This window comes from Triticum aestivum, chromosome 3D, assembly GCF_018294505.1.
Source record: "Triticum aestivum cultivar Chinese Spring chromosome 3D, IWGSC CS RefSeq v2.1, whole genome shotgun sequence".
NCBI lineage: Eukaryota > Viridiplantae > Streptophyta > Magnoliopsida > Poales > Poaceae > Triticum > Triticum aestivum.
Window position 1 is genome coordinate 577,950,893 of NC_057802.1, and position 72,089 is coordinate 578,022,981.

Consider the following 72,089-nt stretch of genomic DNA (forward strand, 5'->3'; position numbering starts at 1 on the left):
ATGATACTAATAAGCACGTTTATCTAGGTGCAAATATAATTCTGACTCTACACCTAATTAAATGAAGGGTTAACAACAAATGACTAAGCACCAATGCATGGGGGAGTTTAGTTGCTAAGACATCTAATGCATTTAGCACCTCTTCTAAACACCCATGCATTGAAAGAGGCCAGCTGATTGTTTTTTAATCACATTGTGACTTTATTTAGTCACCCATAGCTGGGATTTCGTCTGAAATTACAGATAAGATGTTGTCTGGTGACACATGAGGCCACTCCCTACAAAACTCAAGCCATAGCCCTTCTCTAACGAGCACATGTGCCGCATTATTCCGTGAACGCCTTACCCTTGACACCTTGAATTCTTGCCTGGTACGAAGCAACTCTTTGACCTCCTAAATGATCGGGACAACCACCAATAGGTTGCGATCTTTGTCATTCAGCATTGTGGCCCCTCCCTTGCTGTCCACTTCGAGATGAACCTTCTGAGCACCCCTCTGGATGGCCATCTACATTGCTTTGCGGCGTTGTTAAGCATCATTTTATGCCTTGTAGCTTGTGCTACAGCCGAGCTACAGATTTAGCATCCACTTCATTCTCTCTCCTCCTTTCTCTCCTTTCCAACTAAGATTTTGATGGCATGGCACATGCTATAGCATGCTCAATAGGACTTGCTCCAAGAGACAATGCATTGGAGTGGTTGTCTCTAAAAATGTATCAGCACCTAAAATGACGAGTTAAGAACCAATGGAACCAATGCATTAGGAGCGTCCTATAATAGGCCAACAACACTTGGCTATAGCCCGAGCCCCCAGGCATTTCGTGAGATTGTAAGGTGGCCAGTTATTAATAGAATAATATATATTTAAAAACTTACCATTGTACATGCTGAGTATTAGGTTGGCTCTAAATGACATGACAACTTCTTAGGCTAAAGACAAAATTTCCCTGGCTTCTGCCACAGATGGTAAAGTACTGAGACTTCCGCATATGCCCCTGCTGAAAAATGTGTTTATATGAGAATAAATCCTTGTGTGGGCCAAGATGTGATCTCTCAAGTGGTTGGATGGTTAGAGGGACCGCGGTATCCCCAGCCCACCAGGGTTCAAGTCATGGTGCTCGCATTTATTCCTGGATTTATTTCAGGATTTCTGGCGATGCGCATTCAGTGGGAGGAGACGTTTCCATTGACGATGAGGTATCTACGGTGACTTCATAAATTTCAAGATGATATGCCGGCTCAATTTTTCGGAGGTGCTTGTAAGGATAGGGTATGCGTATGTGCGTTTATAGGGTGAGTGTATGCGCTTGCATCCGTACTATGTTCAAAAAAAACAGAATTGATCACATGCAACAGAACTCACCTGTCACATAGTACGTGCTGGGACCCCCATTGTGGTGGACCATATTCAAATTCGAAAGGTACTAATGGTACGTACACCGTACCGTGTGGGTGATCTGGGCGACGTGGACGATGCTCCGCCCGTCGCGCCATAGTCCATTCCGTCGCGGTACATGGATGTTGGCAGAGCCTTCCAACTCTACACCACCATTGGCGGTTGGCACGCTCCTCCCCCTCGATCAATTCGGTCCTCTCCGAGCAGGTGACCGTGCAACGGCGCAGCAATGGCGACCGTCTCCTACCTCGAGCTTTCGCTTTGCTTCCTCTGCTTCGTCTTGTTCTACTGCTTCCACGTAAGGTCCAAGCGCAAGAACCCGGCGCTCCCGCTGGACTGGCCGCTGGTGGGCATGCTCCCGGCGCTCCTCGCCAACCTGCCGCGCCTCCACGACTGGGTCACCTCCGTCCTCACCGCCAGCACGCTCAGCTTCCGCCTCGCCGGCCCGCCGCGTTCGGGGATGCAGCTCTTCTTCACCGCTGACCCGGCCAACGTCCGCCACGTCTTCACCTCCCACTTCCTCAACTACCCCAAGGGCCCCGAGTTCGTCGACGGCGACTCCTGGCGCCGCCAGCGGGCTAAGGCGCAGCTGCTCATGTCCGCTCCTCGGTTCCGGGCATTCGTGTCCCGCTGCACCCGCCGCAAGGTCGAGAGCGACCTGCTCCCGCTGCTCGCCCGCGTCGCTGACGCCGGCTCTGGTGAGTGCGACCTGCAGGACGTGTTCCTCAGGCTCACGTTTGACACCACCACCACGCTGGTCTTCGGCCTCGACCCGGGCTGCCTGGCCGTCGGCTTCCCGGAGGTGCCGTTCGCGCGCGCCATCGACGACGCCATGGACGTGCTCCCAGTCCGCATCGTGCTCCCGCTGTCGTGGTGGAAGCTGGTGCGGCGGCTCGGGGTCGGGTATGAGCGGAAGATGACGGTGGCCTGGCGCGACATCGGCCGGTTCATCGGCGACACGATCGCCAAGCGGCGACAGGCGGTGAAGGCCAGAGGCGGGATCGAGGACTCGGCGGACCTGCTCTCCTCCTACATCGACGACGACAAAGACGACGACGATGCCAGCGCGGTCATCGACGCCTTCCTCCGGGACACGACCATGAACCTCATGCTCGCCGGCCGCGACACGACCGGCTCGGCGCTGTCCTGGTTCTTCTACCTCCTCACCAGGAACCCGGGCGTGGTGTCCATGATCCTCGCAGAGCTCGACACCATCAAGACCACCACCACCACCCTGGACGGCATGGTGACCTACGACCCGGACGAGCTCGGCCGGCTGGTGTACCTGCACGCGGCCCTGTGCGAGTCGCTCCGGCTGTACCCGCCGGTGCCGATGGAGCACAAGGGAGTGGCCTCCGCCGAGGCGCTGCCAAGCGGGCACGAGGTGCGGCCGGGGGACAAGATCCTTGTGTCGCTGTACGCGATGGGGAGGATGGAGGCCGTGTGGGGCAAGGACTGCCGGGAGTTCCGGCCGGAGCGGTGGATAGGGGAGGACGGCAAGCCGCGGTACGTGCCGTCGTACAAGTTTGCCTCCTTCAATGCTGGGCCGCGGACCTGCCTGGGCAAGGACATGGCCCTCGTGCAGCTCAAGACCGTGGCGGCCGCCGTGGTGAGGAACTTCGAGGTGGACGTCGTGCCAGGGCACGTCGTGGAGCCCAAGATCTCCGTTATTCTCCACATGAAGAACGGCTTCAAGGCCAGGATTAAGAGGAGACAGGTGATGAACAGCTAATGCAGAGCAACAGTTGGGCTGGGTGCGCTCTCAGTCTCCATAACAGGCTTATGACCGTTTCGAATAATAACTAGTATATCTATAAATAATTTCTCTAAAAATGTCTATATAAATATAAGATCTTAACATAAGGTCTTAGCGTCTACTAGGACTTAGTCGACTGTGATTTAGCAAGACTGTATAAATAATGATACCTGGTATATCCAGCAATATACTGCTGCTAGTTGACAACAGAGATGTCACATCTTGTCACAACTACAAAATAGACATTTCTCTACATTACTAAATGAGATGTTTCCTCCTATTTGCACGTTTTATAGTTTAGTTTTAACTATCTCATAATTTTTATTACCATACAAACATCGGCCCGACGCATGTTGATCTAGGAGTTGATGAATATCATTAGCTGAGTGTCACCGGCGGGACACATGTTGTAAGGAGTTTCTCATCCGGTAATTGCCTTTGGCTCCTACCCCATTTCTCGAGCGGTTTCGAATCTGTGTTGGTGGAGAGGGACGTTGCGTTGGGGGTCCGATTGACGTGTTTCAGTCGTTGCACTCTTGACGCGCGTGATTACACTCGATGTCTATGAGATTTTTCTTTTCGAAATTTTTCAGGTTTCTGTTTTACATGGGAGCTGCAAATTTTTCAGTACCTCGGATGTTCAAAGGAGGAATATGAGGTTGGCATGGAGGACATGTAGGAGGGGGTGAAGAGGCGTTGGGCATGGAGGCCGATCCCGCCAGCATTTGCATGGGCAGGCGGAGGCGAAGTTCCAACATGCACAAGCCGTGGAGGCGGCAGCGCAGTTCCAGGTGAGGCAAGCAACCATCCTCGACTCGACCCAATCAAAGCGGGAGGTGGCGACGAACCTCCATCGTATCCACCTCGCTGTCATGAGGCGGGAACAACTCTTCGTCAACAAGGACGACGAGAAAAAGAAGCCGGAGTTGCGCCCCATCGCAAATGACCACGAGGCCGCCCGTCTGTCCGGCATGGGGGCCATATACGTCTCCAGCGAAGAGTGGAAGTAAGGTAGTTTTAATTTGAATGGACCTTGTTTTATCTATATATGATGATGAACGTATGATGGATTTTAGGGTTCATGGATTCGTATGGAAATAGGGGTTTGCATATGAGGGGCGTCGTTACAGTGTCCGAAAAACGAGGGGTGACCGGCTCTGGTCCGCGGAAGCGTCCGACATATAGGGCGGGGGCCATATTTGAACATTCTGCGATTGTAAATGCTCTAAAAATTTCACACTTTCTATAGTTATAATTTGTTATTTCTAGGGCATTATGTTTCTAGGTATTTATTGGGGGTAAATGCCCGTAATAGTATAAGTATAGATAACAGACCCAAAAAATGACAAATTTTGAAATTTCACACATAATAGTGTTTATTGAGAGTGGAATGAGTTTCAGGACAATCGAGTAAGCACCGATCGCTTAGCATACAAACAAGGTTTGTTTCTTCACGAAACCTAGTTCCTTCCTTAGGGCTAGTCCGGTTTGTAAGTAATCTACATGACAACTTAATAATCTCATTTTTTTGTCACATCCTCTAGAGACCATATCATGAGAATTAAAATGGGAATAGCCTACATTTCTGTGGCCGGGTCTTGGCCCCCTGATGTATGAGACAACTTTTATTTTGTGTTATATGGGCAAAACTTATACTAAAGACCACCCACAATGTTTTTCAACCCACTTTTGTTCATAATTTCATGTATCTGGAGTTCAAAATTGAAATTTTATTTAGTAAATTACTAGAAATGCACTTTATGGTTTAAATATACCAAACAACCCTTGCAAAATGCCAATTTTTGACATGTTACATGTAATGGTGTGTGTACAGTGCGGGAAAATGTTCAAGCCAACAGAGAAGCAACAGTCGCTTCCAATGCAAACCGGATTTGTGTCGTCTCAAAAAACCTAGTTTCTTCCTAAAAAATGGCACGGTTTGTAAGTAATCTACGTGGCAACTTTTGCGAAACATTCTAAAATGTTATCATAGTCTTTGGAGGCCATATAATGACACCATGTCAATTCTCTAAATTTTGGACTTTGTTCGAATTTCTGACAATTAAAATGGAATAACCTACATTTCGATGGCCGAGTCTTCACCCACTTTCTGCGACTACTTTTATTTGGTGGTATTTTGGTTAAACATATACAAAAGACCATCAATAATGTATTTCAAACCACTTTCGGCCATAACTTCATGTACATGCAGTGTAAATTTTAACGATGTCCATTAAATACATAGAAATGCACTTAATGTCTTAAATATAGCAAACAGACCCAGAAAAATGTCAAATATTGACATGTTTTATGTAATGGTATTTGTTGAGTTTGCACAAAATTTGAAAGCCAACGAAGGAAGCAGCGGTAGCTTCGCATGCAAACCGGACACGTTCCCTCTTGAAACCTAGTTTCTTGCTCGGAGACGGTTTAGTTTGTCAGTAGTCTACATTACAACTTTTTCGGCATATTCTCAAAATTTACCACCTCTAGGGCGCATATCATGACACCATGTCAAGTCTCGGGATTTTCTTGTTCCGTTTGAATTTTGAAGAACTAAAATGATAATAACATACATGTCGTTGGCAAATCTTGGCCCGTTGGTGTTTGACACTGATTTTCTTTTGTGGTATATGGGCTAACCTTATACTACAAAATATCAATAATATTTTACAACCCACTTTTGGCCATAATTTGTACCCGTGAGGTTTAATTCAACCTGTCGGTGTACACAAACGGGGGTGTTTGTTTCCCCCTGACTTGTGCACAGACCGGTGTGGCCGCCGGGGACAGCCAGGTCTTGCCGGGCATCCCAAGCTCCAAACCAAGTCAACGACTTGTTGGGGAACGTAGCAGAAATTCAAAAAATTTCTACGCATCACCAAGATCAATCTATGGAGTACTCTAGCAACGAGGGGAAGGGGAGTGGATCTACATACCCTTGTAGATCGCGATGCGGAAGCGTTGCAAGAACGCGGATGAAGGAGTCGTACTCGTAGCGATTCAGATCGCGGTTGATTCCGATCTAAGCGCCGAACCACGGCGCCTCTGCGTTCAACACACGTGCAACCCGGTGACGTCTCCCACGCCTTGATCCAGCAAGGAGAGAGGGAGAGGTTGGGGGAAGACTCCATCCAGCAGCAGCACGACAGCGTGGTGGTGATGGAGGAGCGTGGCAATCCCGCAGGGCTTCGCCAAGCACCGCGGGAGAGGAGGAGGGAGAGTGGAAGGGCTGCGCCAAAAGGAGACGTTCTCGTGTCTGTTGGGCAGCCCAAACCTCAAGTATATATAGGGGGGGGGGGGGGGGGGGGGGGGGGGGGGGGGGGGGGGGGGGGAGGGGGCTGCGCCCCCTCTAGGGTTCCCACCCCAAGAGGAGGCGGCCAGCCCTAGATCCCATCAAGGGGGGCGGCCAAGGGGAGGAGAGGGGGGGGCGCCCCACTAGATGGGCCCTAAGGCCCATCTGGACCTAGGGTTTGCCCCCTCCCACTCTCCCATGCGCCTGGGCCTTGGTGGGGGGCGCACCAGCCCACCTGGGGCTGGTCCCCTCCCACACTTGGCCCACGCAGCCTTCTGGGGCTGGTGGCCCCACTTGGTGGACCCCTGGGACCCTCCCGGTGGTCCCGGTACATTACCGATATCACCCGAAACTTTTTCCGGTGACCAAAACAGGACTTCCCATATATAAATCTTTACCTCCGGACCATTCCGGAACTCCTCGTGACGTCCGGGATCTCATCCGGGACTCCGAACAACATTCGGTAACCACGTACATACTTTCCCTATAACCCTAGCGTCATCGAACCTTAAGCGTGTAGACCCTACGGGTTCGGGAACCATGCAGACATGACCGAGACGTTCTCCGGTCAATAACCAACAGCGGGATCTGGATACCCATGTTGGCTCCCACATGTTCCACGATGATCTCATCGGATGAACCACGATGTTGGGGATTCAATCAATCCCGTATTCAATTCCCTTTGTCTATCGATATGTTACTTGCCCGAGATTCGATCGTCGGTATCCCTATACCTTGTTCAATCTCGTTACCGGCAAGTCTCTTTACTCGTTCCGTAACTCACATCATCCCGTGATCAACTCCTTGGTCACATTGTGCACATTATGATGATGTCCTACCGAGTGGGCCCAGAGATACCTCTCCGTTTACACGGAGTGACAAATCCCAGTCTCGATTCGTGCCAACCCAACAGACACTTTCGGAGATACCTGTAGTGTACCTTTATAGCCACCCAGTTACGTTGTGACGTTTGGTACACCCAAAGCATTCCTACGGTATCCGGGAGTTGCACAATCTCATGGTCTAAGGAAATGATACTTGACATTAGAAAAGCTCTGAGCAAACGAACTACACGATCTTGTGCTAGGCTTAGGATTGGGTCTCGTCCATCACATCATTCTCCTAATGATGTGATCCCGTTATCAACGACATCCAATGTCCATGGTCAGGAAACCGTAACCATCTATCGATCAACGAGCTAGTCAACTAGAGGCTTACTAGGGACATGGTGTTGTCTATGTATCCACACATGTATCTGAGTTTCCTATCAATACAATTCTAGCATGGATAATAAACGATTATCATGAACAGGGAAATATAATAATAACCTATTTATTATTGCCTCTAGGGCATATTTCCAACAGTCTCCCACTTGCACTAGAGTTAATAATCTAGTTCACATCACCATGTGATTTAACACTCATAGGTCACATCACCATGTGATCAACATCTAAAGAGTTTACTAGAGTCAACAATCTAGTTCACATCACTATGTGATTAACACTCAATGAGTTCTGGTTTGATCATGTTATGCTTGTGAGAGAGGTTATTAGTCAACGGGTCTGAACCTTTCAGATCCGTGTGTGCTTTACGAATATCTATGTCATCTTGTGGATGCTACCACGCGCTATTTGGAGCCATTTCAAATAATTGCTCTACTATACGAATCCGGTTTACTACTCAGAGTCATCCGGATTAGTGTCAAAGTTCGCATCGACGTAACCCTTTACGACGAACTCCTTTTCACCTCCATAATCGAGAAAATTCCTTAGTCCTCTAGATACTAAGGATAAATTCGACCGCTGTCATGTGATCCATTCCCGGATCACTATTGTACCCCTTGACCAACTCATGGCAAGGCACACTCCATGTGTGGTACACAGCATAGCATACTGTAGAGCCTACGTCTGAAGCATAGGGGACGACCTTCGTCCTTTCTCTCTCTTCTGCTGTGGTCAGGTCTTGAGTCTTACTCAATACTCACACCTTGTAACACAGCCAAGAACTCCTTCTTTGCTGATCTATTTTGAACTCTTTCAAAATCATGTCAAGGTGTGCGTTCTTTGAAAGTACCATCGGGCGTCTTGATCTATCTCTATAGATCTTGATGCCCAATATGTAAGCAGCTTTTATCCAGGTCTTCCTTTGAAAAACTCCTTTCAAACAACCCTTTATGCTTTCCAGAAATTTTACATCATTTCGGATCAACAATATGTCATTCACATATACTTATCAGAAATGTTGCAGCGCTCCCACTCACTTTATTGTAAATACAAGTTTCTAACAAACTTTGTATAAACCCAAAAACTTTGATCACTCCATCAAAGAGTATATTCTGACTCCGAGATGCTTGCTCTAGTCCATGGAAGGATCGCTGAAGCTAGCATACCTTTTAGCATCCTTAGGATCGACAAAACCTTTCTGATTGTATCACATACAACCTTTCCTTACGAAAACTGGTAAGGAAACTTGTTTTGACATCTATCTGCCAGATTTCATAAATGCAGCTAATGCTAACATGATTCTGACGGACTTAAGCATCGCTACGGATGAGAAAATCTCATCGCAGTCAACTCCTTGAACTTGTGGAAATACTCTTTGCCACAAGTCGAGCTTCATAGACGGTAACATTACCGTCCATGTCCGTCTTCTTCTTAAAGATCCATTTATCTCGGATTCAATGGCTTCTAACCATTTGTCGGAATATGGGCCCACCATCGCTTCTCCATGGCTCGTAGGTTCAGTATTGTCCAACAACATGATATCTCAGACAGGATCATGTACCACTCTGAAGTAGCACGCATCCTCGTCGTCCTACGAGGTTTGGTGGTGACTTGATCCGAAGTTTCATGATCACTATCATAAGCTTCCACTTCAATTGGTGTAGGTGCCACAGGAACAACTTCCTGTGCCCTGCTACACCCTAGTTGAAGTGACGGTTCAATAACCTTATCAAGTCTCCACCATCCTCCCACTCAATTCTTTCGAGAGAAACTTTTCCTCGAGAAAGGACTCGTTTCTAGACGCAATTATTTTTGCTTCCAGATCTGAAATAGGAGGTATACCCAACTGTTTTGGGTATTCTATGAAGATGCATTTATCCGCTTTGGGTTTGAGCTTATCAGCCTGAAACTTTTTCACACAAGCAGCCCCAAACTTTTAAGAAACGACAACTTAGGTTTCTCTAAACGGTGTCGTCTCAACGGAATTGCGTGGTGCCCCTTTTAAAGTGAATGCGGTTGTCTTTAATGCCTAACCCATAAACGATAGTGGTAATTTGATAAGAGACATCATGGTATGCACCATATCCAATAGGGTGCAGTTATGATGTTCGGACACACCATCACACTATGGTGTTCCAGGCGGTATTAATTGTGAAACACTTTCCACAATGTCTTAATTGTGTGCCAAACTCGTAACTCAGATACTCATCTCTATGATCATATCACATACATTTTATCCTCTTGTCACGACGATCTTTAACTTCACTCTGAAATTACTTGAACCTTTCAATAATTCAGACTTGTGTTTCATCAAGTAAATACACTCAGCATCTACTCAAATCATCTGTGAAGTAAGAACATAACGATATCCACTGCATGCCTCAGCACTCATTGGAATGCATACATCAAAATGTATTACTTCCAATAAGTTGCTCTCTTGTTCCATCTTACTGAAAACGAGGCCTTTCAGTCATCTTGTCCATGTGGTATGATTTGCATGTCTCAAGTGTTTCAAAATCAAGTGAGTCCAAACGATCCATCTGCATGGAGTTTCTTCACGCATGTATACCAATAGACATGGTTCGCATGTCTCAATCCTTTCAAAAACGAGTGAGTCCAAAGATCCATCTACATGGAGCTTCTTCATGCGTTCTATACCAATATGACTCAAGTGGCAGTGCCACAAGTATGTGGTACTATCATTACTATCTTATATCTTTTGGCATGAACATGTGTATCACTACGATCGAGATTCATTTTAGGTGCAAGACCATTGAAGGTATTATTCAAATAAACAGAGTAACCATTATTCTCCTTAAATGAATAACCGTATTGCGATAAACATAATCCAATCATGCTCAACGCAAACACCAAATCTCGATGGTAGAGGGAGCATGCGATGCTTGATCACATCAACCTTGGAAGCACTTCCAACACATATCGTCATCTCACCTTTAGCTAGTCTCCGTTTATTCCGCAGCTTTTATTTCGAGTTACTAACACTTAGCAACCGAACCGGTATCTAATACCCTGGTGCTGCTAGGAGTACTAGTAAAGTACACATTCATATAATGTATATCCAATATACTTCTGTCGACCTTGCCTGCCTTCTCATCTACCAAGTATCTAGGGTAGTACTGCTTCAGTGACCGTTCCTCTCATTACTGAAGCACTTAGTCTCAGGTTTGGGTTCAACCTTGGGATTCTTTACTAGAGCAGCAAATGACTTGCTGTTTCATGAAGTACCCCTTTTGCCCTTGCCCTTCTAGACTAGTGGTTTTACTAACCATCAACAATTGATGCTCCTTCTTGATTTCTACTCTCGCGGTGTCAAACATCGCGAATAGCTCAAGGATCATCATAACTATCCCTGATATGTTATAGTTCATCACGAAGCTCTACTAGCTTGGTGGCAGTGACTATGGAGAACTATCACTATCTCATCTGGGAGATTAACTCCCACTTGATTCAAGCGATTGTGGTACTCAGACAATCTGAGCACATGCTCAACGGTTGAGCTTTTCTCCCTTAGTTTGCAGGCTTAAGACTTTGTCAGAGGTCTCATACCTCTTGACGTGGGCACTAGTCTGAAATCCCAATTTCAGTTTTCGGAACATCTCATATGTTCTGCGACGTTTCAAAAACCGTCTTTGGTGCCACAATTCTAAACCGTTAGCATTACGCACTGAACTATCACGTAGTCATCAAAACGTGTATGTCAGATGTTTCGCAACATCTACAGACGACGCTGAGGTTCAGCACACCGAGCGGTGCATTAAGGACATAAGCCTTCTGTGTAGCAATGAGGACAATCCTCAGTTCACGGACCCAGTCCGCATAATTGCTACTATCAACTTTCAACTAAATTTTCTCTAGGAACATATCTTAAACAGTAGAACTAAAGCGTATGACATAATTTGCAAAGACCTTTTGACTATGTTCATGATAATGAAGTTCATCTGGTTATTGAACTCCCACTCAGATAGACATCCCTCTAGTCATCTAAGTGATTCATGATCCGAGTCAAACTAGGCCGTGTCCGATCATCACGTGAGACGGACTAGTCATCATCGGTGAACATCTCCATGTTGATCGTATCTGCTATACGACTCATGTTCGACCTTTCGGTCTCTTGTGTTCCGAGGCCATGTCTGTACATGCTAGGCTCGTCAAGTCAACCTAAGTGTTTTGCATGTGTTCCGAGGCCATGTCTGTACATGCTAGGCTCGTCAACACCCGTTGTATTCGAATGTTAGAATCTATCACACCCGATCATCACGTGGTGCTTCGAAACAACGAACCTTCGCAACGGTGCACAGTTAGGGGGAACACGTCTCTTGAAATTTTATAAGGGATCATCTTACTTACTACCGTCGTTCTAAGCAAATAAGATGCATAACATGATAAACATCACATGCAATCAAATAGTGACATGATATGGCCAATATCATTTTGCTCCTTTGATCTCCATCTTCGGGGCACCATGATCATCTTCGTCACCGGCATGACACCATGATCTCCATCATCATGATCTCCATCATCATGATCTCCATCATTGTGTCTTCACGAAGTTGTCACGCCAACGATTACTTCTACTTCTATGGCTAACGCGCTTAGCAATAAAGTAAAGTAATTTACATGGCGTTATTCAATGACACGCAGGTCATACAAAAAATAAAGACAACTCCTATGGCTCCTGCCGGTTGTCATACTCATCGACATGCAAGTCGTGATTCCTATTACAAGAATATGATCAATCTCATACATCACATATATCATTCATCACATCTTCTGGCCATATCACATCACAAGGCACATGCTGCAAAAACAAGTTAGACGTCCTCTAATTGTTGTTGCAAGTTTTTACGTGGCTTGTATAGGTTTCTAGCAAGAACGTTTCTTACCTACGTAAGACCACAACGTGATATGCCAATTTCTATTTACCCTTCATAAGGACCCTTTTCATCGAATCCGTCCCGACTAAAGTGGGAGAGACAGACACCCGCTAGCCACCTTATGCAACTAGTGCATGTCAGTCGGTGGAACCTGTCTCACGTAAGCGTACGTGTAAGGTCGGTCCGGGACGCTTCATCCCACAATGCCGCCGAAACAAGATAAGACTAGTAATGGCAAGTAAATTGACAACATCTACGCCCACAACTACTTTGTGTTCTACTCGTGCATAGAAACTACGCTGTGACGCCCCTGATTTGACCGTACACTAATCATGCACGCAAATGTGTACGATCACGATCAGGGACTCACGGGAAGATATCACAACACAACTCTACAACATAAATAAGTCATACAAGCATTATAATACAAGCCAGGGGCCTCGAGGGCTCGAATACAATTGCTCGATCATAGATGAGTCAGCGGAAGCAACAATATCTGAGTACAGACATAAGTTAAACAAGTTTGCCTTAAGAAGGCTAGCACAAAAGTAGCAACGATCGAAAAGGCAAGGCCTCCTGCCTGGGACCTCCTAACTACTCCTGGTCGTCGTCAGCGGCCTGCACGTAGTAGTAGGCACCTCCAGTGTCGTAGGTGTCGTCGTCGACGGTGGCGTCTGGCTCCTGGACTCCAGCATCTGGTTGCGACAACCAGATAGAAAGGAAAAAGGGGGGAAAGAGGGAGAGAAGCAACCGTGAGTACTCATCCAAAGTACTCGCAAGCAAGGAGCTATACTACATATGCATGGGTATATGTGTAAAGGGGCATATCAGTGGACTGAACTGCAGAATGCCAGAATAAGAGGGGGATAGCTAGTCCTGTCGAAGACTACGCTTCTGGACATCTCCATCTTGCAGCATGTAGAAAAGAGTAGATTGAAGTCCTCCAAGTAGCATCGCATAGCATAATCCTACCCGGCGATCCCCTCCTCGTCGCCCTGTTAGAGAGCGATCACCGGGTTGTATCTGACACTTGGAAGGGTGTATTTTATTCAGTATCCAGTTCTAGTTGTCATAAGCTCAAGGTACAACTCCGAGTCGTCCTTTTACCGAGGGACACGGCTATTCGAATAGATAAACTTCCCTGCAGGGGTGCACCACATAACCCAACACGCTCGATCCCATTTGGCCGGACACACTTTTCTGGGTCATGCCCGGCCTCGTAAGATCAACACGTCGCAGCCCCACCTAGGCTCAACCGAGAGGTCAGCACGCCGGTCTAAACCTATGCGCGCAGGGGTCTGGGCCCATCGCCCTATGCACACCTGCACGTTGCGTACGCGGCCGGAAGCAGACCTAGCCCCCTTAATACAAGCGCGAGCTTACGGTCCAATGCGGCCCGCGCCACTCAGTTGCTGACGTCAAAAGAGCTTCGGCTGATACCACGACGTCGGGATACCCATAACTACTCCCACGTAGATGGTTAGTGCGTATAGACCAAATGGCCAGACTCAGATCAAATACCAAGATCTCGTTAAGCGTGTTAAGTAACCGCGAACGCCGACCAGGGCCAGGCCCACCTCTCACCTAGGCGGTCTCAACCTGCCCTGTCGCTCCGCCACAAAGATACACTCGCGGGTACTCCTACGAGCCGACCCGACTTAAATCATCACACGTGTCATGTATAAAGTATATAAGTATATACCCGTGATCACCGCCCAGGTGATCACGGCCCGATAGTATAGCACAGCAGACGGACAAGAATGTAGGGCCACTGATGGAAATCTAGCATCCTAGACTAAGCATGTAGGATTGCAGATAAAGGTAACAACAATAGCAGCAAGGATAGGCTATGCATTAGAATAGGATATGGGAGCAGTAACATGCTACACTACTCTAATGCAAGCAGCATAGAGAAGTATAGGCGATATCTGGTGATCAAGGGGGGGGGGCTTGCCTGGTTGCTCTGGCAAGTAGGAGGGGTCGTCGACTCCGTAGTCGAACTAGGCAGCAGCAGTGTCGGTCTCGTAGTCTACCGGAGAGAAGAGGGGGAAGAAACAGTAAATACAATGCAAACATAAGCATGACGATGCGTGACATGACAATGAGCGGTGCTAGGGGTGTCCTAACGCGACAGTAGGTGGTACCGGTGAAGGGGGGGAACATCCGGGAGGTATTCCCGATGTTTCGCGTTTTCGGACAGACGGACCGGAGGGGGAAAGTTGCTAGTTCGATAGGTTAGGGAGGTGTGGTGGAGGAACGGACTGCGTATTTGGATTCGTCTCGTCGTTCTGAGCAACTTTCATATAGAAAACATTTTCATCCGAGTTACGGTTTAAAAGATATGAATTTTCAAAGTTTATTTGAATTTCTGGAATTATTTATATTAAGCAAAAATGAAATATGACGTCAGCATGAGGCAATGCTGACGTCAGCAGGTCAACAGGTCGGCTGACCAGTCAAACCAGACAGGTGGGTCCAGTGGGACCCACATGTCAGCCTCTGTTAGTCTAATATTTATTTAAACTAAACTAACAGTCTAATTAGAGGGGTGGGCCCCATATGTCAGTGAGTGATTAGTTAATCTAATTAATTTTATTTATAAAACATTTTTCTTTTTCTTTTCTTTTTTTAATTTTGCGGCGGGGCCCGCATGTCAGTGGCTGGGCCTGCCCAGTCAGCACGTTGACCCAGTCAACGGGGCCCACGGGGCCCACTGGCAGTGGCACTGGGGTGGCCCCAGGCCAGCCACGTCGGCGGCCGGCGCCGGAGCGACTCCGGCGAGCCAAACGCGGCGGCGCGGCTCGGGAGGGGTGCGGGTTTCACGCACAGGGGGTTTGCGGGGTCGTGGCTGGGCGCGTTCGACGCGGCTCGGCGCCGCGCGTCCAACGGTGGTGGCCGGAGGGGCTGGAACGGGCGGGGGCGAGCGCTTCGAGCTCGCCGGCGGCGAGGTGCTTCGGGCTGGGGCGGGTGCGGCGTTAGAGCGCGCGAGCGGCCGAACTATCTAGCTAGGCGGGTGCGGCACGATGCGGTCGAACTAACGGGCCTACGCCCATGACCATTTGGTCACCGGAGACCCGCCGGCGGCGAGCTCCGCGGCGCGGCATTCGGGCGCGCGTGGAAACAGCGGCTATGGAACGTTGGCGAGCTAACGGAGAGGGGGAGGAGAAGCGGGAGCTCACAGCGGAGCCGTAGGGAGTGGCAGTGAGCTCGGGGAGGGCGCGGGGTAGCCGGAATCGGCGACGAACACCGGCGATCCGAAGGTTGAAGACGAGCTCGTTGCGGTCGGAGTAGAGGCGCTCGGCTCGTTCCCGATGGCGTAGTCGATGTAGTCGACGGCGGGGAGCCGTTCGGGCATGTCATCGGGGCAATCGGGGCACGGTGGCCGCGGGAACGACGGTGAACGGCGGCGAGCACGCTCGGGCAGTGGGGATCGAAGGGGAGAGGGAGGTGGATCTGACGGGGAAGGCGCAGAGGCCGAGAGGGAGCGGGGGTGAGTGGGAGAGAGGCCCGAGGAGGCGGGGGGTGCTGGCGCCCTTATCCTCCCCGTCGCCGGCGAGGGGGTGCGGCGGGGACGGCCCCTGTTCCGACCCCGGTCGGGGGAACAGGGAAGGGGGCGAGGGGGAGAGTGGGCTGGGCCGGGGGTTCGGCCCAGATGGGCCAGAGGCGCAGTGGGGGGAAAGGCCTTCTCCTTTTTTTCTTTTCCTTTGTCTGTTCTGTTTTCTGTTTTCTTTTTATTTGTTTATTTTCTTTTCTGTTTTATTTCATTTAAAAGTATTTAGGTATTTTATAATAATGTGTTTTCTCCACCATAATTACCAGTGTATTATTTGGCATCCACCGAACATTTTTGTTTAAATTTTTGAAAAACTTTTATTTTCCACTTTTAAATTTAATTGAAGTTTGAACTAGGAGTTTGAAAAGGAATGTGATTCAAATGTGATCAAGCCCTGTTTAGCAACATGATTAGCTTAATCACAGGGAGTTACTGTAGCATGATTCTCGGGGTGTTACAAATCTCTTCCACTACAAGAAATCTCGTCCCGAGATTTAGGAGGTAGAAGAAAACAGTGCGGGGTATTCTTCGCGCAGATGATCCTCTCGTTCCCAAGTGGCCTCATCTTCAGAATGGTGCGACCACTGGACTTTGAGAAACTTGATCGCCTTCTGACGTGTGCGGCGTTCAGCTTGGTCGAGAATGCGGACCGGATGCTCCTTATAGGAGAGGTCTTGCTGCAATTCGAGCACTTCATGATCCACAGCTCGGATTGGATCCTTGAAGCAACGGCGGAGCTGTGACACATGGAACACATCGTGAACCTGAGAAAGGTTCGGCGGTAGCTCCAGTTGGTATGCCACTTTTCCACGCCTTTCGAGAATAGTGAATGGGCCAATATAGCGAGGAGCTAGTTTGCCCTTGATCCCGAAGCGGTGAGCACCCTTCATAGGTGTGACTCGAAGATAAGCCTTTTCGCCAGGTTGATAGACCATGTCTTTATGATGACGGTCATACTGACTCTTCTGACGTGACTGAGCAGTCTTCAGATTCTCACGAATAATGCGGACTTGTTCTTCGGCATCTTGGATAATATCCGGTCCGAAGAGTGGACGTTCCCCAGTTTCTGACCAGTTCAGAGGGGTTCGGCACTTTCGTCCATATAACACTTCGAAGGGGGCCATCTTCAGACTAGCTTGATAGCTATTATTATAAGAGAACTCAGCATACGGGAGAGATTCCTCCCATTTCTTGCCGAAGGAAATAACACAAGCTCGAAGCATGTCTTCGAGAACTTGATTGACGCGTTCAACTTGTCCTTGCGATTGAGGATGAAACGCAGTACTGAATGACAGATGAGTTCCCATAGCTTCTTGGAAACTTGCCCAGAATCTTGAAGTGAATAAGCTACCACGGTCTGAACTGATAACCAATGGAATACCGTGGAGTGAAACAATCCTGGACATATAGAGCGTTGCCAACTGGCTAGCAGTGATCGTTTCTTTGACCGCCAGGAAATGTGCAACTTTGGAAAGCCGGTCAATGACGACAAGAATAGCATCATTACCTTTCTGTGATTTGGGAAATCCAGTGACGAAGTCCATCTCAACATGGTCCCATTTCCATTCAGGAATAGAGATAGGTTGCAGAGTTCCAGCAGGCCTTTGATGTTCTGCTTTGATACGACGGCAAACGTCACACTCAGCAACATAACGAGCAATGTCTTGCTTCATATTAGTCCACCAGAATCTCTGACGGATATCTTGGTACATCTTTGTACTACCAGGATGGATACATAGAGGCGTATCATGAGCTTCTTTCATAACTTCCTGTGTCATATCCAGGTTTTTCTCTGCACATGGCACCACTAGGCGGCCCTTGAAGTATAGGGTGCCATCTTCAGCAATGGTGAAGAATGAGGGCTTTCCTTCTGCGAGGTAGCGCTTAATCTTGTGGGCTTCAGAGTCATACCTCTGTAGCCTTTTGATGCTGTCCTCGAGATCTGGTTTAGCAACTAGGGTATTGAGGGAACCCTGGGCAACAACGTGGAGGTTCACCTTGCCAAATTCCTTAGGGGGGGGAGCGAGTGAACCCGGAGGAACAATATGGAGGTTCAGCTTCCTGAATTCTTCAACAAGCGAGGGCTGAACTTTATGAACCTGGAGGTGGTTGCAGTAAGACTTGCGGCTCAAGGCATCAGCCATTACATTAGCCTTGCCTGGCGTATAGGAAATACCCAAGTCAAAGTCTGCAACGAGCTCCATCCATCTCTGCTGACGGAGGTTCAGATCTGGTTGAGTAAACAGATACTTCAGACTTTGGTGGTCAGTGAAGATCTCGCAACGATTACCGAGAAGGTAATGTCGCCACTGCTTCAGCGCATGAATGACAGCAGCAAGTTCGAGGTCGTGAACTGGGTAGTTCTCTTCGTGAGGGCGCAATTGCCGAGAGGCATAAGCAATCACTTTGCGGTCTTGCATTAGAACACAGCCTAATCCTTGACGGGAAGCGTCGCAGTAAATGACGAAGTCCTTCTTAGTATCAGGTGGAGCTAGAACTGGGGCAGAGGTCAACTTGTCTTTGAGTGCCTGGAAACTTTCCTGACATTTGTCTGTCCATTGGAACTTGACGCCCTTATGTAACAGGTTAGTCAGAGGTCTGGCGATCTTGGAGAAGTTCTCGACAAATCGACGGCAATAGCTGGCGAGACCGAGAAAACTTCTGACTTGCTTAACGTTCTTGGGAGGAGTCCAATCAAGAATAGCCTGAACTCGCTCGGGGTTGACGGCAATACCATCCTTAGAGATGACATGCCCAAGATAGGTTACTTCCGGTAGCCAGAATTCACATTTGGAGAACTTGGCATATAGTTGATGTTCTCGTAGCTTTTCCAGCACAAGTCGAAGGTGTTCAGCATGTTCTTCTTCGTTCTTGGAAAATATCAGGATATCATCCAGATAAACCACGACGAACTTGTCGAGGTAATCCATGAATATGTAGTTCATCAGACGAGAGAAGGTGGCTGGAGCATTGGTTAAACCGAAAGACATGACGGTGTACTCGTATGAACCATAGCGAGTCACGAAGGCGGTCTTTGGGATATCCTCTTCGCGAACACGGATCTGGTGGTAGCCCAACCTCAAGTCGAGCTTAGAGAACACTGACGAACCCGCCAGTTGATCATACAGATCATTGATCCGAGGAAGAGGGTATTTATTCTGAATGGTAGCTTGGTTTATAGGACGGTAGTCTTGAACTAACCGGTTTGTCCCATCCTTCTTCTTGACAAAGAGAGAAGGTGCTCCCCAAGGAGAGCAACTTGGGCGAATGAATCCTTTGCGAAGAGATTTGTCGATTTCCTCCTTAAGCTCAAGGAGTTCATGCGGCGGCATTTTGTAGGGTCGCTTGGCTATAGGAGTGGTGCCTGATTTCAAGTCGATGATGAATTCGACAGCTCTAGCAGGGGAATCCCTGGAAGTTCTTCAGGGAAGACGTCGAGGAATTCTCGCACGACGGGAATGTTTTCAATGCCCTCGAGTGGTGCAGCGTTCAATGCATTCAATGCATAGAGCCTTGCCTCGGCATTTTGCACCAGATTAGCTTGGTAAGCAACTATTTCATCTGAAGGGTGTAGCAGATGGACGGTCTTAGTGGCGCAGACTATAGAAGCAGTATGCGCTTTCAACCAATCCATACCCAAAATGAGGTCGATGTTAGACGACTTCAGGATAATGGGAGGGCATAGAATTCCAGCCCTTCGATTTCCACGGGGACATCGATGCCAACCAAGGAGGTTTGACACTGTCCCACGGGGGTTTTGACCAATACAGAGGTGTTCATCTCCTCACATTTAACGTCGTGCTTGTATGCAAAATCTTCTGACATGAATGAATGCGATGCACCTGTATCAAATAAAACGGATGCTGGTACTGAATTTACAAGGAGTGTACCCATCACAGTAGCAGGCTGGTCTTGAGCTTCGTTGAGATCAACGTGGTTGGCATGAGCACGACCATAAGGCTTAGCATTGTTGCTGCGGGGCTGGTTGTTACCACGGCCCGTTGCTGGAAGGGCAAGTTGATTCTGATTCTGATGGCAGTCCCTGGCACGGTGACCTGGTTGTCCACACTTGTAGCACAGACCATTATTGGGAGTGGGAACAGGAGCTTGGGATGGTGGAGCTGGAAGTCTTGACTGCCTAGATGGTGGGGGAGGCAGACGAGGTGCAGCATAGGTCTGCCTTGGGGCAGATGCATTTGGACGGTACATGCTGTTCGGGATCCATATCTTACGCTTCTGTGCGGGCGAACCCGAAGATGAGCCCGTGTCACGGTTGCGCCTGTGAGAGCTCTGGTATTCCTGCAGACCAGTTTCGACATTGATGGCCTTGTTCACCAAGGTGGCGAAATCAGCAAAGTCATGCACTAGAAGTGCGAGCTTGATGTCAGCTTGAAGGCCATCATGGAACTTCTCCTGTCTGCGTGCATCAGTTGCAATGTCTTCTTCAGCATAGCGGGACAAGTCTAGAAACTCCCGCTGATAAGCTTCGACAGATTTGTTGCCTTGGGTGAGGTTGCGGAACTCACGCTTCTTCCGGTCCATGACTCCCTGAGGAATGAAGCGGGCACGGAAAGCTGCTTGGAAGTCTGGCCAGGTGATGATTGTTCCAGCTGGCAGAGTACGCCTGTGGCTGTCCCACCATTGAGCTGCGGGTCCCTTCAGAAAGAAGGAAGCAAAGTTGACATAGCTGGCAGGGGCTACATCAGCAGACTCCAACTCATAGGTGATGTCACGGAGCCAGTCATCAGCATCCAGAGGCTGAGTTGAGCTGCGGTAGATGGTTGGGTTGAGGCGTATGAAATCTTGAAGAGTCACTTGGGCTGGCTGCTGGTTCATATTGGGGCGAGGAAACTGAGCCATCATATTTTCCATGAATTGGCGGTTCAGTTCAAACTGTTGGATCATACCAGCCATGTACTCAGGTGGTGGTGGGGCATCGCCACCACGACCACGACCACCTGGTCTAACCATCCTGCTAATATATAACAGGGGTGGTTCAGCATTGAGAAATATTTACAAAGACAAGAATCATTCATGATTAAACATGCATAACGAAAGGAGCACGATAGCTACTACATAGTAGTCGGCATAACTTACAAAAGGGGTCATGCATAGAGTTCAGTACATGGACTAAAACATCATAGGCGGCACACAGGCTCGCGGCGACTGCAACTAATACTACAAGCAAGCCTACATCAGTCCCAAGAGGTACTGTGGAGGTAATCGTAGCCCGACAGCTGGTAGTGAGGCAATGGATAGCCCTCCACGTCAGCAGACTGGGGGCCGCGGATACTCAGGTGTAGAGCCCGACGCTCAGGTGGCAGAAGAGGACCAAGTGCGGGAGAGTAGCCTCCCACCTCTGGCCAACCAACACCGTGGGGCATCACGGTCCTGGCTGGGTAGATCGCCGTACGCGGTACCTGTCCAGACCGAACAAAGGGGTGCAGCAGCGTCAGAGCACGGTAAAGGTGCTGACGGGTGGTGTACATCTCGTGGCGAAGAGCTCGGTTAGCTCGATCCAGCCCATCAGCATGCAGAACCAGGTGCGGATGGTAGAAGGGCTCTCGGGTGACAGTGGAGTAGGCAGCAATATAGTATCCCTCCGCACCAACATCAGAGGCGATAGCAATGTGCCTGAAAGGGGAGGTGTCCAACTCCCGATACTCTCCACGAAGACGTGTCAGAGCAGCATAGGCAGCATCGTGGACAGCCATATCGATGGTCACACCAACACCATGTGCGGTGTGCAGCACAGTAGTGGAGTCATACTCCCGAGAGTAGAGGTGGACGATGGCACGGTACTGCTCCTGGTTAAAGTCCTGGTACTCCTCGTAGATGGTGTACTCAGGGTGCCAGCGATAACCCAGATAGGTCATCATCTCAGCTAGCACCGCAGGTGATCCCGAGGCACCAATGGCCATCGTGTGGCGAACGACCTGCCTCGTGGGTTCCATCTGAAAGCAAAGACGTTACAAAGGAGTCAAATGACAGTGTGTGAATTGTTCAAAATACTATTCTGAGAAACATCTATGGCTTATCCATCTTTGGGGTGAACGCGGTCACGGGATCCTAGTGTTAGAGTTAGTAAATTCGTTTAACCCGAGTAGAAGAGAGTTCAGAGTCCCAGAGTAAAGGTCGAGGAGTAAAAGATCCTAATACCACCCAATGGCGACGTGGGCCCGTAAGACACACAGCCATGTTAGTAAAATGTTTTGTAATGTCTAGACTCGACTTCGGCCAAGGAGTGTGGATAGGGGGATTCCTACAGGCAGTCGGCTCTGATACCAACTTGTGACGCCCCCGATTTGACCGTACACTAATCATGCACGCAAATGTGTACGATCACGATCAGGGACTCACGGGAAGATATCACAACACAACTCTACAACATAAATAAGTCATACAAGCATTATAATACAAGCCAGGGGCCTCGAGGGCTCGAATACAATTGCTCGATCATAGACGAGTCAGCGGAAGCAACAATATCTGAGTACAGACATAAGTTAAACAAGTTTGCCTTAAGAAGGCTAGCACAAAAGTAGCAACGATCGAAAAGGCAAGGCCTCCTGCCTGGGACCTCCTAACTACTCCTGGTCGTCGTCAGCGGCCTGCACGTAGTAGTAGGCACCTCCAGTGTCGTAGGTGTCGTCGTCGACGGTGGCGTCTGGCTCCTGGACTCCAGCATCTGGTTGCGACAACCAGATAGAAAGGAAAAAGGGGGAAAAGAGGGAGAGAAGCAACCGTGAGTACTCATCCAAAGTACTCGCAAGCAAGGAGCTATACTACATATGCATGGGTATATGTGTAAAGGGGCATATCAGTGGACTGAACTGCAGAATGCCAGAATAAGAGGGGGATAGCTAGTCCTGTCGAAGACTACGCTTCTGGACATCTCCATCTTGCAGCATGTAGAAGAGAGTAGATTGAAGTCCTCCAAGTAGCATCGCATAGCATAATCCTACCCGGCGATCCCCTCCTCGTCGCCCTGTTAGAGAGCGATCACCGGGTTGTATCTGGCACTTGGAAGGGTGTATTTTATTCAGTATCCAGTTCTAGTTGTCATAAGCTCAAGGTACAACTCCGGGTCGTCCTTTTACCGAGGGACACGGCTATTCGAATAGATAAACTTCCCTGCAGGGGTGCACCACATAACCCAACACGCTCGATCCCATTTGGCCGGACACACTTTTCTGGGTCATGCCCGGCCTCGTAAGATCAACACGTCGCAGCCCCACCTAGGCTCAACAGAGAGGTCAGCACGCCGGTCTAAACCTATGCGCGCAGGGGTCTGGGCCCATCGCCCTATGCACACCTGCACGTTGCGTACGCGGCCGGAAGCAGACCTAGCCCCCTTAATACAAGCGCGAGCTTACGGTCCAATGCGGCGCGCGCCACTCAGTTGCTGACGTCAAAAGAGCTTCGGCTGATACCACGACGTCGGGATACCCATAACTACTCCCACGTAGATGGTTAGTGCGTATAGACCAAATGGCCAGACTCAGATCAAATACCAAGATCTCGTTAAGCGTGTTAAGTAACCGCGAACGCCGACCAGGGCCAGGCCCACCTCTCACCTAGGCGGTCTCAACCTGCCCTGTCGCTCCGCCACAAAGATCCACTCGCGGGTACTCCTACGAGCCGACCCGACTTAAATCATCACATGTGTCATGTATATAGTATATAAGTATATACCCGTGATCACCGCCCAGGTGATCACGGCCCGATAGTATAGCACAGCAGACGGACAAGAATGTAGGGCCACTGATGGAAATCTAGCATCCTAGACTAAGCATGTAGGATTGCAGGTAAAGGTAACAACAATAGTAGCAAGGATAGGCTATGCATCAGAATAGGATATCGGAAAGCAGTAACATGCTACACTACTCTAATGCAAGCAGTATAGAGAAGTATAGGCGATATCTGGTGATCAAGGGGGGGGGCTTGCCTGGTTGCTCTGGCAAGTAGGAGGGGTCGTCGACTCCGTAGTCGAACTGGGCAGCAGCAGTGTCGGTCTCGTAGTCTACCGGAGAGAAGAGGGGGAAGAAACAGTAAATACAATGCAAACATAAGCATGACGATGCGTGACATGACAATGAGCGGTGCTAGGGGTGTCCTAACGCGACAGTAGGTGGTACCGGTGAAGGGGGGGAACATCCGGGAGGTATTCCCGATGTTTCGCGTTTTCGGACAGACGGACCGGAGGGGGAAAGTTGCTAGTTCGATAGGTTAGGGAGGTGTGGTGGACGAACGGACTGCGTATTTGGATTCGTCTCGTCGTTCTGAGCAACTTTCATATAGAAAACATTTTCATCCGAGTTACGGTTTAAAAGATATGAATTTTCAAAGTTTATTTGAATTTCTGGAATTATTTATATTAAGCAAAAATGAATATGACGTCAGCATGAGGCAATGCTGACGTCAGCAGGTCAACAGGTCGGCTGACCAGTCAAACCAGACAGGTGGGTCCAGTGGGACCCACATGTCAGCCTCTGTTAGTCTAATATTTATTTAAACTAAACTAACAGTCTAATTAGAGGGGTGGGCCCCATATGTCAGTGAGTGATTAGTTAATCTAATTAATTTTATTTATAAAACATTTTTCTTTTTCTTTTCTTTTTTTAATTTTGCGGCGGGGCCCGCATGTCAGTGGCTGGGCCTGCCCAGTCAGCACGTTGACCCAGTCAATGGGGCCCACGGGGCCCACTGGCAGTGGCACTGGGGTGGCCCCAGGCCAGCCACGTCGGCGGCCGGCGCCGGAGCGACTCCGGCGAGCCAAACACAGGGGGTTTGCGGGGTCGTGGCTGGGCGCGTTCGACGCGGCTCGGCGCCGCGCGTCCAACGGTGGTGGCCGGAGGGGCTGGAACGGGCGGGGGCGAGCGCTTCGAGCTCGCCGGCGGCGAGGTGCTTCGGGCTGGGGCGGGTGCGGCGTTAGAGCGCGCGAGCGGCCGAACTATCTAGCTAGGCGGGTGCGGCACGATGCGGTCGAACTAACGGGCCTACGCCCATGACCATTTGGTCACCGGAGACCCGCCGGCGGCGAGCTCCGCGGCGCGGCGTTCGGGCGCGCGTGGAAACAGCGGCTACGGAACGTGGGCGAGCTAACGGAGAGGGGGAGGAGAAGCGGGAGCTCACAGCGGAGCCGTAGGGAGTGGCAGTGAGCTCGGGGAGGGCGCGGGGTAGCCAGAATCGGCGACGAACGCGGCGATCCGAAGGTTGAAGACGAGCTCGTTGCGGTCGGAGTAGAGGCGCTCGGCTCGTTCCCGATGGCGTAGTCGATGTAGTCGACGGTGGGGAGCCGTTCGGGCACGTCGTCGGGGCAATCGGGGCACGGTGGCCGCGGGAACGACGGTGAACGGCGGCGAGCACGCTCGGGCAGTGGGGATCGAAGGGGAGAGGGAGGTGGATCTGACGGGAAAGGCGCAGAGGCCGAGAGGGAGCGGGGGTGAGTGGGAGAGAGGCCCGAGGAGGCGGGGGGTGCTGGCGCCCTTATCCTCCCCGTCGCCGGCGAGGGGGTGCGGCGGGGACGGCCCCTGTTCCGACCCCGGTCGGGGGAACAGGGAAGGGGGCGAGGGGGAGAGTGGGCTGGGCCGGGGGTTCGGCCCAGATGGGCCAGGGGCGCAGTGGGGGGAAGGCCTTCTCCTTTTTTTCTTTTCCTTTGTCTGTTTTGTTTTCTGTTTTCTTTTTATTTGTTTATTTTCTTTTCTGTTTTATTCCATTTAAAAGTATTTAGGTATTTTATAATAATGTGTTTTCTCCACCATAATTACCAGTGTATTATTTGGCACCCACCGAACATTTTGTTTAAATTTTTGAAAAACTTTTATTTTCCACTTTTAAATTTAATTGAAGTTTGAACTAGGAGTTTGAAAAGGAATGTGATTCAAATGTGATCAAGCCCTGTTTAGCAACATGATTAGCTTAATCACAGGGAGTTACTGTAGCATGATTCTCGGGGTGTTACATACGCATAGACCTAGCCTAAGGCCCATCTGGACCTAGGGTTTGCCCCCTCCCACTCTCCCATGCGCCTGGGCCTTGGTGGGGGGCGCACCAGCCCACCTGGGGCTGGTCCCCTCCCACACTTGGCCCACACAGCCTTCTGGGGCTGGTGGCCCCACTTGGTGGACCCCCGGGACCCTCCCGGTGGTCCCGGTACATTACCGATATGACCCGAAACTTTTCCGGTGACCAAAACAGGACTTCCCATATATAAATCTTTACCTCCGGACCATTCCGGAACTCCTCGTGACGTCCGGGATCTCATCCGGGACTCCGAACAACATTCGGTAACCACGTACATACTTTCCCTATAACCCTAGCGTCATCGAACCTTAAGCGTGTAGACCCTACGGGTTCGGGAACCATGCAGACATGACCGAGACGTTCTCCGGTCAATAACCAACAGCGGGATCTGGATACCCATGTTGGCTCCCACATGTTCCACGATGATCTCATCGGATGAACCACGATGTCGGGGATTCAATCAATCCCGTATTCAATTCCCTTTGTCTATCGATATGTTACTTGCCCGAGATTCGATCGTCGGTATCCCTATACCGTGTTCAATCTCGTTACCCGGCAAGTCTCTTTACTCGTTCCGTAACTCACATCATCCCGTGATCAACTCCTTGGTCACATTGTGCACATTATGATGATGTCCTACCGAGTGGGCCCAGAGATACCTCTCCGTTTACACGGAGTGACAAATCCCAGTCTCGATTCGTGCCAACCCAACAGACACTTTCGGAGATACCTGTAGTGTACCTTTATAGCCACCCAGTTACGTTGTGACGTTTGGTACACCCAAAGCATTCCTACGGTATCCGGGAGTTGCACAATCTCATGGTCTAAGGAAATGATACTTGACATTAGAAAAGCTCTGAGCAAACGAACTACACGATCTTGTGCTAGGCTTAGGATTGGGTCTCGTTCATCACATCATTCTCCTAATGATGTGATCCCGTTATCAACGACATCCAATGTCCATGGTCAGGAAACCGTAACCATCTATTGATCAACGAGCTAGTCAACTAGAGGCTTACTAGGGACATGGTGTTGTCTATGTATCCACACATGTATCTGAGTTTCCTATCAATACAATTCTAGCATGGATAATAAACGATTATCATGAACAAGGAAATATAATAATAACCTATTTATTATTGCCTCTAGGGCATATTTCCAACACGACTAATCCCAAGGGTTTTAGAGAAGTCTCCCTTGCCGGCCAGGCGAGGCTGGCGGGATTAAAGCTGTGGTTAAATCGAGACCAAGACACCCCGGCAAGGTCTCCAAGGCCGCCAAGGTCAAGGCGAAGCCTCAAGACAAAGGCCCAGCAAGCTCCACGCCGGCAGGCCACAACCAGTTGCCACCACTCCACCTCATCAAGTCGCTAGTCACTAATCAGTGCGGTGTCGAGCCCTCAGGCAGGTGGGTAGATCCTGTCGGGCACGTGGCAGCGCGCTGGAGGAGTGAACCACCCGTCTTGATGGTGTGTCACGCTAATAGGAGGTATTTGGATAAGCGGCACGGCAAGCTTGCCAGGGCTACCTCCCCGCATGACACCTAGCGGTGCATTTAATGCGCTTTGTCTTAACTGACAGAGTTAGGTATGATAGCACTGTATCACTCTAATCACCCCTGTCATGACCTTTTTGCCACTATGGTGACCCCTTGAGCTATAAAAGGAGGACCATGGCAACATTAGAGGGGGTTCAAACCTTTGCAATCCTCGCGCATAGGTATTCGTGTAGTTTCTCTCTTCCACTGCTTGCTGGGGGAGAGCGCTCCGTGTACTAGCACTACTAGGGAAAACCTTATACACAGAGGTATAGCAGTGGTGCGGGTTAGAACAGAGCGCTACTGCTACTTACCCATAGCGCGTGTCAACAAAGCGCGCTACAGCTATGGTCGTAGCAGTAGCGCGTCTACAGGTAAGAGCGCTACTACTATAATTCCCACACTGTTGCCGGTAGGCTAGGAATAGTAGTAGCGATCCTGCGGAAAGCACGCTACCGCTAAGTGCCTTGTAGTAGCGCGTATTTTTATAGAGCGCTACTGCTAAAAAAAGAAAATGAAATGAAAAAGAATAGAAAAGTAAATGAAAATAAAAGAAGTAGAAAAAGGATAAATGAAAAAAAGAAAATGTAAAGAAAAACAAAAATAAAGGAGAAAGGCATAGCAGTAGCGCTTGTCCTCACAAAGCGATATAGTTACTCTAGCAGTAGCGCCTTTTATATGCACGCGCTATAGCTACGTTCCTAAGGTAAAAGCAAAAGAACAAGGAAAATAAATAACTACTTCCCATAGCAGTAGCGCGTTTTTGGTAGAAAGCACTATAGCTAACTTAGCTATAGCGCTTTTTGCGTACCAGCGGTACTGCTATTTTGACTTAACCCCACGCGGGCTTGAAATTTTGGTAAGTCCTTTCCCTCCTCTCCCTTATCCCACAACTCCTCTGTCGCCGCCGTCGATCGCCCTGCCCGATCGAGAACACCCTCGACGCCGGCCGTCACCCGAGGCCGCACTCGACCTCACCGCCGCCGCCCGAGGCCGCCCTCGACCTCACCGCCGCCGCGAGGCTGCCCTCGACCTCACCGTCGCCGCCCTCGACCTCACCGCCGCCGCCCTTGACCTCACCGTCGCCGCCCTCGACCTCACCGCCGCCGCCCGAGCCCGCCCAGGACCGCCGCCGCCCGAGCCCAAGCCCGCCCTCGCCGCCGACCGTAAGGCTCTCCCTCTCCTCTCTCTCTCTCTCTCTGCTAGGGCAATTCATATGTTGCTGTTGTGATGATGTTCATATGAACCCTAGGTGTTCATATGAACCCTAGATTTGTTTAGGGCAATACGCATTGTTTTAGCATTTAGGAAAAAGAGTAGCAAATTTTTTTAGGTAATTAGTTAGGGCAATTTTTTATGAAAATGCCTAAACAGTAATTCCATTTAGCTTTAATTTAACAGAGGTTACATAAATAATAGTAGCATTTAGCTTTAAATTAATAGAGGCTATAAACAAAAAACATTAGCATTCAGCTATAAAAAATTATTTGGACTATTTGAATTATTTGGACTATGGACCTGAATCTGGTCCAAATTTCATTCAAATGAAATTTGAATTATTTGGACTATGGACCTGAATATTTTTGAAGAAACTGAGTGTAGGTACTAAGGTCTTGTTGTGGAACTTTTGGTGAGGTCCGAAGGTTTAGAGAAAATGGAGTTCCTTTGCAATTTCTAATAAGGTCAAGTATTGTTGGAACATTTGCTCTAAAACAATTTGGATGAAAAGAAAATAATGTGTGTGAGAGAGAGAGGAATAGCTAGAACAAAATTTTGGTTCTGTCCTAGGCAGAGAAGTGTTTAGTGAGGTCATTTTGCAAAGGTTAAAGTAATTGTTGCTATATGAACGAAATACAAGATTGATGTTATATGATATATGTCATTGATGTTCATTTGCATATTCCATTATTGTTGATTATATGTTTTCATTGAAGTGGTTCGATTGTGCCCAAGTGGCCTTTTGTTGTTTGCAGAGAATGAAGCTGAGTGACCTATGTTTTGCTGGAATGTTGATTCATTTCCATTCCGGCAAATTTCAGGCGCTCGATTTGTCCACTTTGTAGCAAAGGTCATGCCGAAATTTTCCATAAATTTCGGCATGACTTGTGCTACAAACTAGGACATATCGAGTGCCCGGGATTTGCTGCAACGGCAATGAATCAACATTCCTGCAAAACATAGGACTTTTTATGTCATTATTCATTTTATTAGGTTTAGAATTAAGGGATTTTTACATCTGTACCCCTGGTTCCTTAGCCATACTCATCCATCCCCATGCTCTTAACGTTTGCTTACTTTTCCCCACTCTCTTGTCTGAAACCCTCAGAAATGGTCACAAACGGTGGATATCGTCGGGTCAGTGCTTTGACCGTTAACTCTGGCGAGTGGGGCCACGCTGGACTGTGTCGCCCGTTGGACTTGACAAGTGGGGCGGCCTTGGACGGTGGCACTGTTAGACCGTTGGCCCATGGTTTCGTCGGACTGTTGGGCCGTTGCATGAAACGCCAGCGCGCGCCGCCACGACAAAAGCCTGCAATGCATGCATACAGCTAGCCTGCCTGCATGGGCCGATGCGTGCCAACCGAGCCGCTTTCGTGCACGCCAGCCGCCACGGGCGTGGCGATGGTCGCTGCCTGCACGCGCCGATGCTTGTCTCCTCGATTTAGAACATCATTTGATCCTTTTTGATCCACTCGCATCTGCACCGTTTTGCTACGACAAATAAATTGAACAATGTTTTTGTATTATTTTTGGCTGCATGCACTAGCTAGCTGGCTACATATCTTAATTCTTTGTGGCTTCCTCGACGTGGTGGTGGCTTGTGTAGTTATGCATGCACTAGGTGCTTACAAACAAAGCGAGCTCTCTCAAAAAACAATCAATAATTCAAAAAAAGTACAAACTAGCAAGAACTTAATAATAGGATAGATAGAAAACTTACTAATAGAACTTAATAACATAACATAGATAGGGCCAACAAGCCCAGAGCACGATCATATAGTTCAATTAGAACTTAATAACATAACATAGATTCAAAAAAAAGTTAGAGGGTTCTAAACCCTAGCCGCCGCCTTCTCCACCTTGCTCCTCCGGGCGCCCTTCACTGCTCCTCTGTGGTGTTGTTGATGGGGTACGACAGAGCATGCATGCGCGATGCGGTGGGGAAGATGTTGTTGGGAATCGTAGCATAATTTTAAAATTTTCCTACGTTCACCAAGATGCATCTATGGAGTATACTAGCAACGAGGGGAAGGGAGTGCATCTACATACCCTTGTAGATCGCGAGCGGAAGCGTTCCAATGAACGTGGATGACGGAGTCGTACTCGCCGTGATCCAAATCACCGATGACCGAGTGCCGAACGGACGGCACCTCCGCGTTCAACACACGTACGGTGCAGCGACGTCTCCTCCTTCTTGATCCAGCAAGGGGGAAGGAGAGGTTGATGGAGATCCAGCAGCACGACGGCGTGGTGGTGGATGTAGCGGGTTTCTGGCAGGGCTCCGCCGAGCTTCTGCGAGACGGAGAGGTGTAACAGGGGAGGAGGGAGGCGCCCAAGGCTGTTGTCTTCTTGCCCTCCCTCCCCCCCTTTATATAGGCCCCTGGGGGGGTGCGCCAGCCCTGGAGATGGGATCTCCAAGGGGGGCGGCGGCCAAGTGGGGGGGAAGGGGTGCCTTGCCCCCCAAGGCAAGGGGGAACTCCCCCCTTTAGGGTTCCCAACCCTAGGCGCAGGGGGGAAGGCCCAAGGGGGGCGCCCCAGCCCACTAGGGGCTAGTTCCCTTCCACTTTCAGCCCACGGGGCCCTCCGGGACAGGTGGCCCCACCCGGTGGACCCCCGGGACCCTTCCGGTGGTCCCGGTACAATACCGGTAACCCCCGAAACTTTCCCGGTGGCCGAAACTGGACTTCATATATATAATTCTTTACCTCCGGACCATTCCGGAACCTCTCGTGACGTCCGGGATCTCATCCGGGACTCCGAACAACTTTCGGGTTTCCGCATACACATATCTCTACAACCCTAACGTCACCGAACCTTAAGTGTGTAGACCCTACGGGTTCGGGAGACATGCAGACATGACCGAGACGCCTCTCCGGTCAATAACCAACAGCGGGATCTGGATACCCATGTTGGCTCCCACATGTTCCACGATGATCTCATCGGATGAACCACGGTGTCGAGGATTCAATCAATCCCGTATGCAATTCCCTTTGTCAATCGGTATGTTACTTGCCCGAGATTCGATCGTCGGTATCCCAATACCTTGTTCAATCTCGTTACCGGCAAGTCTCTTTACTTGTACCGCAATGCATGATCCCGTGACCAACGCCTTAGTCACATTGAGCTCATTATGATGATGCATTACCGAGTGGGCCCAGAGATACCTCTCCGTCACACGGAGTGACAAATCCCAGTCTCGATCCGTGCCAACCCAACAGACACTTTCGGAGATACCCGTAGTGCACCTTTATAGTCACCCAGTTACGTTGTGACGTTTGGCACACCCAAAGCACTCCTACGGTATCCGGGAGTTGCACGATCTCATGGTCTAAGGAAAAGATACTTGACATTGGAAAAGCTCTAGCAAACGAAACTACACGATCTTTTATGCTATGCTTAGGATTGGGTCTTGTCCATCACATCATTCTCCTAATGATGTGATCCCGTTATCAATGACATCCAATGTCCATAGCCAGGAAACCATGACTATCTGTTGATCAACGAGCTAGTCAACTAGAGGCTTACTAGGGACACTTTGTGGTCTATATATTCACACATGTATCACGATTTCCGGACAATACAATTATAGCATGAATAATAGACAATTATCATGAACAAAGAAATATAATAATAACCATTTATTAATGCCTCTAGGGCATATTTCCAACAGATGTTGTTGTACTCCCTGAAGATGTTGTGTGTGGTGAAAGCGATGAACTCACAGCCACACCAAAACACGTAGCCGAGGAGGTAGAAGGCGTCGAAGGGGTTGGTGAAGTGGGCAAGGATAGCAACCACCACCCCGTTTTGGACGACCTCCTCGACGCAGAACATCCTTGGAGATCCAGGAGGGAGGTGGCGGTAGCCGCCGCAAGGAAGAACTCGGTGAAGGCCCTTGTGGTCCTCCACCTTGATATCACCCACACACGTAGTGTACGCTCAACGTAGATGCCGGCAGGGTAGAGCCTCTCCGGCACGGTGGGTGGAAAGCGGTAGGTTGGTCCGGTGTACTGCATGGCTGAGGGGTGTGAAGAAGAAGGAGTAGGGGTCGAAGAAGATGGGGTCGAAGAACAAGAAGGGAAAATGGCAGAGGATGGGAGATGGATGTGAGGGATGTGAGAGGAAGAAGAAGATGATGGGCGGCTTAAATAGCCGTAGTGCGACGTGTTATTTCGCCGTGGCAGTAATGGGTCAAATGTGAACTAGCTCGTTTTCACACCCACCGTGGCATCGGGAACTCAATCTCTGTAGGTGCAATCAAAACAAGGCTCAAGCAAAAAAAAACAGAGCCAATGTGACAGCCCAACCAGAGCTTGGTTTCATTTTGGGCCCAATAACTACGTTTTTTTCGCGGAGTCAATGATGGGCGAGCACAACCAATGGGAGGACATCTCGCAGATCGCCCCGATCCAACAATGCGGAGCCGTCCATCTGATCCAACGGCACGGAGCCTGCACGCAGCCAGCCCTTCTAGAAGACCACATCTGAGGGCTATCGCTTGGCGCTAGTGTATGATCAGACGGTTGATGTTCAGAGCTAGGGTTAGGAGAAACCCCGCGGGGTTTAGAGGGGTTTTGAGCTGGTCAATGGGGTCATCTAGGCTTTGACTGAGCATAACTAATTTAAAAAAATAAAAAAAAATATGAAACCTTCCCTAATCGAAAACCTTCCCTAATATAAATATAAGATCCTAACATAAGGTCTCAGCGTCTACTAGGACTTAGTCGACTGTGATTTAGCAAGACTGTATAAATAATGATACCTGGTATATCCAGCAATATACTGCTGCTAGTTGACAACAGAGATGTCACATCTTGTCACAACTACAAAATAGACATTTCTCTACATTACTAAATGAGATGTTTCCTCCTATTTGCACGTTTTATAGTTTAGTTTTAACTATCTCATAATTTTTATTACCATACAAACATCGGCCCGACGCATGTTGATCTAGGAGTTGATGAATATCATTAGCTGAGTGTCACCGGCGGGACACATGTTGCAAGGAGCAAATAGGGTTTGACGTTGCTGGAGTTTATGCGTAGGGTCTAATTAGTCGATGGAAGTACACGTTCTACTCTGATGAATGCGGTTATCAATCTAGTTGAAAGGCGGTCGATAGGTTCAAATTCAAAACACCTGTTTTGCGTCTATGAAAAAAAACAAAGGAAAAGAACTAAACCTAGCCTGTTAAAATTATGCTTGCGTTGATCGCCTCCTGATCCCTCATATGCGTGGACCCACACGTGTCTCCACATCATCCATCCCCCAAAGTACCGTGTGTGGTTTCATATCTTTCTTTCTTGTCTTTCTCCTCCCCTCCCCTTTCCCCTCCCCCGCACGACGACACCCACTGTTGCCAGACGCCGCCACGCCACTGCCACTCCAAGTGTTTCTTCGCGCGGTCAACAACCCCTTGAACCACCGATGGACAACCATTGTCCAACTGCTACAACCCTCGACCATCGTTGCCAAGTTGCACGCGGGGGATGCTGTGTAGTGTGACGAAGACGACGATTGGGTGTTGCATGATCTTCTCATGCATTATTTTTCATGATACCTAAAAAGTGAATGCACCTCTTCTCAAACTCTCAACACAAGAAGTTACGAAGTTGGATTCCCAATTTAAGGATTCTTGTGGTTTCGAGGAATCCAGCTACAAACCCTCACCTTTTCCCACATGACTCTTTGATCCTAAGCTTGGAAATGCTAATCTTACGAACGAGTGGGTGCCCTTCTCCGACCCTTACTGCCCAACTGAAGAGTAGACAGCTAATGGGTTCCACTTATTGAACATGGTCTATGGTCCGTTTGTGGGGATGGGTGCAAGACAACCACTACTAGTTCTTGGGCGGTGAGTACATCATTGGTGCACGACACCAGAGTAGTAGTTGTTGCAAATTATGACAACTGATGCTTTAAGGAGACACCGTCGGTGCTTCAAGGATTGTTGAGTGGGGTTGAAGAGGAAGCGACTTTGCACGACGGATGCGAAGGAATGGCACTACAGTTTGCAAGTTCAATTGCCTGCATCACAACAGGGGCGCCTGTGCAGTAAAAGACAACCACTACTACAACGAGCTCATCGTCGTAACCGCACTGCGCACGGTGGAGATGCCAGGGAGTCACGGGGCGAAGAGGCGAAGGAAACGATTGAGAGGCAAGATCCAAAAACAAGCGTGTCCCAGTCAGACGTCTGGGACCGATCCTTGCCAAAGGTCAGCCGGTTGATGCCTGTTTGAAAGCAAAGTGAAAAGGCCTTGCATCGCACAGAGGAAGTGCAAATACGTGTATGCCTTGCATTGAACACTTACACTGACGCTCTGCCAATTGAGATGCTTAATTATGGATTGATTTATTTGATTACCTAGATGAAAGGTTGCTAATACAATTCAGAACTTTAGACCTATTTGACTTCTCAATGCAAGCATTATTTTTAAACAAAAATACTAATTAGTATAATTGCTAGTGTGGTTGGAACAGTGATTTTCCCTACACATACAACTTTGCTAGAAAATAGGAACATTATGGAAGAAGTTTTAGTGTTGCATGAAACCTTGAACTCTATTCATCATGGTAAGCCATATGCTATGCTTTTTAAAGTAGATTTTGAAAAGGTCTGTGATAAAATAAAATGGCGTGTTGTATATCAAATGTTGCAATTGAAAAGGTTTCCTACTAAGTGGTATGACTCGATGGTGAGCATTATGAGAGGGGAAAAGTGAATGCTAGGGTAAATGATAGCTTTGAGCCTTACTTCCCTGCTTCTAAAGTGTTAATGCAAGGGGATCCCACGTTTCCCTTGTTGTTTGAGTTATCTGCCGATGCTCTGCCAATTATAATGAACAATGTTAACAAGGAATGTTTAATCAAATAGTGTGATGTTGGATGTTATTGAAAGGGAAGCAGGGGTTAATCTCCTTCAATATGTGGATGATGTGACTTTGTTGTTAGACGGTGATTTAGAAAACAGAAAAGTTTGAAGTTTATACTTTATGTGTTTGAACAAATGTTGGGGTTGAAAATTAATTTTCACAAGAGCGAGGTGTTTTGTTTCGAGGATGCTAAGGAAAGGGGTAAGCTTTTATAGTGATATTTTCGCTTGTAAAGTTGGAGAGATGCCTATTACATACATGGGCATGCCTGTGAATGAGATGAGATTGAGAAATGGGGATTGGAAGAAGGTGGAGAACAAGTTTGAAAATAGATTGGGTTATTGTTTATGGGAGGCTGCCATCATATTGGGGCATGCTTATTTTAATCAACTCCTGCTCAAGTAGTTTACCTCTTTATATTATGTTTTTATGAGCTCCCTATCAGAGTTGAGAAAAGATTTAATTGCTTTAGAGCAAGGATGTTTCGGCAGGATGAAGAAGGGGTGAGCAAATATCAACCAGTAACTTTGGGATAAAATATATAAACTTAAAGAACAAGAACATTGAGGGGGGGGGGGGGGGGGGGGCTTTGATGGTTGTGAACCGGCCAGATTTGGGCACGTGGCTGTGGAAAATGGAACATGCCCAAACTTAAAGAACTAGTGAACGGATTTGGCAAAGCTTGCTTCTTGCTAGATATTTGAGGTACGAGTGTGTGACTGGAGTAAAGCATAGAACATGAGATTTTTAGTTTTGGTCTGGCTTGCTCGCTTGCTCAAAATTAGGGATAAATATTATGCCAATTGCATTAGAATTACTGGCAATGGGCGTATGACTAGGTTTTGACGTGATGTATGGATAGAGACAAAACCTTTAAATGATCGAGAAAGCTATTTTCCAGTCGGCAGTAAATTAGCGACAGATCCGAACGCTTTTATCTCCGTACGTACTAAATCGTGTCGCTCTCGTCGGTCGTTTCTTTTTTGCGCAAAAAAGAAGCAGCGACAGGAATTGAACTCGGAACCTGCTCTCGTTCGGAGTCAAGTGCTCAACCCTCGGTGACCAGCTGGACCGGCCTTGCTGAGTGTTGTGAGAAAGGCTGGGCCGTTTATATTCGTCAAGGCCAGTAGGCCACTACTCTGGTTCAGTCGTCAAGGTCTTTTTTCCCCTTCTGTTAGAAGCTTGTAACACTCGAAAATTTTCTCAAGAAAAAAATGGCAACACTCGATTTTTTTCTCAGCAAGGAAATGGTGACCCTCAAATTCAAGTTCTTGCGGGAGGGAGAAAAACACTATTCCCATGTTGAGATTCAAAGTATGGTCTCAGGCTCGACATGGTGTAATTGTTGTAAAGCAAATGTATACCAAGCTATTTAACCCATTTTTACCACCGGAAAAGCTCGGCAAGGTGTAATTGTTGTAAAGCAAATGTATACCAAGCTATTTGACCCTTTTTTTTTACCACCGGAAAAGCTACTTTCCGAACCACCGATTTTTTACAATAGATCCGAACGGTTCCTCTCTAGTTCGATTATCATGGCCCCGAGAGAAGATGCCATACGGTTTGCGCTCTGCCGCCCCGCCCAACGGCAGCACTTGGACTCCTTCCGTTGGGAATCTATTGCATCTGCACAAATGGTGCATGGATCCGTCGGTAGGGGTGCCATCGCTGCCTCACCGGAGGCGGTGCGGTCTGTCTGGTGTCCAAACGCGTTGGCGGATGCGCGGCCCTTCCGTTGGCGCACCGAGCTGGAGGACGCACCATGGGCGTGCCCGCTGTGCAAGGCAGTGAGCGTGGAAGGCAGCGATAGCCCTCGCGGCGATGGACGTTGGCGAGACGGAGTCGCATTCTCTAGCCCCTTGTATGGTGCTCGAGTGCGGGCTTTGCAACCGCGTCGTCATGACGTCGGCTCCTCCTAGAACGGATCCATCATCAATCTCACGTCCAACGGCACCGTCCCGGTTGTGGGCTCGAACGAGGAAGAGTAGGGCATGGGAGACGGCGGCACCTCGAGTCCTGTGAGCTGGTTCGTATGAAGAGCATGGTAATTTACGCATCTTACACCTGATAACTTACGTACAAACACTATGGTAACTTTAACAGTGGGGGGGGGGGGGTTGTTGTAATACACCTTTGATAACTTCTGTGTGAATAGCATGGTCATTTACGCACTGTAGACCTGCTAACTTATGTGCAACACGTTGATAACTTTTGACACCGGGAAAATAAAGTTGAAGAAACATGTCCCCGGTAATTTTTGTGTGAATTACATGGTAATTACGCACCGCGGACCTGATAACTTATGTACAAACATAGTGATAACTTTGACCCGGGAGAAAAAGTTGTTGAAGACATCCCCGACAACTTTGGCGTAAATAGCATGAGAACTTACACACCACAAACCTGATAACTCATGCGCAAACACCGTGATGACTTTGAACCGAGGGGGGGTGTTTAAAAACATCCCCCAATAACTACCGTGTAAATAGCATGATACTGTACGCAAGTATACGCGATAACTTACAAATAGTTACCACAGTAACAATGATCCGGGGGTGGTTGGAGGGGATGAAGTTGTTTGAAAACATACCACCCGATAACTTCCATATAAATATCACGATAATATACACATTATAGACTTGATAACTCATGTACAAACAGTGTGTTAACTTTGACCCCCGGGACGGAAGTTGTTTGAAAATATACCCTCGATAATTTAGGCATAAATAGCATGGTAATATACGGACTACAGGCATGTTAACTCACGCACAAACACCACGGTAACTTTGTCATAGAAAAAATTATTGTTGAAAATGTACCACGGTAACTCATTTGTAAATAGCATGATAATAGACACACATCAGACCTGATAACTTACTTAGCCCAGGCCTGGTAACTATTTGCAGAAAAAAAAGTTGGCAGAACATATCAACATGAGATCTAGTTTCGAAGGTCTTCTAGAGATGAATTTTTTATTTGAAAACAACTTTTCGATCGGACCAACAATTTTGAGCTATAAAACATTTTGAAGTTTCAACCAGGGGGAGAACTAGGATGACATTAGTTTTTTCTATCTAATGCATGCATGCATGTGTGCTTGTGAAGAGAAGGTTGGAGGAACTTTTTTATGCCTCGATAATTTCTATGTAAACAATATGATAACTTATGCGCCACATGAATGGTAACTTGTGTAGAATACGTGGTAACTTTTTACGAAAAAGAAAGTCGTCGAAACATATCAACATGAGATCTAGTTTTGAAGATCTCATCGCTACGAAGCTTTTATGTGAAAACAGTTTTTCAATCGGGGCGACGGTTTGAGCTACAAAATATTTTGAATTTTCTCATTTGAAAGAATCTTTAGTGACATCATCAATTCTGTCTTTTACTGCCTGCATGCAATTAGTTACTCTAATCAAGAGGGAATGTTAGCACATGCATGAGAAAGTGAAATATTGTGGAGGCATCGCACATGCACTCGTACGGATCTGTTCTACTATATTTCAGAACGATCGGAAGATAGCGTGCGGATCTGTTGCAGAATTCCTGCCGGCAGGAAGTTAGCACAGTCCATAAATAAATGATAATGTAGACACCATAGACCTGATAATTTAGGTACAAACATCGTGATAACTTTGACCCTGATTTTTTTTGTGGAAAACATAACCGGGTAAATTTTGTGCAAATATCAGTGCATTATACGCACCGTAGACCTGACAACTTAGGTACAAACACCGCGGTAACTTTTACCTGGGAAAAAAAGTTGGTGAAGACACGCCTGTGATATCTTCTATATAAATAGCATGACAATATACACATCATAGACCTGTAACTTAGGTACAACATCGTGATAACTTTGAACTAGGGGGGAAATGTTGTTGAAAACATACCCACGGTAATTTTTGTGCAAATATTAGTTCATTATACGTACGATAGACCTAATAATTTAGATACAGACATCGCGATAACTTTTTACCTGAAGAAAAAGTTGTTGAAGACACACCCACGATAATTTCTATGTTAATAGCATGGTAATATACACATCACAAATCTGATAATTGATACATGAACACCGTGATAACTTTTTGATTAGGACAAAAAGTTGTTGAAAACAAAACACTGTAATTTATTTGTGAATATCATGGTAATATACGCATCGCAGGGGTGATAATTTACACACAAAGACAACGGTAAATTGGAACTGGGGCAAAAAATTGTTGAAAATATACCCTCGATAAATTATGTGAAAATAACATGGTAATGTACACAACATAGACGTGGTTTCTTACTTAGCCCTGGTGTGATAACTTTTGATCCCAAAAAAGATGTTGAAACACATCAACATAGGATCTAGTTTAGAAGGTCTCGCCACGATGGAATTTTTAAAAATATTTTTCAATCGGACCATCGGTTTGAGCTACAAATCATTTTAAATTTTCGAATAGAGAAAATCAAGGACGATATCAAATTTTTATCAGGTCTACGGTGCGTATATTACCATCCTATTTACACACAAATTATCAAGGAATGTTTTCATAAACTTTATTTCTCCGGGTCGAAAGTTACCTGGTCTTTGTCCATGAGTTATCAGGGTCGTGGCGTATAAATTACCATGCTTTTTATGAAAAAGTTATCGGGGTGTGTTATAACAACTTTTTTTTCTCTAGGTCAAAAGTTACCGTGATGTTTGTGTGTGAGTTATCAAGTTCAGAGGTTATAAATTACCATGCTCTTTACGGATAAAGTTATGGAAGTGTGTTACAACAATTTTTTTTTCTGAGGTCAAATTTTTACCTCGGTGTTTGTGCTCGAGTTATCAGGTCTGTGTTGCACATAATTACCAGGTCTGGTGCAAAAATTATCATGTTATTACGCATAAGTTCCCAAGGTATGTCAACAACGTTTTTTAGGTTAAAGTTACCACAATGTACTTTAGAAAAAAAGTTACCACTATATTGTATATACTAACAAAGCAGCTGACTATCTAGAAAAATAAAACAAAAGACAGTACAAAAGGGAAGAAAAAAAGGGTAAAAAAGAAAAGAAAGAAAATGGTTTATCTTTCTCATGGTCGCGTCATCGTGGAGGTATAAATATTATCCAACCTAATTATAGCCAGAATTTAAGCTAGTTCAGTTGGTTGTGAACAGCTATGGTGAACCATAGGTAGTGGGTTTGACTCCCACTTCGTACATGTTTTTTTACCACGAGCGAATCGAAGGAGACTGACACGATCGTGCGGATCTAACGACCAGTCGACTGGTCGTTAGCACAGTCCTTAAATGATACCTATCTTTCTTTTGTTCAATATTTGCTTTGACAAGAGATTTTGGTGATGACATGCATTTTCCACATATGTTTCTGTGTAGAATCAAGATCCTCTTAAAATTAAGACTTTTGCTTGGCTGGTGGTACATAGAAGTATCCCGACAAAAGAATGTTTAGTTAAAAGAAGATGAATTGGGAATGCACTGTGCCAATACTGTGTCCCATTGGGATGCTTCATCTGGAGTGTTTTGAAATGTGCTTTGGAACACACGGGATGAGGCGTGTTTTAGACAGAGAAACTTCTGTTGCAATGCAAATGATTGGGTATTGGATTTATTAGTGGTCGCTTTTGCGGAGAAAATTGGCAATTAAAAAAGTGTTGCAGTGGGGAGTAAAGCTTTTTAGACACGGTGCCGCGCAAGGAGCACACCCCTGGTTCTTTTTCATTGAAAACGAAACCACGACAAAACTCCTTCCCTAGCAACTCGAAGGCGGCTGGGTTGCTCGTGTCTTATCGACGCCACCGCAGGTCTACCCGTCTACTGCCGTCTTAGGTCATGGAGACGTGGTGAATCTCGGTCCTTGCTGGTGGGAGGGCTCCAACTATGTTTTTAGGTGTCTTTTTGTGCCTGTTTAGGTTTGTGTCTTGCTCAGAAAGATGGGGCGGTGGCGGCTCCCTGAAGATGGAATAAGGTTCTCCCCTCCTAGCCCATGTTCCGATGATGCCTCTAGCATCGCCGGCAGGCATGTCAAGGTGTGTCTCCGGTGGATCTGTCTTTGTTGGATTTGCTCGGATCTGGTTGTCGTTTGGTTTGATCCTTCCGATCTACGCTACTCTTCATGGTGATTGTTGTTGTTCTGGTGTGCTGGTCCTATAGGGCCTTGGCATGAAGACTTCCCCCCTTTTTGAGAAAATTACCGATCTATTTATCTTCAATCATGGCCGTACAACGAACACGAGAAATAATAAAAAATAATATCCAGATTCGTAGACCACATAGCAACGACTAAAGCACTGAAGCGAGCCGAAGGCGTGCCGCTGTCATCGCCCCTCCCTCGCCGGAGCCGGGCAAAACTTGTTTTAGATGCAGTCGGGAAGCCATCGTGCTAAGGCCCCATAGGACCAGCGCATCAAAACAACAACTGGCGCCGATGAAGAGTAGCATAGATTGGAAGGATCCAACATAAAGATACACAAACGAAGAACGACAACCAGATCCGAGCAAATCCAACAAAGACAGCGCCGCAGACACACCTTCACACGCCCGCCGGCGATGCTAGACGCACCACCGGAACATGGGCTAGGAGGGAAGAACCTTATTCCATCTTCAGGGAGCCGCCACCGCCCCGTCTTTCTGAGCAGGATACAAATCGTAACAAAAATCGAAGAAACGTCTAAAAATGAAGCCCTCCCACCGGCAAAGGCAGGGATCCACTGCGCACCCATGGCTCTAAGGCCATAGGAGACGAGGCGGACCGGCAGCGGCGTAGGTAGGAGGCAGAGGAACCCTAATAGTATTATTTTGGAGAGGAGGCAGGTGTGTGGAGGCTGCATAGCACGACGACTTTCCGAGTATCTACTACAACAAGGTTTGCCTGACTCCGGTAAGGAAGGGCGATAACGGCGGATCGGAAGTTTTCTTGAAAGAAAAAATGGAAAAAAAAAAGCAAACCACGACCGGCATTCAAGCACATCATATCCAACACCAACCTAATGGAAATAAAACTTGAGCTACATGCTCCCAAACTGCAGGCTGTTTGCCTCGCCTGAATGTATGGGCACAGCCGTGTGAGGTTTCTTTTGCGAGTGCTGCGGTTCTTAGCTTTTTTTGGCATGCCCTGATGTTGGTTGTAACTTGTAAGCCTGGCCAGTGGCTGTTATACCTAATCTGCGTTGCTTGACGCGTACGTAGTTACCTGGAGTTGATTCGTGCTACCGACGCGCTCCTCTCGGACTCGACCACAACGACCGAGCTGGAAAAAGGAAAGTCATGGAAACCGTTAGCAGATACGTACTACTACTACAGACCGAACACATCCCGTGCCGGTTTCCTTTCCAGATTACACAAGTCGTCGCGCCCAGCTGAGCTGGCCAACTAAACCGCTTCCCGTATAACCCTCTGCATGCAGCCGTGATCGAACTCCCAGTTACGTGCCAACCTACGGCGGCGGAACTAGACCATGGACGACGCCGGCGAGATCCACCGCGGGTTCGGGGGCCTGCGGCGGGGCGGGAGCTCGAACGCGTTCTCGCGGTCGTCGCACCGCGCGGACGAGCATGACGACGAGGAGGCGCTGCGGTGGGCGGCGCTGGAGCGGCTGCCCACCCGCGACCGCGCGCGGACGGCGGTGCTCGACCACTTCCCCGGGCGGGACGACGGCGTCAGGGCGGTCGACGTCGGCAGGCTCGCCCCCGGCGAGCGGGCCGCGCTGCTCCGGCGCGTCGCCAGCGTCGCCGACGACCACGGCCGGTTCCTCGCCCGGTTCAAGGAGCGCGTCGACCGGGTCGGGATCGAGCTGCCCACCATCGAGGTCAGGTACGAGAACCTCTGCGTGGAGGCCGAGGCGTACGTCGGGAGCCGGGGCCTGCCCACCATCCTGCATACCTACGCCAATGTGCTCGAGGTACGTATATACTGAAAATTCTACTATAAGCTTTGTTCTCCGTGTTTTCCTCGTAAAACCCTAAACCCCAAACATCAACATAGGGGCACCGATCTGATAAAATAATTGACCTGAGAAATAATGGTCTGTGCCAAATCCGGCCACGCCTACTTTTTTTGATAAAAAAAACAATATATTAATATCTTTTCTAACAAAAAATATTAATATCAAGATGATACAACTACAAGTAACACCCAACGACCACTGGAACAACACAATGTCAGGAGCTAGTCGATAGACGTCGATCGAGGATGCTCACATGACCTTAGATTTTCGTTTCTCTATTATGTGGTATGCGCACCGATTGACATGGCGTAATCGACTTCAAACAGGGAATGGCAAATTCTCTGCACATTACACCAAATAGGAAGCAGAAAATATCAGTCCTTCACAATGTCAGCGGTACCATCAAGCCTCACAGGTAAATTAAATTCTCAGCATATTACTACGAGTTTGCAAATCATCTTCATTGGATGTATTATTTACCTTTACCTCATCCCTGCTCTTGCTAGGATGACCTTGCTTTTGGGTCCTCCTGGTGCCGGAAAAACCACGCTACTCCTGGCGTTGGCGGGGACGCTCCCTTCAAGCCTTGAGGTAATTAATCCGTTTTTTGCTCTTCTTCTTCTCATTACCAATAAGAATATGTTGATCGTTTCACTCTTAGTATATCATGATTACTGCACCTGGCAAGTATATACTGATATTAAGAAACCCAACAGATGTCAGGCAAAATAACATACAATGGGCATACGATGGACGAGTTTGTGCCCAGGAGGTCGGCGGCTTATGTGAGCCAAAACGATCTGCATATCGGTGAACTGACGGTTCGTGAGACGGTCAATTTCTCTGCAAAATGTCAAGGAAGTGGTCACCGATTCGGTAAGAACTAGAAAAACAAGTAGTACTTGAAAACCCATAGCAGTATGCGCGAGTAACTTACATTTTCTGCAAAATGACTAGATCTGCTGATGGAGCTATCGAGGAGAGAAAAGGAAGCAAATATCAAACCAGATCCAGAAATAGATGTCTACTTGAAGGTTCGGTGCAGTTCTTCTCATTTCATTAAGCCTTGAGCTAAGCTCTAGTTATTTTGACCATCTGGGGATGTTTCAAAAAGTTTGACACAACGTCTAATCTCTCATTTTGTTTATAGGCTGCTGCAACAGGAGAACAGAAAGCTGAGGTGGTCACGAATCACATACTAAAGGTGCGTGCAAACTAGCAACAGATATGCAAACTCTCCACCCAAGTTCGAAGGGACTGACTTATAGAATATGAAAATGTGTTTATGTTACTGATTCTTTATTTTTCCTTTTCAAATACTAAAGATCTTGGGATTGGATATGTGTGCCGACACAATCGTAGGAAATAACATGTTGAGAGGAATATCAGGAGGGCAAAAAAAGAGAGTAACCACAGGTAATTCATCGACATCAAGGGAGTAAGTAAAGTACCATGTGTCCTGTACGATCTATGTATCTAACCCACCCATCCCATCCCATCTGCAGCTGAGATGCTCGTCACACCAGGACGAGCCCTTTTCATGGACGAGATATCAACTGGACTTGACAGTTCGACTACCTTCCAGATTGTGAACTCCATCCGGCAAACCATTCACATTCTTGGAGGAACAGCAGTTATTTCCTTGCTGCAACCAGCACCTGAGACATATGAATTGTTTGACGATATAATTCTCCTCTCAGACGGTCAGGTTGTCTACAATGGCCCCCGTGAACATGTGCTCGGGTTTTTTGAATCAGTGGGTTTCAAATGTCCCGAGAGAAAAGGCGTAGCTGACTTCTTGCAGGAGGTGAATTTCATTTTTTGTTCTATCAAGCTTTCTGTAATTATGCATTTGCTACTGTAAAACCCTGAAATATTCAAATACCTTTCGAAATACAAAACTAGAGATATCTGGCAATGTTTTGATGCAAAGTTTGTTGATGAGTGCAACAGGCAGATCATCAACATATTTTAGTATTTTGTACATGATTTGCTCGGAGAAATAGAAAAAACATATTTGTACAAACCTCTGTCCCAAAGTCAGATTTTCTAATGCTAGGATCACAATTGTCTACAGTGCTGAAGTGGACTGACTATAATTGAAATGTGGTATGCAGGTTACATCAAGGAAAGATCAGAGACAGTACTGGATACACAGTGACGAGACATACCGATATGTTGCTGTGAAGAACTTTGCAGAGGCATTTCAATCTTTCCATGTTGGTCAGGCTATAAGAAGTGAGTTGTCTGTCCCATTTGACAAGAGCAGGAGCCATCCTGCTGCCCTGAAAACATCAAAATATGGTGCCAGCATGAAAGAACTGCTTAAAGCTAACATCAACAGAGAGATGTTGCTCATGAGAAGAAACTCCTTTGTGTATATATTCAAGGCAACTCAGGTGATTCCATAAAACTAAATTTTATTTTCAGTATGATTATAATCTGCAGAAGTTCGAGTTAAAAGTATCTTATCATGCTATATCTCTTTATTGTTCAGTTGACGCTTATGGCAATCATTACAATGACGGTCTTTCTTCGGACAAATATGCATCATGACTCGATAACAAACGGAGGGATATACATGGGTGCACTGTTCTTCGGGATCGTGATGATCATGTTCAATGGGTTGGCAGAAGTGGGCCTAACTGTTGCAAAGCTCCCTGTTTTCTTCAAACAAAGGGATCTCCTTTTCTTTCCAGCATGGACGTATTCCTTGCCATCATGGATCATTAAAACACCCCTCTCCTTGCTGAATGCATCAATATGGGTCTTCATAACATACTACGTCATCGGATTTGATCCCAATGTAGAGAGGTAAGGAAACTAATACTACTCCATACTTTTTTTTATGAATATATTGCAGAAGCTAACAGAAGTAATGAATTACTGCAGACTTTTTAGACAGTTCCTGCTCCTCTTAGTAATGAGTGAGACGGCATCTGGCCTCTTCCGCTTCATTGCTGGTCTTGCAAGGAATCAGATTGTTGCGAACACCATTGGTTCATTCTTCTTACTAATCTGTATGCTTACAGGCGGATTCGTCCTGTCAAGAGGTATGAAATAATACCAGCCTAAACACCATGGTTGAGATAGCGAGCTAAGAATGCTTCGAGCAAATTGCCTAAGTGCAGTTGCTATCGGCACATTAAATGTGATGCTTTATATGAGAATTGCAAATTAAACTGTTGCTCTATATTTTTTTAACAGAGAATGTGAAGAAATGGTGGATATGGGGGTATTGGATATCACCACTGATGTATGCGCAAAATGCCATATCAGTAAATGAATTCCTAGGTGACAGCTGGAATAAGGTAAGGAGTTCATAAATTATTCAGAAAGGGTAAATAATCATCTAACTGAAAATGGTAGACTAAATCATATTGATACTGCTATATTACAGACAATCCCTGGTTTCAAAGAACCACTTGGAAGACTAGTTCTGGAATCTCGTGGAATGTTTACTGAGGCAAAATGGTATTGGATTGGTGTTGGTGCATTGCTCGGATATGTGCTGCTATTCAATGCCCTCTACACCATCTGCCTCACATTTCTCAAACGTGAGTTACAATAACTTGTATTTACGTACCAATAGAAAGGGTCCTTACAATTGGAGGTCTATTTTTAATCTTATACATTTTGCTCTGCAGCATTTGACAGCAATCAGCAAACAATATCTGAAGAAACGATGAAGATAAAACAAGCTAATTTAACTGGTGAAATTCTGGAAGAAACATTAGGAGGGAATAACAATACAGCAACACTCGGTAAAGTACTTGTTTTTACATTCATCAATCAAAATATGATATGCAATATAATGGATTTAAAAATAATCCCTTGAATATGTCCATTAGATACTGCAGATGAGAGCAACGGTGAATCAACTGCAAACAACACAACAGTGAATTCTTGTCCAAGCAAGAAAGGAATGATCCTCCCTTTTACACCTCTCTCCCTCACATTTGAAGATATAAGATACAGTGTAGACATGCCAGAGGTATTCATTTTTAATGGAAATATTAAAATTACAAAATTTGCTACATATTCATGCTCACTGTGCAAATTCACCTATGTGTGTACCATTATATATAATGGCTTATCCGATAAAAATGCAGGAAGTCAAAGCACAAGGTGTGAAAGAGGACAGATTGGAACTGTTGAAGGGTATCAGCGGTTCATTTAGGCCAGGTGTGCTTACAGCTCTCATGGGTGTCAGTGGTGCCGGTAAGACCACACTGATGGATGTGCTGGCTGGGAGGAAGACCAGTGGATACGTAGAGGGCAACATTACAATATCTGGCTACCCAAAGAAGCAAGAAACTTTTGCTCGTGTGTCAGGATACTGCGAGCAGAATGATATCCATTCACCAAATGTGACCGTCTACGAGTCCCTTGCATTCTCTGCATGGCTACGATTACCGGCTGATGTTGATTCCTCAACAAGAAAGGTTTGCAAAGAACGAAGACTCTACTATAATTTGAATAGTAATACATCACATAATAAGCATATACTCCCTCCGTTTCTAAATATAAGTCTTTTTAGAGATTTCAGTAAGGACTACATACAGATATATATAGACATATTTTAGAGTGTAGATTCACTCATTTTGCTCCGTATGTAGTCCGCATTAGAATCTCTAAAAAGACTTGCATTTAGGAACGGAGAGATATCATAGAAGAACATGATGAGATTATTTAGTCAGTCTTTTCTCCTTTTTATACAGTTTATTATTTAATTGTGTGCTGTACTAACTAATTCATCGCACCAAACCTGGTACACAGATGTTCATCGACGAGGTCATGGAGCTTGTGGAGCTTTCCCCCTTAAAGGATTCATTGGTTGGACTACCTGGTGTGACTGGATTATCAACTGAGCAAAGGAAAAGACTAACAATTGCAGTGGAGCTGGTAGCTAACCCTTCTATCATTTTCATGGATGAACCAACATCTGGACTTGATGCAAGAGCTGCAGCCATTGTCATGAGGACAATAAGGAATACAGTGGATACAGGAAGGACAGTAGTTTGCACAATTCACCAACCAAGCATCGACATATTTGAATCTTTTGATGAGGTACTAAAACCTTTTATTATAGTACATGTATTTTGAGAAGAAAAGGAACAACAACACATTGGCAGTTAACTATGTCCGCAGACACTTTTAACAACTAATGGTCATACGTGTCTATGCAGCTCTTCCTGATGAAACGAGGAGGTGAAGAGATTTATGTAGGTCCACTGGGACGCCATTCATGTGAATTGATCAGATATTTTGAGGTGAGTTAAGAGAGAGAGAAAAGTATTGTATGTTTCCATATGCAGTTTTGCATTGAATAAGCTTGTCATTTAACTGCTTCACTTTGATTCTACCAAGGCTATTGAAGGTGTGAGCAAGATAAAAGACAGCTATAATCCTTCAACATGGATGCTGGAAGTGACTAGTGCAGTACAAGAACAGATAACTGGGATCAACTTCAGCCAAGTATACAAGAATTCTGAACTATATGAGTAGGTTCTTGGTGGCATTATTGTCCATACTTTAAAATCTAATCAAATACTCAAAAATTGTGGACATTTCTAGTTTCAATTTTAAACCTTATCTTAATATTTTTCAATTTTGGTTGTGTTTCAGGATGAACAAAAAAATAATAAAGGAGCTAAGCACACCCCCCAAAGGTTCAAATGACCTATCCTTTCCAACACAGTACTCGCAGAACTTTCTCACACAATGTTTCGCTTGCCTGTGGAAGCAAAGTCAGTCATATTGGAGAAATCCCCCATATACTGCTGTCAAATACTTCTACACCGTAGTAATGGCACTCTTGTTTGGAACAATGTTCTGGGGCATTGGCAGCAAAAGGTAATAATATATACAAAAGAATAAACGGGACTCCAGTCCCCATGTATTGAAATTAACCGGGGCTATTTCACTCTTGCAGGCAGAGTCAACAGGACTTGTTCAATGCCATGGGTTCCATGTACGCCTCAGTTTTGTACATGGGGGTACAGAATTCCGCGACAGTTCAGCCAGTTGTGGCTGTTGAGCGCACTGTCTTTTATAGGGAAAGAGCGGCTCACATGTACTCGCCTTTGCCATATGCTTTGGGGCAGGTACAGTTTACTTGGCGTAAACTTTATTATTTGGTAACTTTATTAATTTATAAATGCTAACAAGATAAGACTAGAAATCAGATGCAAGCATGACCAAACGTGGATCATACTGAATTCATACAGAAAATAAGGTTAAACTAATTTTCTCATTAAGTGGAGAGAAACAAAAGAACAATAAGTCCCCCTAACATGTGTTCCCATTTGCAGGTCGCAATTGAACTTCCATACATCTTTGTTCAGTCTTTAATATATGGCGTGATAGTGTATGCCATGATTGGGTTCGAATGGACAGCTGTGAAGCTGTTCTGGTACCTGTTCTTCATGTTCTTCACCCTATCATACTACACATTTTACGGGATGATGACGGTGGGCCTGACTCCAAACTACAACATCGCTTCCGTTGTTTCCTCGGCATTCTACACCATGTGGAACCTCTTCTCGGGATTTATAATACCAAGAACAGTAAGTATACTAGTATCTGTTATCAACAGTGAACGGACTTTGCTCCTTGTTTTCCCTAACATACATTCTAATTGGCTGCTTTAACTCTTTCTACAGAGAATCCCAATATGGTGGAGGTGGTATTACTGGCTCTGCCCTGTTTCGTGGACACTCTATGGTCTGGTAGCTTCACAGTTTGGGGACGTAACCGAGAAGTTGGACAATGGCATGCTCGTGTCCGAGTTTGTCGGGAGCTACTTTGGTTACCATCACGACTTCCTGTGGGCGGTCGGTCTGGTGGTCGCCTCGTTTGCAGTTCTCTTTGCTTTCCTCTTCGGACTCTCTATCAAGCTATTCAACTGGCAGAAGAGATGAGTAACCAACTAACCAAAGAAGACACATCTGAGTTCGATAAGAGGTCATTGTAGTTGTATAGTACTACTGATATGAAAATTAATACTAGCGGATAGATCTGAGGATGTGGAGATTCAATTGTACAGCCGAGCCTATACAATTCCTAGAAACGCAGCAGCAAGTTCAGTTTCAACTATTTGGTCAAGAAGCTAGGAATATATTCACAACAGTGTTAACACAATAGTATTATCAAATCTCAACTAGCAGTAGCTGCTTTCTTAAGATGTAAGAATGTTAATCCTTGGAATGGAAATAAAATGGGAGAATTTGATTTGCAGCACTAACCAAATAAACATCGAACACCTTCTACTTGTTCTTGACAAGCAGCCGCCCAATCCCAAGCATCTCCTCACCGCTGCCCTCCTCGAGCCGCCAGCATAGGCAGCCGCCGGCGACCCGACCTCTCTCCCTCCCTCCCCCGATTCGGAGTTAATGCCGAGGTACTCCACCATCCTGGCCTGGGTCGATCCCCCACCCTCCGCCGAAACGGCGGTTCGGGATAGATGCGGAGCCGGGCGGGGAAACCCGCGGCGGCGTCGCCGCGGCCCCTCGGGAGGTGGTGGAGATGCTGGGGGGCAGCGACCGCCCGTACGGCGCGGGCCGGGACGAGTCGACCTCGCCGCCATGGTCGCCGTCGTCCACTCCTTCCCACTCCTGCTTCTCGGTGGGACATGTCAGGATGTCTGAAGGCTTGGCAAGTTGGCATCTCTGAACTGAAGAATAGAATGGGCAGCGCAATCGGCTCCTTCAGAAGTTCAGAAAAACGTTGGGTACAATTTTTTTTAACAGAGTACAGACGCAAGCACTCATATACATGCGCATACACTTACCCCTGTGAACATATACAGCACACCCTATCCTTATGAGCACCTCTGAGAGGCTGAGCCGGCATATCATCTTGAGATTTACGAGGTCCTCGTAGGCGACGACATCCAGAAATAATGCGAGCATCGGGACTTGAACCATGGTGGGTTGAGCATACCAGTACCACTGTCCTTCTAACCATCCAACCACGGTTTGATTCACACGTTGGGATGCAAATTGAGATACAAATAGTAAGTCTAAATTCTACAGGAAGAGAAGATGATGAGGATAAGATTGTATTTTTAGAGGGTGATGAAGATTGTGGACGTCGGTCTTAAAGCATCTCCAATAACTTCTGTAAAAAAAATCTTGTAAAAGTCGTTTTACGAGATGTCATATAATTTAGGAGAAGTTATTTTATGATTACTGCTACCTTTTGAGCATTGCGTTGGTTTTCACTTAAAAAGGAAAGGGTGATGCAGTAAAGTAGCGTAAGTATTTCCCTGAGTTTTTGAGAACCAAGGTATCAATCCAGTAGGAGGTCACGCTCAAGTCCCTCGCACCTACACAAACAAATAAAAACCTCGCAACCAACGCAATAAAGGGGTTGTCAATCCCTTCACGGTCACTTACGAAAATGAGATCTGATAGATATGATAAGATAATATTTTTGGTATTTTTATAATAAAGATGCAAAGTAAAATTAAAAGGCAATAAAAATAGCTAAGTGCTGGAAGATTAATATGATGGAAAATAGACCTGGGGGCCATAGGTTTCACTAGTGGCTTCTCTCAAGAGCATAAGTATTACGGTGGGTGCACAAATTACTGTTGAGCAATTGATAGAATTGAGCATAATTATGAGAATATCTAGGTATGATCATGTATATAGGCATCACGTTCGTGACAAGTACACCGACTCCTGCCTGCATCTACTACTATTACTCCACACATCGACCACTATCCAGCATGCATCTAGAGTATTAAGTTCAAAAGAACAGAGTAATGCTTTAAGTAAGATGACATGATGTAGAGGGTTAAACTCATGCAATATGATATAAACCCCATCTTGTTATCCTCAATGGCAACAATACAATACGTGCCTTGCTGTCCCTGCTGTCACTGGGAAAGGACACCGCAAGATTGAACCCAAAGCTAAGCACTTCTCCCATTGCAAGAAAGATCAATCTAGTAGGCCAAACCAAACTGATAATTCGAAGAGACTTGCAAAGATAACCAATCATACATAAAAGAATTCAGAGAAGATTCAAATATTGTTCATAGATAAACTTGATCATAAACCCACAATTCATCGGTCTCAACAAACACACCGCAAAAGAAGATTACATCGAATAGATCTCCACGAGAATCGTGGAGAACTTTATATTGAGATCCAAAGAGAGAGAAGAAGCCATCTAGCTAATAACTATGGACCCGAAGGTCTGAGGTAAACTACTCACACATCATCGGAGAGGCTATGGTGTTGATGTAGAAGCCCTCCGTGATCAATGCCCCCTCCGGCAGGACGCCGGAAAAGGCCCCAAGATGGGATCTCACGGGTACAGAAGGTTGCGGCGGTGGAATTAGGTTTTCGTGGATGCCTCTGTTGGTTTGGGGGTACGTAGGTATATATAGGAGGAAGAAGTACGTCGGTGGAGCAACGTGGGCCCCACGAGGGTGGAGGGCGCGCCCCCTGCCTCGTGCTCTCCTGGTTGATTTCTTGACGTAGACTCCAAGTCCCCTGGATCACGTTTGTTCCGAAAATCACGTTCCCGAAGGTTTCATTCCGTTTGGACTCCGTTTGATATTTTTTTTCTGCAAAACTCTGAAATAGGCAAAAAAAAAGGGCAATTTTGGGCTGGGCCTCCGGTTAATAGGTTAGTCCAAAAATAATATAAAACTGTATAACAAAGCCCATTAATCATCAAAAACAGAATATAATATAGCATGAAGCAATAAAAAATTATAGATACGTAGGAGACGTATCAAGCATCCCCAAGCTTAATTCCTGCTCGTCCTCGAGTAGGTAAATGATAAAAACGGAATTTTTGATGCGGAATGCTACTTGGCATAATTTTTTAATGTAACCCTCTTAATTGTGGTATGAATATTCAGATCCGAAAGATTCAAGATAAAAGTTTAATATTGACATAAAAGCAATAATACTTCAAGCATACTAACTAAGCAATTATGTCTTCTCAAAATAACATGGCCAAAGAAATTTCATCCCTAGAAAATCATATAGTTTAGTCATGCTCCATTTTCATCACACAAGAATGCTCTCATCATGCACAACCCCGATGACAAGCCAATCAATTGTTTCATACTTTAGTAATCTCAAAAAATTTCAACCTTCACGCAATACATGAGCGTGAGCCATGGATATAGCACTATGGGTGGAATAGAATATAATGATGGGGGTTATGTGGAGAAGACAAAAAAAGGAGAAAGTCTCACATCAACGCGGCTAATCAACGGGCTATGGAGATGCCCATCGATTGATGTTAATGCAAGGAGTAGGGATTGCCATGCAACGGATGCGCTAGAGCTATAAATGCATGAAAGCTCAACAAAAGAAACTAAGTGGGCGTGCACTACGGGAAACAGATAATTTGCCGTCGGGAGGCGTATTTGCCGTCTGCTTTTCGTCGGGCCAGACGGCAAAGACAAGGTTTGCCGTCTGCTGCATACGGCAAAGAAATACTAACGGCAAAATAGACTTTGCCGTCTGCCAAAACAATAACAGACGGCACAAACTTTGCCGTCTGTTCTTTTGTTCTGCAGACGGCAAAGTAAGATGTTTGCCTTCTGTATTTTATTTGGTAGACGGCAAAGAGAAAACACATCACGCGGATTGATCACGCGGATCCGTGACGTGGCAAGATCCAAAACAGACGTCCTCTTCCACCGTAGCCGTCGGACACACGCACCCACCCACCCACAGGTCAGGGCCCCACCCATGAGGCCTGCCCCGACCCACGACCCCCACGCCCCACGCGCCCATCTCCTCTCTCTCTCCTTATCCCCACAGCGCCCTCCTCTCTCCTGCTCCTCTCTCCGTCTCCCCCGGCCAGAGCCACGCCGCCGACCAGCTTCCTCATATCTCCTGCTTCCTCCTCTCTCCCAGCACCCCCCCGCCCGTCCGGCGTCCTCGGGCAGCCGCACGCCCGCACGCCGCCGGCCAGCACCTGCCCGTCAACCCGTCCCCGAGCAGCCGCACGCCCGCACGCCGCCGGCCAGCACCTGCCCGTCACCCCATCCCCGAGCAGCCGGCTCCGCGCCCATCGCTCCTCCGGCCGGCGCCACGCCCGCCCGTTCCCGAGCAGCCGGCTCCGCGCCCGTCGCTCCTCCGGCCGGCGCCGCGCCCGCCCATCCCCGAGAAGCCGCACTCCACGCCGCTCGTTCGTCCTTCCAGCACCGCGCCCCTCGCCTGCCTGTCCATCATCGTCAGCGTGCAGCACCGCCGTCGCCGCCGCGTTCAACTCCAGCGCCGCCACGTGAAGCTCCTCCGTCTCCGCCACGTGAAGCTCCTCCGTCTCCGCCACGTGAAGCTCCGCCAGCTCGCCAGCGCTGCGTGAAGCTCCACCCTCCTCTCTTCCGCGGCTCGTCCTCCCTCCTACACGGCCGCCAAACAACAATATGGCATGACCAGACGTTGACCATGACGACGCGCGACGCGGCCCTCTCGGCGCTGTTGGGCGAGCAGCTCAGTTCCGGCGAGCTCCGCCTCAATCTGATTTGGTTATGTATGAGTTTGCTGCTTTACTAGTGTCGTTGTCCCCTTTTGGGTGTGCGTCCTTAGTTGATCTTAGTTTTTAATTCTGTCATTTAGGCTTGTAGTCTTTGCTGGGGCAGCGGTGGGGCTGTCCTCCGCGTGCTGATTTGGTACTGTGTAAGACAATTTGGTTTCTTTGCTATGTAATGGAGCCGGACCTCTTGTGCTCTTTTCCTCTAAAAAAATGGTTGTTGGGCGAGATGCTCTGGTCCGGCGTATTTTAAAAAAAACAAAAAAAAACAAACTTTGCCGTCTGTATTTTAATCTGATTGACGACAAAGCACACTATTTGACTGACAGCAAAGAAAAGTTCTTTGCCGTCTGCTATTTTTGTGGCAGACAGCAAATTCACAGTTTGGCTGACGGCAAAATCTTTGCCGTCTGTTCGATGAAAAGCTGACGGCAAAATATTCTTTGCCGACTTATCTTTGCCGTCTGACTTTGCCGTCTGCTTCCTGACGGCAAAATCTTTGCCGTCTGGATTTAGGTCTTTGCCGTCTGTGGCCCACAGACGGCAAATTACCTGTTTCCTATAGTGGTGCATCCAACTTGCTTGCTCACGAAGACCTAGGGCATTTGAGGAAGCCCATTATTGGAATATACAAGCCAAGTTCTATAATAAAAAATTCCCACTAGTATATGAAAGTGACAAAACGAGAGACTCTCTATCATGAAAATCATGGTGCTACTTTGAAGCACAAGTGTGGAAAAAAGGATAGTAGCATTGCCCCTTTATATATATATATATATTTTTGGGCCTCACTCTTTCTTTTTATTTGGCCTTTCTCTTTTTTATTGGGACAATGCTCTATGAATGAAGATCATCACACTTTTATTTATTTACAACTCAATGATTACAACTCGATACTAGAACAAAGTATGACTCTATATGAATGCTTCCGGCGGTATACCGGGATAGGCAATGAATCAAGAGTGACATGTAGGAAAAATTATGAACGGTGGCTTTGCCACAAATACGATGTCAACTACATGATCATGCAAATCAATATGACAATGATGCACGTGTCATGATAAACGGAACGGTGGAAAGTTGCATGGCAATATATCTCGGAATGGCTATGGAAATGCCATAATAGGTAGGTATGGTGGCTGTTTTGAGGAAGATATAAGGAGGTTTATGTGTGACAGAGCGTATCATATCACGGGGTTTGGATGCACCGGCGAAGTTTGCACTAACTCTCAATGTGAGAAAGGGCAATGCACGGTACCGAAGAGGCTAGCAATGATGGAAGGGTAAGATTGCATATAATCCATGGACTCAACATTAGTCATAAAGAACTCACATACTTATTGCAAAAATCTACAAGTCATCAAAAACCAAGCACTACGCGCATGCTCCTAGGGGGATAGATGTTGGAAATATGCCCTAGAGGCAATAATAAATGGTTATTATTATATTTCTGTGTTCATGATAATAGTCTATTGTTCATGCTATAATTGTATTGTCCGGAAATCGTAATACATGTGTGAATACATAGACCACAAAGTGTCCCTAGTAAGCCTCTAGTTGACTAGCTCGTTGATCAACAGATAGTCATGGTTTCCTGACTATGGACATTGGATGTCATTGATAACGGGATCACATCATTAGGAGAATGATGTGATGGACAAGACCCAATCCTAAGCATAGCATAAAAGATCGTGTAGTTTCTTTTGCTAGAGCTTTTCCAATGTCAAGTATCTTTTCCTTAGACCATGAGATCGTGCAACTCCCGGATACCGTAGGAGTGCTTTGGGTGTGCCAAACGTCACAACGTAACTGGGTGACTATAAAGGTGCATTACGGGTATCTCCAAAAGTGTCTGTTGGGTTGGCACGGATCGAGACTGGGATTTGTTACTCCGTGTGACGGAGAGGTATCTCTGGGCCCACTCGGTAATGCATCATCATAATGAGCTCAATGTGACTAAGGCGTTAGTCACGGGATCATGCATTGCGGTACGAGTAAAGAGACTTGCCGGTAACGAGATTGAACAAGGTATTGGGATACCGATGATCGAATCTCGGGCAAGTAACATACCATTTGACAAAGGGAATTGCATACGGATTGATTGAATCCTCGACACCGTGGTTCATCCGATGAGATCATCGTGGAGCATGTGGGAGCCAACATGGGTATCCAGATCCCGCTGTTGGTTATTGACCGGAGAGGCGTCTCGGTCATGTCTGCATGTCTCCCGAACCCGTAGGGTCTACACACTTAAGGTCCGGTGACGCTAGGGTTGTAGAGATATATGTATGCGGAAACCCGAAAGTTGTTCGGAGTCCCAGATGAGATCCCGGACGTCACGAGAGGTTCCAGAATGGTCCGGAGGTGAAGAATTATATATAGGAAGTCCAGTTTCGGCCACCGGGAAAGTTTCGGGGGTTATCGGTATTGTACCGGGACCACCGGAAGGTCCCGGGGGTCCACCGGGTGGGGCCACCTATCCCGGAGGGCCCCGTGGGCTGAAAGTGGAAGGGAACCAGCCCTTAGTGGGCTGGGGCGCCCCCCTTGGGCCTCCCCCCATGCGCCTAGGGTTGGAAACCCTAGGGGGGGGAGCTTCCCCCTTGCCTTGGGGGGCAAGGCACCCCTTTCCCCCCACTTGGCCGCCGCCCCCCCCCCCCCTTGAGATCCCATCTCTTGGGGCTGGCGCACCCCCCCAGGGGCCTATATAAAGGGGGGAGGGAGGGCAGGACACAACAGCCTTGGGCGCCTCCCTCCTCCCTGCTACACCTCTCTCTCTCTCGCAGAAGCTCGACGAAGCCCTGCCGGGGACCCGCTACATCCACCACCACGCCGTCGTGCTGTTGGATCTCCATCAACCTCTCCTCCCCCTTGCTGGATCAAGAAGGAGGAGACGTCGCTGCACCGTACGTGTGTTGAACGCGGAGGTGCCGTACGTTCGGCACTCGGTCATCGGTGATTTGGATCACGGCGAGTACGACTCCGTCATCAACGTTCATTGGAACGCTTCCGCTCGCGATCTACAAGGGTATGTAGATGCACTCCTTTCCCCTCGTTGCTAGTAGACTCCATAGATGCATCTTGGTGAGCGTAGGAAAATTTTAAATTATGCTACGATTCCCAACAGTGGCATCATGAGCCAGGTCTATGCGTAGTTACTATGCACGAGTAGAACACAAAGTAGTTGTGGGCGTTGAGTTTGCCAATTCTTCTTGCCGCTACTAGTCTTTTCTTGTTTCGGCGGCATTGTAGGATGAAGCGGCCCGGACCGACCTTACACGTACTCTTACGTGAGACAGGTTCCACCGACTAACATGCACAAGTTGCATAAGGTGGCTAGCGGGTGTCTGTCTCTCCTACTTTAGTCGGAACGGATTCGATGAAAAGGGTCCTTATGAAGGGTAAATAGAAATTGGCAAATCACGTTGTGGTCATACGTAGGTAAGAAACGTTCTTGCTAGAAACCTACAAACCACGTAAAAAAACTTGCAACAACAATTAGAGGACGTCTAACTTGTTTTTGCAGCAAGTGCTATGTGATGTGATATGGCCAGAAGATGTGATGAATGATATATGTGATGTATGAGATTGATCATATTCTTGTAATAGGAATCACGACTTGCATGTCGATGATTATGACAACCGGCAGGAGCCATAGGAGTTGTCTTTATTATTTTGTATGACCTGCGTGTCATTGAATAACGCCATGTAAATTACTTTACTTTATTGCTAAACGCGTTAGCCATAGAAGTAGAAGTAATCGTTGGCGTGACGACTTCATGAAGACACAATGATGGAGATCATGATGATGGAGATCATGGTGTCATGCCGGTGACAAAGATGATCATGGTGCCCCGAAGATGGAGATCAAAGGAGCATGATGATATTGGCCATACCATGTCACTATTTGATTGCATGTGATGTTTATCATGTTTTTGCATCTTATTTGCTTAGAACGACGGTAGCAAGTAGGATGATCCCTTATAATAATTTCAAGAAAGTGTTCACCCTAACTGTGCACCGTTGCGAAGGTTCGTCGTTTCGAAGCACCACGTGATGATCGGGTGTGATAGATTCTTACGTTCGAATACAACGGGTGTTGACGAGCCTAGCATGTACAGACATGGCCTCGGAACACACGCAATACACTTAGGTTGACTTGACGAGCCTAGCATGTACAGACATGGCCTCGGAACACGGAGGACCGAAAGGTCGAGCATGAGTCGTATAGAAGATACGATCAACATGGAGATGTTCACCGATCTTGACTAGTCCGTCTCACGTGATGATCGGACACGGCCTAGTTGAACTCGGATCATGTTTCACTTAGATGACTAGAGGGATGTCTATCTGAGTGGGAGTTCATTAAATAATTTGATTAGATGAACTCAATTATCATGAACTTAGTCTAAAATCTTTACACTGTGTCTTGTAGATCAAATGCCAACGTTGTCCTCAATTTCAACGCGTTCCTAGAGAAAACCAAGCTGAAAGATGATGGCAGCAATTATACGGACTGGGTCCGGAACCTGAGGCTCATCCTTATAGTAGCCAAGAAAGATTATGTCTTAGAAGCACCGCTAGGTGATGCACCAATCCCACAGAACCAAGACGTTATGAACGCTTGGCAATCACGTGCTGATGATTACTCCCTCGTTCAGTGCGGCATGCTTTACAGCTTAGAACCGGGTCTCCAAAAGCGTTTTGAGAAACATGGAGCATATGAGATGTTCGAGGAGCTGAAATTGGTTTTTCAAGCTCATGCCCGGGTCGAGAGATATGATGTCTCCGACAAGTTCTTCAGCTGTAAAATGGAGGAGAACAGTTCTGTTAGTGAGCACATACTCAGAATGTCTGGGTTGCACAACCGCTTGTCTCAGCTGGGAGTTAATCTCCCGGATGACGCGGTCATTGACAGAATCCTCCAGTCGCTTCCACCAAGCTACAAAAGCTTTGTGATGAACTACAATATGCAGGGGATGGAAAAGACCATTCCCGAGGTATATTCAATGCTGAAATCAGCGGAAGGGGAGATCAGAAAAGAACATCAAGTGTTGATGGTGAATAAAACCACTAAGTTCAAGAAGGGCAAGGGTAAGAAGAACTTCAAGAAGGACGACAAGGGAGTTGCCGCGCCCGGTAAACCAGTTACTGGGAAGAAGTCAAAGAATGGACCCAAGCCCGGGACTGAGTGCTTTTATTGCAAGGAAAGTGGTCACTGGAAGCGGAACTGCCCCAAATATTTAGCGGATAAGAAGAAGGCCGGCAACACCCAAGGTATATGTGATATACAAGTAATTGATGTGTACCTTACCAGTACTCGTAGTAGCTCCTGGGTATTTGATACCGGTGCGGTTGCTCATATTTGTAACTCAAAGCAGGAACTACGGAATAAACGGAGACTGGCAAAGGACGAGGTGACGATGCGCGTCGGGAATGGTTCCAAGGTCGATGTGATCGCCGTCGGCACGCTACCTCTGCATCTCCCTACGGGATTAGTTTTAAACCTCAATAATTGTTATTTAGTGCCAGCTTTGAGCATGAACATAGTGTCTGGATCTCGTTAAATTCGAGATGGCTACTCATTTAAATCCGAGAATAATGGTTGTTCTATTTATTTGAGAGAGATGTTTTATGGTCATGCCCCGCTGGTCAATGGTTTATTTTTGATGAATCTCGAACGTGATGTTACACATGTTCATAGTGTGAATACCAAAAGATGTAAAGTTGATAACGATAGTCCCACATACTTGTGGCACTGCCGCCTTGGTCACATTGGTGTCAAGCGCATGAAGAAGCTCCATGCAGATGGACTTTTGGAGTCTCTTGATTATGAATCATTTGACATGTGCGAACCATGCCTCATGGGTAAGATGACCAAGACTCCGTTCTCCGGAACAATGGAGCGAGCAACCAACTTATTGGAAATCATACATACCGATGTGTGTGGTCCAATGAGTGTGGAGGCTCGCGGAGGATATCGTTATGTTCTCACTCTCACTGATGATTTAAGTAGATATGGATATGTCTACCTAATGAAACACAAGTCTGAAACCTTTGAAAAGTTCAAGGAATTTCAGAGTGAAGTTGAGAATCAACGTGACAGAAGAATAAAATTCCTACGATCAGATCGTGGTGGAGAATATTTAAGTCACGAGTTTGGTGCACACTTAAGGAAATGTGGAATAGTTTCACAACTCATGCCGCCTGGAACACCTCAGAGAAATGGTGTGTCCGAACGTCGTAATCGCACTCTATTGGATATGGTGCGATCTATGATGTCTCTTACCGATTTACCGCTCTCATTTTGGGGTTATGCTTTAGAGACTGCCGCATTCACTTTAAATAGGGCTCCGTCGAAATCCATTGAGATGACACCGTATGAATTATGGTTTGGGAAGAAACCTAAGCTGTCGTTTCTAAAAGTTTGGGGATGCAATGCTTATGTCAAGAAACTTCAACCTGAAAAGCTCGAACCCAAATCGGAAAAATGCGTCTTCATAGGATACCCTAAGGAAACTATTGGGTATACCTTCTACCTCAGATCTGAAGGCAAGATCTTCGTTGCCAGGAACGGGTCCTTTCTGGAGAAGGAGTTTCTCTCGAAAGAATTGAGTGGGAGGAAAGTGGAACTTGATGAGGTGATAGTCACCCCTTCCGAACCGGAAAGTAGCGCAGCGCGGGAAAATGTTCCTGTGGTGCCTACACCGACTGGAGAGGAAGTTAATGATGATGATCATGAAGCTTCGGATCAAGTTGCCACTGAACTTCGTAGGTCCACAAGGACACGTTCCGCACCAGAGTGGTACGGCAACCCTGTCCTGGAAATCATGTTGTTAGACAACGGTGAACCTTCGAACTATGAAGAAGCGATGGCGGGCCCGGATTCCAACAAATGGCTAGAAGCCATGAAATCCGAGATAGAATCCATGTATGAAAACAAAGTATGGACTTTGACTGACTTGCCCGATGAGCGGCGAGCTATAGAAAACAAATGGATCTTTAAGAAGAAGACGGACGCGGATGGTAATGTGACCATCTACAAAGCTCGACTTGTCGCTAAGGGTTATCGACAAGTTCAAGGGGTTGACTACGATGAGACTTTCTCACCCGTAGCGAAGCTGAAGTCCGTCCGAATCATGTTAGCAATTGCCGCATACTATGATTATGAGATATGGCAGATGGACGTCAAAACGGCATTCCTTAATGGCTTCCTTAAGGAAGAGTTGTATATGATGCAGCCGGAAGGTTTTGTCGATCCTAAGAATGCTAACAAAGTGTGCAAGCTCCAGCGCTCAATCTATGGGCTGGTGCAAGCATCTCGGAGTTGGAACATTCGCTTTGATGAGATGATCAAAGCGTTTGGGTTTACACTGACTTATGGAGAAGCCTGTGTTTACAAGAAAGTGAGTGGGAGCTCCGTAGCATTTTTCATATTATATGTGGATGACATACTATTGATGGGAAATGATATAGAATTCTTGGAAAGTATAAAGGCCTATTTGAATAAGTGTTTTTCAATGAAGGACCTTGGAGAAGCTGCTTATATATTAGGCATCAAGATCTATAGAGATAGATCAAGACGCCTCATTGGTCTTTCACAGAGTACATACCTTGACAAGATATTGAAGAAGTTCAGTATGGATCAGTCCAAGAAGGGGTTCTTGCCTGTATTGCAAGGTGTGCAATTGAGCACGGCTCAATGCCCGACCACGGCAGAAGATATAGAAGAGATGAGTGTCATCCCCTATGCCTCGGCCATAGGGTCTATTATGTATGCCATGCTGTGTACCAGACCTGATGTAAACCTTGCCGTAAGTTTGGTAGGAAGGTACCAAAGTAATCCCGGCAAGGAACACTGGACAGCGGTCAAGAATATCCTGAAGTACCTGAAGAGGACTAAGGATATGTTTCTCGTTTATGGAGGTGACGAAGAGCTCGTCGTAAAGGGTTACGTCGACGCTAGCTTCGACACAGATCTGGATGACTCGAAGTCACAGACCGGATACATGTATATTTTGAATGGAGGAGCAGTAAGCTGGTGCAGTTGCAAGCAAAGCGTTGTGGCGGGATCTACATGTGAAGCGGAGTACATGGCAGCCTCGGAGGCAGCACAGGAAGCAGTCTGGATGAAGGAGTTCATTACCGACCTAGGGGTGATTCCCAATGCGTCGGGCCCGATGACTCTCTTCTGTGACAACACTGGAGCCATTGCCCTTGCGAAGGAGCCCAGGTTTCACAGGAAGACCAGACATATCAAGCGTCGCTTCAACTCCATTCGTGAAAGTGTTCAAAATGGAGACATAGATATTTGTAAAGTACACACAGACCTAAATGTAGCAGATCCGTTGACTAAACCTCTCCCTAGGGCAAAACATTATCAACACCAGGACGCAATGGGTGTTCGATTCATCACAATGTAACTAGATTATTGACTCTAGTGCAAGTGGGAGACTGTTGGAAATATGCCCTAGAGGCAATAATAAATGGTTATTATTATATTTCTGTGTTCATGATAATAGTCTATTGTTCATGCTATAATTGTATTGTCCGGAAATCGTAATACATGTGTGAATACATAGACCACAAAGTGTCCCTAGTAAGCCTCTAGTTGACTAGCTCGTTGATCAACAGATAGTCATGGTTTCCTGACTATGGACATTGGATGTCATTGATAACGGGATCACATCATTAGGAGAATGATGTGATGGACAAGACCCAATCCTAAGCATAGCATAAAAGATCGTGTAGTTTCGTTTGCTAGAGCTTTTCCAATGTCAAGTATCTTTTCCTTAGACCATGAGATCGTGCAACTCCCGGATACCGTAGGAGTGCTTTGGGTGTGCCAAACGTCACAACGTAACTGGGTGACTATAAAGGTGCATTACGGGTATCTCCGAAAGTGTCTGTTGGGTTGGCACGGATCGAGACTGGGATTTGTCACTCCGTGTGACGGAGAGGTATCTCTGGGCCCACTCGGTAATGCATCATCATAATGAGCTCAATGTGACTAAGGCGTTAGTCACGGGATCATGCATTGCGGTATGAGTAAAGAGACTTGCCGGTAACGAGATTGAACAAGGTATTGGGATACCGACGATCGAATCTCGGGCAAGTAACATACCGTTTGACAAAGGGAATTGCATACGGATTGATTGAATCCTCGACACCGTGGTTCATCCGATGAGATCATTGTGGAGCATGTGGGAGCCAACATGGGTATCCAGATCCCGCTGTTGGTTATTGACCGGAGAGGCGTCTCGGTCATGTCTGCATGTCTCCCGAACCCGTAGGGTCTACACACTTAAGGTCCGGTGACGCTAGGGTTGTAGAGATATATGTATGCGGAAACCCGAAAGTTGTTCGGAGTCCCGGATGAGATCCCGGACGTCACGAGAGGTTCCGGAATGGTCCGAAGGTGAAGAATTATATATAGGAAGTCCAGTTTCGGCCACCGGGAAAGTTTCGGGGGTTATCGGTATTGTACCGGGACCACCGGAAGGGTCCCGGGGGTCCACCGGGTGGGGCCACCTATCCCGGAGGGCCCCGTGGGCTGAAAGTGGAAGGGAACCAGCCCTTAGTGGGCTGGGGCGCCCCCCTTGGGCCTCCCCCCATGCGCCTAGGGTTGGAAACCCTAGGGGGGGGGAGCTTCCCCCTTGCCTTGGGGGGCAAGGCACCCCTTTCCCCCCACTTGGCCGCCGCCCCCCCTTGAGATCCCATCTCTTGGGGCTGGCGCACCCCCCAGGGGCCTATATAAGGGGGGGGAGGGAGGGCAGGACACAACAGCCTTGGGCGCCTCCCTCCTCCCTGCTACACCTCTCTCTCTCTCGCAGAAGCTCGGCGAAGCCCTGCCGGGGACCCGCTACATCCACCACCACGCCGTCGTGCTGTTGGATCTCCATCAACCTCTCCTCCCCCCTTGCTGGATCAAGTAGGAGGAGACGTCGCTGCATCGTACGTGTGTTGAACGCGGAGGTGCCGTACGTTCGGCACTCGGTCATCGGTGATTTGGATCACGGCGAGTACGACTCCGTCATCCACGTTCATTGGAACGCTGCCGCTCGCGATCTACAAGGGTATGTAGATGCACTCCTTTCCCCTCGTTGCTAGTAGACTCCATAGATGCATCTTGGTGAGCGTAGGAAAATTTTAAATTATGCTACGATTCCCAACAATAGATTGGTAGGAAAAGACCATCGCTCATCCCCGACCGCCACTCATAAGGAAGACAATCAAAGAACACCTCATGTTTCAAATTTGTTACATAACGTTTACCATACGTGCATGCTACGGGACTTGCAAACTTCAACACAAGTATGTCTCAATTTCACAACTACTCAACTAGCACAACTTTAATATCACTACCTCCATATCTCAAAACAATCATAAAGCATCAAACTTCTCTTGGTATTCAGCACACTCATAAGAAAGTTTTTACTAGTCTTGAATACTTAGCATATTAGGATTAATTTCCCTATCTAAGCAAATTACCATGCTGTTTAAGACTTTCAAAATAATATAAGTGAAGCATAAGAGAATAATAGTTTCTATAAAACAAAACCACCGCCGTGCTCTAAAAGATATAAGTGAAGCACTAGAGCAAAAACTATATAGCTCAAAAGATAGAAGCGAAGCGCATAGAGTATTCTAATAAATTCCGAATCATGTGTGTCTCTCTCAAAAGGTGTGTGCAGAAAATATGATTGTGGTAAACTAAAAAACAAAGACTCAAATCATACAAGACGCTCCAAGCAAAACACATATCATGTGGTGAATAAAAATATAGCTCCAAGTAAAGTTACCGATGGAAGTAGACGAAAGAGGGGATGCCTTCCGGGGCATCCTCAAGCTTTGGCTTTTTGGTGTACTTAGATTATCTTAGGGTGTCAATGGGCATCCCCAAGCTTAGGCTCTTGCCACCCCTTGTTCCATAATCTATCAAATCTTTTACCCAAAACTTGAAAACTTCACAACACAAAACTTAACAGAAAATCTCGTGAGCTCCGTTAGCGAAAGAAAAGAAAACACCACTTCAAGGTACTGTAATGAACTCATTATTTATTTATATTGGTGTTAAACCTACTGTATTCCAACTTCTCTATGGTTTATAAACTATTTTACTAGCCATAGATTCATCAAAATAAGCAAACAACACACGAAAAACAGAATCTGTCAAAACTAGAACAGTCTGCAGTAATCTGTAACTAACGCAAACTTCTGGAACTCCAAAAAATCTACCAAAATAGGACGACCTAGAAAATTTGTTTATTGATCTGCTGCAATTGGAATCAATATTTTATCATGTTCTGGTGATTTTTAACAATTGTTTTCGTGAACAGAAAGTTTCTGGAATTTTCAGCAAGATCAAATAACTATCATCCAAGAAGATCCTATAGGTTTAACTTGGCACAAACACTAATTAAAACATAAATACAAATCTAACCAGAGGCTAGATCAAAGATTTATTCCTAAACAGAAGCAAAAAGCAAAAAACTAAAAATAAAATTGGGTTGCCTCCCAACAAGCGCTATCGTTTAACGCCCCTAGCTAGGCATAAGATTTCAATGATGCTCACATGAAAGACAAGAACTAAAGCACAAAGAGAGCATTATGAAACACATGAGAAACACATCTAAGTCTAACATACTTCCTATGCATAGGCATCTTATAGGCAAACAAATTATCATAGCAACCAAAAACTAGCATATGCAAGGAAAGTGGAAAAAAACAATAGCAATCTCAACATAACGGAGGTAATTTATTATCATGAAAATTTCTACAACCATATTTTCCTCTCTCCATAATAATTACATGTGGGGTCATAAGCAAATTCAAAAAAATAGCTATCACAATAAATATTTTCAACACGATCCACATGCATGCAAAGTTGACACTCTTCAAAATAGTTGGGATTCACATTACCTAAAGTCATGACCTCTCCAAACCCACTTTTATCAAAAATACCATAAGATTGAACATTTCTTCAAATATGTGGGATCTAAAGTTGACACTCTTCCAAACCCACTTCAATAATTATTGCAAAAATTATTATCAATCTCATATTCATCATGGGGCTTAAATAAATTTTCAAGATCAAAAGAAGAATCACCCCAATCATGATCATTGCAACAAGTAGTAGAATAGCAAAACTAGCATCCCCAAGCTTAGGGTTTTGCATATTATTAGCATAATTGACATCAAAGAGAATTTATAGTAAAATCATTGCAATCATGCTTTTTATTGAAGGAGCTATCGTGAATCTCTTCATTAAATTCATCACAATTTTCGGATTCACGGATTTCAAGCAAAACCTCATAAAGATAATCTAGTGCACTCAAATCACTAGGAAATTGGTTCATCAAAAATTGGATCTCTTAAAGAGATTAGCAAGTGGATGAGGATCCATAAACTTTTAGCAAGCGAAGATGCAAGCAAAAAGAGGCACATGGTAACACAAGATCGAACGGAAGGAGGGCGAATAAAAACGGCAAGGTGAAGTGGGGGAGAGGAAAACGAGAGGCAAATGGAAAATAATGTAATGCGAGAGATAAGAGCTTGTGATGGGTACTTGGTATGTCTGACTTGTGCGTGACTCCCCGCAACGCGCCAGAAATGGCTCGTTGACGGGAAATCAATCTTGACTTGACTTGGCGTAAGCCTCCCCGGCAACGGCGCCAGAAATCCTTCTTGCTACCTCTTGAGCACTGCGTTGGTTTTCCCTTGAAGAGGAAAGGGTGATGCAGTAAAGTAGCGTAAGTATTTCCCTGAGTTTTTGAGAACCAAGGTATCAATCCAGTAGGAGGTCACGCTCAAGTCCCTCGCACCTACACAAACAAATAAAAACCTCGCAACCAACGCAATAAAGGGGTTGTCAATCCCTTCACGGTCACTTACGAAAGTGAGATCTGATAGATATGATAAGATAATATTTTTGGTATTTTTATAATAAAGATGCAAAGTAAAATTAAAAGGCAATAAAAATAGCTAAGTGCTGGAAGATTAATATGATGGAAAATAGACCCGGGGGCCATAGGTTTCACTAGTGGCTTCTCTCAAGAGCATAAGTATTACGGTGGGTGAACAAATTACTGTTGAGCAATTGATAGAATTGAGCATAATTATGAGAATATCTAGGTATGATCATGTATATAGGCATCACGTTCGTGACAAGTACACCGACTCCTGCCTGCATCTATTACTATTACTCCACACATCGACCACTATCCAGCATGCATCTAGAGTATTAAGTTCAAAAGAACAGAGTAATGCTTTAAGTAAGATGACATGATGTAGAGGGATAAACTCATGCAATATGATATAAACCCCATCTTGTTATCCTCGATGGCAACAATACAATACGTGCCTTGCTGCCCCTGCTGTCACTGGGAAAGGACATCGCAAGATTGAACTCAAAGCTAAGCACTTCTCCCATTGCAAGAAAGATCAATCTAGTAGGCCAAACCAAACTGATAATTCGAAGAGACTTGCAAAGATAACCAATCATACATAAAAGAATTCAGAGAAGATTCAAATATTGTTCATAGATAAACTTGATCATAAACCCACAATTCATCGGTCTCAACAAACACACCGCAAAAGAAGATTACATCGAATAGATCTCCACGAGAATCGTGGAGAACTTTATATTGAGATCCAAAGAGAGAGAAGAAGCCATCTAGCTAATAACTATGGACCCGAAGGTTTGAGGTAAACTACTCACACATCATCGGAGAGGCCATGGTGTTGATGTAGAAGCCCTCCGTGATCAATGCCCCCTCCGGCAGGACGCCGGAAAAGGCCCCAAGATGGGATCTCACGGGTACAGAAGGTTGCGGCGGTGGAATTAGGTTTTCGTGGATGCCTCTGTTGGTTTGGGGGTACGTAGGTATATATAGGAGGAAGAAGTACGTCGGTGGAGCAATGTGGGCCCCACGAGGGTGGAGGGCGCGCCCCCCTGCCTCGTGCTCTCCTGGTTGATTTCTTGACGTAGACTCCAAGTCCCCTGGATCATGTTTGTTCCGAAAATCACGTTCCGGAAGGTTTCTTTCCATTTGGACTCCGTTTGATATTCTTTTTCTGCGAAACTCTGAAATAGGCAAAAAAACGGCAATTTTGGGCTGGGCCTCCGGTTAATGGGTTAGTCTCAAAAATAATATAAAAGTGTATAACAAAGCCCATTAATCATCCAAATAGATACTATAATATAGCATGAAGCAATCAAAACATTATAGATACATTGGAGACGTATTCAATTACTGTCAGTTATCGAAAGCATTTTTCCTCTAAAATCCTTATTTTCATTAACAGCATGCCGAGACGGGATGAGCCGACGATTATGCGTGAGCAAGCTATTTTTTTGTGGAGGACATATTCAGTTTCCCTTAAAATTTTTAGGGATAATAGCTCGATGCTGTTAAGATGAAAACGGTAAGTTGTTAGATGTAAGACCCGACATCCAACAGAATGAACTCGGCTCCAACTAGGCTTGACATGGTCTGATTATTTTTAGCTCGACAGAAAATGGTGGGCTCTTTGGATTAAAAGACCACCCCTGATGTAGCATGACAAATACAAAGGAGATAGAAAACAAGCTAAGGCAGGCAATATATTTGGGCACTCCTATTCATGTGTAGGCTATTTCAGTTTTTAGACGTGAGATTGATGTAGCCGTATTTTTTCTTAATATTACGTTGACAGGGTCTTGACCTTGAAACCTATCGACAACAATATCATATTTAGTTCATGCTCCAGACAGTTGTTCTAAAAGTTTGAACCGGTGAAGAAAGATGGACAATATATTTCATCAACCACATCGAGTGCCCCTAAATACGAGGGTCCATTAATCACATTCCGGGGGCGACAGAAGGTGGAGCATGCACCTGAAATTTCACGATCTAGCCAAATTCTGAAAGAAAATCATGAGCTTAGTGGTGTGTTCTCTAGTTTTAAGTTTGATTGTGTAAGCAGCAAGGCCAATTTGCATGCTCACTCATGTGCTAATTAAACGGGCTACAATTTCTCAACAAGAGTGTGTCTGGATTTGCTAGGCGCCGGCTTTTGTAGACCCCTTTTTTGAGCAAAAGAGGGGTTGCCCTCTCTACAACAACAACAACAACAACAAAGCCTTTAGTCCCAAACAAGTTGGGGTAGGCTAGAGGTGGAACCCATAAGATCTCGCAACTAACTCATGGCTCTGGCACATGGATAGCAAGCTTCCACGCACCCCTGTCCATAGCTAGCTCTTTGGTGATGCTCCAATCCTTCAGGTCTCTCTTAACGGACTCCTCCCATGTCAAATTCGATCTACCCCGCGCTCTCTTGACATTCTCCGCACGCTTTAGCCGTCCGCTATGCACTCGAGCTTCTGGAGGTCTGCGCTGAATATGCCCAAACCATCTCAGACGACGTTGGACAAGCTTCTCTTCAATTGGTGCTACCCCAACTCTATCTCGTATATCATCATTCCGGACTCGATCCTTCCTCGTGTGGCCACACATCCATCTCAACATACGCATCTCCGCCACACCTAACTGTTGAAGATGCCGCCTTTTAGTCGGCCAACACTCAGCGCCATACAACATTGCGGGTCGAACTGCCCTCCTGTAGAACTTGCCTTTTAGCTTTTGTGGCACTCTCTTGTCACAGAGAATGTGTCACATCCTAGCTAGTTCATGCATTAGAGTGTTGCATCATGTCTACATTTCATAGAAAACCTGAAATGGGGATGCCAGAAACCCCCAGCACCTCCCTGGAACAACTAGGGTTTACTAAAATTCTTTCCAATGAACCTGAAATGCCCTCCATAAATGTTCACCACCTTTGGTCTTGGTTAAAACCTCTGCCAAAAATGGTTTCATATTTTTGGAGGCCATCTTGGATTTTTGCACAAGCCATAAGTATTTGCATTTGGGCATTTTAAATGCTATAAATATTTTCAAATGCCCAAATAATCTTGAAGGTATTTTTAGGCTGTTGGGAATAATCTCAAAGGTGCCTCAGAATATTTTCAGGATTTTTCCAAATGAAATAGTATTTTTACTATTTCAAAACACAGAACAGAAATAAATAAAAAGAGAAAAGAACAGAAGGCAGAGAAACTTACCTGGCAGCCCACCTGGCGGCCCAGCACTGTGCTGGCCCGCGCCAGTCAGCTGCCTGCTCTCGCCAGAGCAGGCAGAGAGGTGACGCCGGCGAGCGTGAGCTCGCCACGGCGCCAGCTGCTTGCCGCCCTCGCCGCGGATGAGCTGGCCGACCTCCCTCGACGCGCCCCGAGCCTCTGGACATCGCCATTCTCCCCCATCGCCTCTCCCTCGCCTTCTCCCCACCATGGCCGACGCCGCCGCAGACACCTCACCGGAGTAACCGCGCCCACCGTCGACCTCGCGCCGTCCACCGTGTCCTACAGCACCGCCGTCGCCCACTCCTTCGAGCAAGCCGAGCCCCGAGCGCTCGTTGCCCCGAAGCTCCGTCACCGACCTCGCCTTCGCCGCTCACCGTCGGAGATCCCCTCCGCCGTCGCCACTGCAACAGCTCGCCTCCGACCTCGCCGCCTGCTCCGTCGCAACCGCCGTGAGCATGGCCACCTTCCCATCCTCTCCTCTCTCTCTCTCGAGCTCTGTAGCCACCGCACGAAGCTCACCCGTACGCGCCGCCGCACGAGCTCGTCGCCGACGAGGCTCCGGCCATCCAACGGCCGCACCACCGTAGCCATTAGCTTCACCGCAACGCCAGGAACCCGTAGCACCCTCGCACGTTCCTCGCCGTGCTCTCTAGCTACGGTTTCAACCACGCCCGTACCCCGGCAGCCGCACGGCTCGTCGCCGGCGTCGATTCCGGCGACCCCGAGCTCCACTACCACCACCAGTCGACG

At 46.8% G+C, this 72,089-nt stretch overlaps 2 protein-coding genes and 1 long non-coding RNA gene across 5 annotated transcripts; 2 read left to right on the plus strand and 1 right to left on the minus strand.

The window, feature by feature from the left end:
- Positions 1 to 1,515: 1,515 nt before the first annotated feature.
- Positions 1,516 to 3,194, plus strand: LOC123075583 (noroxomaritidine synthase 3-like). Its single transcript, XM_044498152.1, has one exon. The coding sequence runs from the start codon at positions 1,626 to 1,628 to the stop codon at positions 3,126 to 3,128; it is 1,503 nt and encodes a 500-aa protein (XP_044354087.1). The 5' UTR covers positions 1,516 to 1,625; the 3' UTR covers positions 3,129 to 3,194.
- Positions 3,195 to 43,028: 39,834 nt separating this feature from the next.
- Positions 43,029 to 50,751, plus strand: LOC123080631 (ABC transporter G family member 53). Its single transcript, XM_044503561.1, has 23 exons — positions 43,029 to 43,666; positions 44,038 to 44,126; positions 44,218 to 44,302; positions 44,428 to 44,587; positions 44,669 to 44,745; positions 44,862 to 44,915; positions 45,037 to 45,127; positions 45,217 to 45,518; positions 45,829 to 46,110; positions 46,209 to 46,525; positions 46,604 to 46,764; positions 46,919 to 47,022; positions 47,112 to 47,268; positions 47,359 to 47,475; positions 47,563 to 47,705; positions 47,824 to 48,156; positions 48,491 to 48,781; positions 48,901 to 48,984; positions 49,082 to 49,215; positions 49,340 to 49,567; positions 49,647 to 49,818; positions 50,026 to 50,280; positions 50,377 to 50,751. The coding sequence occupies exons 1-23, from the start codon at positions 43,223 to 43,225 to the stop codon at positions 50,632 to 50,634; spliced, it is 4,338 nt and encodes a 1,445-aa protein (XP_044359496.1). The 5' UTR covers positions 43,029 to 43,222; the 3' UTR covers positions 50,635 to 50,751.
- On the minus strand, positions 43,826 to 51,386 carry LOC123080632 (uncharacterized). 3 transcript variants are annotated; one of them, XR_006438505.1, is made up of 5 exons: positions 50,959 to 51,386; positions 45,883 to 45,996; positions 44,649 to 44,862; positions 44,192 to 44,554; positions 43,826 to 44,052 (listed from the first exon to the last, which is right to left on the minus strand). It is a non-coding gene; the product is annotated as an uncharacterized lncRNA (long non-coding RNA). The 3 variants fall into 3 exon arrangements; XR_006438504.1 differs by having other exon boundaries at positions 44,649 to 44,865; XR_006438503.1 differs by having other exon boundaries at positions 44,649 to 45,996.
- Between the last annotated feature and the right edge of the window lie 20,703 nt (positions 51,387 to 72,089).

What these genes read in the sequence shown, in the direction of transcription:
- LOC123075583 (XM_044498152.1), top strand. Translation starts at nt 1,626, where the DNA reads ATGGCGACCGTCTCCTACCTCGAGCTTTCGCTTTGCTTCCTCTGCTTC.
- LOC123080631 (XM_044503561.1), top strand. Translation starts at nt 43,223, where the DNA reads ATGGACGACGCCGGCGAGATCCACCGCGGGTTCGGGGGCCTGCGGCGG. An exon ending in TCACGAATCACATACTAAAG is followed by an intron (nt 44,916 to 45,036) that starts GTGCGTGCAAAC and finishes CAAATACTAAAG; the next exon opens with ATCTTGGGATTGGATATGTG. An exon ending in GATTTATAATACCAAGAACA is followed by an intron (nt 50,281 to 50,376) that starts GTAAGTATACTA and finishes CTCTTTCTACAG; the next exon opens with AGAATCCCAATATGGTGGAG.